Source organism: Euphorbia lathyris, chromosome 3, assembly GCF_963576675.1.
Source record: "Euphorbia lathyris chromosome 3, ddEupLath1.1, whole genome shotgun sequence".
NCBI classification, from domain to species: domain Eukaryota; kingdom Viridiplantae; phylum Streptophyta; class Magnoliopsida; order Malpighiales; family Euphorbiaceae; genus Euphorbia; species Euphorbia lathyris.
In genome coordinates, this window is record NC_088912.1 from 73786239 (window position 1) to 73858327 (window position 72089).

A 72089-nucleotide genomic window follows, 5' to 3' on the forward strand; every position below is an offset into this window, starting at 1 on the left:
CTGAGTTCGCCTACAATGGATCTGTACACTCGGGAACTGGGAAGTCACACTTTGAGGTGGTATACACTAAGACCCCGAATCACGTCCTTGATATAGCCCATCTTCCCAAAGGAAACGTGACTGCAAACCAGCTAGCCAAAGACTATGTCCAGATGCACCAAGAGGTGAAGGAGACTCTTGAGGAGAGAAACCAGAAGCTAAAGCTAAGGCGGATGAGCACCGCAGGGACCTACAGTTCGAAGTGGGAGATGAGGTTATGGTTCACTTGGGAAAAGAGAGACTCACCAACGCCACAAGCAGCAAGCTTCGACTGAGAAAGTACGGGCCATATAAGATCACCAAGAAGGTCAATGCCAATGCCTATCACATAGCTTTGCCAAATTGGCTTGGTAAAGTCTCACCGGCGTTCAATGTTCGTGGCCTTTGGAGAACAACACAGACCAGCCAGTGCCGAATTCTTTTAAAGAAGGAGAGAATGATGCGGACATCCTAACTGGGATCAATAATAACACGCTCCTTGGCGGATCTCCTCTCGGCGTTCCCACAGAGGTTGTATCTAAGAGGGCGGATCCCCTGGACACACGAGCGGGGCGGATCTAGGCGTACGCCATGAGGCATACCAACAATTACACTGGGCAGATCTCAAGTTTACTTCCTACCGAAGGAATTCACCAACAACCTCTGACGCTCCGTACCTGCACCTCTGTACCTGCTGTCTGGGCGCATTACCTGTCTTATCCTCTTGTTATTAACTGTATTGTAACCCTAGTAAGGGTAGTCTCTGTCCTTTGCTTATCTTTTAGAGGTTGTATTTAAACCCCCATTTTGTAAGGATATGGCAACTTTTAATGAATCAAATATCATTTCTCATTGAGATTAAGGTTTATACCTTGTTTATCGGGATTCACTCCTTCTAGTCTAGCTAGAGAAGAAGATCTTTGTTGGTTTACGATTAAAACCTCCATTTATCGCTTTCAATCTGTATCAGAGAAGAAGATCTTTGTTGGTTTACGATTAAAACCTCCATTTATCGCTTTCAATCTGTATCAGTCTTAGTGATCATTTATTAGACATACATATACGTATGTGGTGATTGTTTTTTTTCCTTACTACTTCCATGTTGTATTTGTAATTTTTTGATTTAATGAAATTAATATTTTCATAAAAAAAACAAAATCTTCTTTGTTGCACGTGTAACGACCAGGTCTAAAGTGGGTAGCATCGAGATAAAATTTCTAAGTAAGGAATAGCCATAAGGAATAACGATGGGGCTGTGATCTATGGTGTTGGATTTGGTGAAAACATGCCATATCTATATGGTATTGGACTATGTTGTACAATTGATGTGTCGTTTGGGGACAAACCACAAATAAATTGGTGGCCTTAACGACTCAGTCCAGAGTGGATGACATTGAGATAGAAGACCTAGGCAAAGAACAACTCCGAGGGACGGTGATGTAGACACGAAAACTAAATCCATATCGAAAATGGAAGAGAGCGACTGAAACTTATTAATAAAATAGATTTCGTATACATATACATACGCGTTTTAAAGCCGTACATAACAAAATATTAATTTTGAATTAAAACAAATAATATATTTACATGGATTAAACAAGGATATTATCATAGACATTAATAGGCTAAATCTTGACTCTGTTTGGTAAATAGTTTTTTATAGTAAAATTAGAGGTTTGAGTCACTTTAGAGGTTCTAATTAATCAGACCTTTAATTGTGGTGTTTGGTGAATAGTGGTTTGAAAGAGATTATTGGATCCAAAAAAATTAATTTTCAAAAAACTGGTTTAATCAGCTTTTTCAATTAGCTTATTGATCCATCTCTTTTGAATGACATTTTTACCCTAATTACTATGCTTTAACCCCAAATAAATGTTTTATCATGTCTTTATTTGTCATTTTTACACAAACAGTTATTAGTAATCAACTAAGTTTTACCAAACAAGTTTACATAGCTACTCAAATCAGCTAACCAAAAAGGTAACCAACTAACAGCCAATGTAACAGCTAACGACTATTTTTCAAACAGGGCCCTTATCTTATGTTGATTTACTTTCTCAATTGTATATTACAATTCATATAAAATCCAAACATATAATCCATCTGTTTCACAGTAGATGTCTTTCTAGAGAAATTCTTTTGTTCCATAATACATGACGTTTTGATTCAATCCATGTATATTAATTTTTCTTTTTAGCAAATATACCCTTATTTTTTATAGAAAATATACCTTAATTTAATTTGCCTTTTTATTTTGAGAAAATATAAAAATTTATTAGTTGATGTAATTAATAAAGAACAATAAAGTATTTTATTATTGTGCATTAACTTTAAAAAACATTTACTATTTAAAAATTTATTAGTAGTTAAACTGAAGAAAAGTAAACACTATATTTATTTTTATATACTTATAATAGTTTAATTTATCAACATGGAATTTGTCCCATTAATTAAAAAATATTTTCAAAACGAATTTGTTCCATTAATTAAAAAATATTTTCAAAAGTTTAAACATATATAATATAGGGAAAATTACAAAAATAATGTACGTGGTTTGTCCAATTTGAAAACAAGGGTATGTGGTTTAAAATTTACAAATAAAGATCTATGATATGATTTAATTTACAAAACAAGATATTTCAAATGACATTGTTAAGTTTTGATTACAACCAATGATATTTTTATCTTAAAAAAAATTATTCTTACATATCGACAAAACACTGTCCCTTTTCCAAAATGTAGCACCTAAATCGAAACCATAAACCATATGGTGAAAATTTTACGTTTTTTACTATAATTTCACAGTTTATGAACTAAATTGATATTTAAGATCTATATATCTCATTTGAATCTAGATTAGTTAGAACTGTCGGTTTAAGATATCAGATGTTTTAGATCAAAAGTATATACAAATATAGGAATGCCAATGAATATATATTATAAAAAAATTTATCAAGTAAATTTTGATTAAATATGAAAAGTAAAAAATAAATTTTTTTTTGTATAACTAAGGGTAATTGTGACTTTTTACTTACTCTTTAGTGGAAATAATATAAAAAGTAAAGGAAAAGATTAAAGAGTTGATGCTGAGAAAAAAAGATTAAAGAGTTGTTTATGGTGATCCTAGTATTGGGAAGACTATGGGTGTTAACAAAACTAGTATGAAAAAGTTAAAGGGGAAGCAAAAAAGTGTGCATAACACTATGGTTTTACCTGAAAAGAGAGGACCTGCGGGTACCTCGGCGAGGCTCTCAGGAGCCCCTAATAAATACTTGGCTTAGGTTGTGTGGGTGCGGTCAGTTGTCCTCCTTTCTATGGATTTGTTGCTTTGGAATGTTAGAGGTGCGGCTAGCAAGGCTACCCGTATGCATGTTAATGACTTAATTAAACAATTTAACCCTTCTTGTTTTGCTTTAATGGAAACTAAGATTAGTGGAGATAAAGCAGATGATGTGGTTAAAAAGTTTAGAAACTGGAATTGTGTTAGATCGGAGGCTACTGGCTGAGCTGGTGGGATTTGGCTTTTCTGGAAGCCAGATCGCGTTCCTTTCGATATAGTTAGTATGGATAAACAATTTATTCATAGTAAAGTGAGTGTTTCGGGTAATAACCCCTTTTTTATTACCCTGGTGTATGCTGATCCTGTCCTGGCCAATCGGAAACGGCTTTGGGAGGTTCTTTATTCTATGAGTGTTAACATATCTTAGCCTTGGTTTGTGGGGGGTGACTTTAATGATATTGGCCTTATGAGTGATCAGAAAGGGGGCTCGCATCACTACGTTAACCGCTGCCTGAATCATAAGAATAGTATGGATTTATGTGGGCTTTCTGATTTGCGCGCCTCTGGTCATAAGTTCACTTGGAAGTGCAATAGTACCTTCGTTCGGTTGGATAAAGTTTATGCTAATGTTTTAGCTCAAACTACTTTCCCTGAAGGTTCTGTGTTAAATCTCTCGTTCCGTCACTCGGATCACTGTCCTATTTTATTCAGGTTGTGTAGAGGTAATCGACCTAGGGGAGAGAGACCTTTCCGCTATCAGTTGGCTTAGGAGTCTCATCCTAAGTTTAAGGATTTCATTCATGATAATTGGAAGCCTCACTCGAATGTCCTTCAAGCTGCTGAAGTTTTCAGGAATAATGTGCTGGGGTGGAATAAAAATGTCTTTGGGCATATTATTAGGAGGAAGAATAAATTATTGAATAGAATTGAGGGCATTCAGCGTAGGTTGGAGGTTAGGTTTGATCACAGTTTGAATGGCTTTCTCAGAACCCTTCAGAAGGAGCTGGAAGCTATGCTTAGGCAGGAGGAGCTTCTTTGGTTTCAAAAGTCTAGGAAATCCTGGATTAGAGATGGGGATCGAAATACCAGGTATTTTCATCTCTCCACCATCATTAGAAGACAGAGGAATAGGATTGATGCTATTAAGAACTCTAATGGAGATTGGGTTTATAAGGACGAGGATATTCGGAGCTTGGCCCTGGAGTTCTATAAGGACCTTTTTAAAGAGGAGCCTGTTCATCTGGAGAAGGCTCATTCTGTTGCTACTTTTCCTATGGTTGGAGAGGATAGTTTTCTGGATGCCTTCCAACCTATTTCCCTGAAGGAAATTGACCAAGCCATTTTTAGTATTGGGGCTACTAAAGCTCCTGGGATTGATGGTCTGCCTGCTGGTTTCTACCATAAGCATTGGGAGGTTGTGAAGGAAGGTATTTATAACTTCATCATTGGTGCTTTTAATGGTTCTCAGGATGTCGGGATGGTGAATAGAACCCTTCTGGTTCTGATTCCTAAAATTGAGAAACCTTCTTCTTTTTTGCATATGAGGCCTATCAGTCTTTGTAATGTTCTCTATAAGACTATTACAAAGATTGTGGCAAATAGAATCCGTTGCATTCTTCTTGAGATCATTTGTCAGAATCAGGGAAGTTTTGTGCTTGGTAGACAAATGATGGATAATGTGGTGATTGCCCAAGAGATGGTTCATACTATGAAGATCAGGAAGGGGAAGAAAGGTATTGTGGCTCTTAAGTTGGATCTGGAGAGAAAGCCTATGATCGCATCAACTGGAGCTTCCTGATGGAGAGTCTAGAGAGAGCTAGGATCCCGGACAGTTGGAGAAGGTTAATTAAGGTTTGTATCTCTTCTCCTGTTTTTCAAGTTTTGATTAATGGGGATATGTCGGAGGAATTCTCTCCGGGCCGGGGTATCCGTTAAGGGGACCCAATGAGCCCATTCTTATTTGGCATTGCTATGGAGAGGTTGTCTCACCTGATCCTAGATGCTGTTGATAATGGGAAACTCCGCCCTGTGGTTATCAATAGCTTCTGTCCCCAGGTTACTCACCTGTTCTTTGCGGATGATGTTCTAATCTTTCTGGAAGGAAATGAGGAGCAGTTAAGTGTTATTATGGATATTCTTGATTGTTTCTGTGCGGCCTCTGGGCAGAAGCTTAATGTCCAAAAGTCGAGATTGATGTGCTCTAAAAATATGAACCAGAGAGTCTGTAAAAGGTTGAGTGATCTGTCGGGTATTCCTCTGACTTGCTCTCTCGGGAAGTACCTGGGTATCCCCCTCCATAGTGAGAGAGTGTCTAAAGTATCTTTTAAAGATACTTTGGATAAATCCAATATGAAGTGTGCCACGTGGAAAGCTAAGACTCTCTCTCTCGCTGGCCGTCTTACGTTAATTCAATCTGTCAATTGCGCGACTCCCAATCACATTATGCAAGCTTGTCATCTTCCTGAACCTGTGCTTAAAGATCTTGATAAAATTAACCGTAGGTTCCTGTGGGGGGAAGCTGAGGAGGGGAGAAAGATCCACCTTGTTCCTTGGGGTGAAGTTTGTCAGCCTAAAGATATGGGAGGTCTGGGTATTAGGAAAGCCAAAGATAATAATAAAGTCTTATTAATGAAGCTCTTGTGGCGTATGTGGCAGTTTCCTTCAGCTCTGTGGGTCCAGCTTCTTCGCGGTAAATATCGAAAGGATAAGGTGTTTGGGGGTCCTAAGGATAGAGTGGTTAATTGTTCCTTTCTTTGGAAAGGCATTAGTGCGGTTTTTGCTGAATTTTGTTCAGGGATTGGGTGGAATGTGGGTAATAGCAGGTCCATCAGATTCTGGAAAGATATTTGGATAGGTAAGAAGCCTTTATTGGAGGTTTGTACTTCTTTGCCCCCGTTGGACATTCAGGACTGGAGGATTGCTGATGTGGTGGATTCTGAGGGTGAGTGGATTTGGGATAAATTTGAGTCCTACCTCAGTCTGGAATCGCTCCTTACAATTAGAGGTGTTCATATTAGTAGTCAAATTGAAGATAAGGATAGTTACTGTTGGGCGCTGACAAACAATGGGGCCTATTCGTGTAAATCTGCTTTTCAAGCGTTCTATCAGGGTTTGGAGTCCTCTTCCCCAGGGGTGTGGAAGACGATTTGGGCCTTAAAAGTGCCGTACCGGATTAGGAGTTTCCTGTGGCTTGGGGCCAGGAATAGGTTGCTTACTAATTCGGATAGGAAAAGGAGGCATCTGGTGGATTCTGGAGCCTGTGGCAGATGCAGAGGGTATGAGGAGACTTTGTGCCATGCTCTCAGGGATTGTGAGAAAAGTAAAGAGGTTTGGAGGAGAATTCTCCCTAGGGATGTGCTTTCTTCCTTTTTAGCCCATTCAGAGAATGATTGGTTTGTAGATGAAATTAAAGGGATTCTTCTTCCTGATTGGAATCAGGGTGTTCTTTTTTTTGTGGTGGTTTGCCATCAGATTTGGAGATGGAGGAATGAAGAGATTTTTGGAGGACTGGTTTATCAGCCAAATGTCTTTGATTTCTTTTCTAAAAAGATTAGTACCTTGGTTGAGAGCTTTGTTGAAGATCCCTTGGCTAGGGCTGTTCAGAAGAAGGAGGTCCATCTTTTAGGCTGGTGTAGGCCGAGTGAAGGTGTGGTTAAGCTCAACACTGATGGTTCTTGCCTTAGAGACGGGAGAATCGCCGCAGGAGGGGTTCTTAGAGACGATGGTGGCAGGTGGGTTTCTGGCTTCTCTCAGAATTTGGGTATTGGTTCTTCCTTTTCTGCTAAGCTTTGGGGGATTTTCTCTGGCCTGAAGCTAGCTAAGAATCTAGGGGTGAAGAAGCTGCTTGTTGAGTCAGATAACCAAAAAGTGGTAAAAATGATCTCTGAGGGCAATGCTATTTGCCTGAATAGCCTTAACTTAATTAAAGGCATTAAAGGGATTGGTTCCCCCTTTGAGTCTATTAGATTTGCTCATATTTATAAGGAGCAGAATTGCGTAGCGGACCGTCTTGCGATGGAATGGCATTCTATAATGTTGGGTCTTTCTACTTTTTCTTCTCCTCCGGTCTTCATCTCTTTTTTGATTTTGGAGGATGTAGTGGGGGTCAGTTTTCCTAGGCTGATCCCGGGTTGAGCGGTTTTTTGTTTGTTTGTTTGTTTTTTTCTTTTCCTATCCTACAAAAAAAAAAAAATACACGGTTTATAAAAAATAAAAAAATGTATAGATGTTTAATTGGATATGAGTCAAAATTTGAGATTGTGTGGACTTGTATTTTTTCCTTTGTACATATTTATTTTAATGCCTTATGAGGCCACTAGCTAGCTAAATGTATTGACTTATTGATAATATTATTAAGGATGGCTTAGAAACAGAAATCCCATTTGAATATGCATTTCTCTTTTGAATATATAGCAATACATCACAACTTAGAACTATATCCCTAACAAATGTATTTAAATCTTAAATTAATCCTTTCTCAATATGCCATATATTGCACTAATCAAATTTGTGTTGGAAATAACGCGGAAAAATTATTCCGTAAAAATATTGACGAGCAAAATAATCAATAAAAATGACACCGATAATTTTAACAGACTATGTTCAGGAACAAGCTTGAGAGTAAATTCTTCCACTATAAAATAGTAGACATACAAAGAGGGTGTTCTCTAGAAACTTTCTAGAGTTACAATGAGATAAAACTAAAATAGTAGCATTCAGGTGTTTCCCGAAAAACCCCAAAATAATTATCTTACTATTTTGTCTTTCCCTCAAAATAATTAGACTACCCTCTCACCAATTACATAAACTCCCCGTAAATAATTCACTCTTAATTGCCTCACAATGCCTCACTCTCAAACTCCCTCAAAATCCTAATTCTAAGGGTCTCCTTGGCTTTTATAAGCCAAGAAGGGTTGAAGAGTAAGCAACAATTGTTGCTGACAATTAATGTGCCAGCAGCAATTGTTGCTATGGCAATTAATGTGCCATATTTTGACCATCAAATTTCGGTGGTCAATCTTCAACAATTGGACCACAAATTGGTCCAATTTTCATTAATTACATTTTTATTTTTTATTTTTTTTTTCTTTTTTTAAATATATACAAATTATATAAATCAGTCCTTAATTAATATAAATTATAAAAATAGCTCCTCATTAATCGGAACTTTACAACAATTCTCCCCCTTTCGATTATATGAGGGCTTTTGTTATCCCTGCAGCCATTCGATAGTATTCGAACTTCTCCCTTGGTAAGATTTTCGTTAACATGTCTGATCCATTTTCATCTGTATGGATCTTCTCAAGTTGTAATAACTTCATCTCTAGCACATTCCTGATCCAATGATATCTCACATCAATATGCTTTGATCTGGAATGGAAAGAGGAATTCTTTCCAAGGTGAATAGCACTCTGACTGTCACAAAATAACTGATATTTTTCCTGACGGAAGCCAAGTTCATTAAAGAACTTCTTCATCCATAATAGCTCTTTACACGCTTCCGTTGCTGCAATGAATTCTGCTTCAGTTGTGGAAAGTGCGACACACTTTTGTAATCTTGACTGCCATGACATAGCTCCCCCTGCAAATGTAATCAGGTACCCTGATGTAGACTTCCTTGTGTCAGTATCACCAGCCATATCCGCATCTATGTAGCCAACTAGCATTGGTTCGGTATCTCCAAAGCATAAACACATTTTTGAAGTACCACGAAGATACCTGAATATCCATTTAACAGCTTCCCAATGTTCCCTTCCTAAATTTGAAAGGAATCTACTCACGACACCAACTGCATGTGCAATATCCGGTCGTGTGCATACCATGGCGTACATTAGACTTCCGACTGCTGCTCATTTCTTCCTTCTCTTTCTCAGTAGAAGGGCTCTGCTTGGAACTGAGTTTAAAATGATTAGCAAGAGGACAACTAACCATTTTAGATTTATCCATCTTAAACCTTTGAAGTACTTTCTCAATGTAATTCTCCAGCGACAACCATATCTTCTTGGCGCTTCTGTCTTGAATAATTCTCATGCCAAGAATTTGTTTTGCTGGCCCCAAGTCTTTCATGGCAAAAGACTTGCTCAACTGTTTCTTCAGATTGTTAATTCTAGAGATGTTCCTGCCAACAATCAACATATCATCCACATAGAGCAATAAAATAATGAAATCATCATCAGAGAATTTTTGAACGAAGACGCAGTGATCTGAAGTAGTCTTCTTGTAGCCTTGCTCCCCCATAACTGACTCAAACTTCTTGTACCACTTCCTTGGTGCCTGCTTTAAGCCGTAGAGACTCTTCTTTAGCTTGCAAACATAATCCTCTTTTCCTTTCTTCTTAAAACCCTCTGGCTGCTCCATGTATATTTCTTCTTCCAAATCGCCATGTAGGAAGGCAGTCTTCACATCCATTTGCTCAACCTCTAGGTTCTGACTTGCTGCTAACTGATAGGGGCGTTCCGTCCCTCTCTTTTGGCGTGGTTTACGGTTTAATCTAGGACTAAATAAATAAGTTTAATTACAAAAATAAGGAGTTTTAATAAAATAACGAAATAAAAATAAATTCCGCACTTTCGGTTAATTGTCTTTATTTTTGATTAAATTCAAAAACTAAAACGTCAAGCTAACTCGGCTCTCGAGAATTGTATTTCAGGTACGAGTAAGGAGCAAAATCCCACCGACATACGCGGGGCGTATCAACCTCCACGCGGGGCGTGTGACATCTAGTCAGAATTGACTACTCAGTCCACAGGCACCACGTGGGACTTACCCACTGATACGCGAGGCGTATGAACCATCACGTGGGGCGTATATGAAATAATACACTCAATCATGAAGGTCAGACTACATGGTCTCCTAAGTCAACAGGCTCTACGCGGGGCGTCATACCTTACACGCGGGGCGTATATGGAAATTCTTCAATCTAAAACATCCAGAGACTCATATACGCGGGGCGTTCTCCAGGCTATGCGTGGTGCAAAAGACTTAATTCAAGCTACTAAATCTCAGGAGCTCAACCACGCGGGGCGTACCCTAGTCTACGCGAGGCGTGGTTGAGACAACAAGATCTGAATTTGGTCCACATGCATGAGATTATTGACGGAATGGGTCAATACGCGGGGCGTCCTCAACCCTACGCGGGGCGTGTCATGGGAAAACTGCAGAAATAATGTATCTCCATGCTTGTATCTTGTGAATTTATAATTTTACCCCTAGCTTGATGTGTATAAATAAGGGTGATTAGCACCCATTTAGATATTCAGATTTTACATAGCAAAACTCTATCACCTTGAGAGTTTGTCCGTGTATTTCGTTACTCCGTGAAAGACCCGTTCCATCCTCGTCCACCAAGCTCGAGAGTTCCACCTCCAAGACCTAAGAGACGGCCTTGAGTCCGGTTAGCTAGTTCCGAGGGCTGATTCTTCCCTTTTCACTTGCTAATTAGCTTGTACTCTTCCTATGTACTAGGCTTGGTTGTATTCCGTATTCACGTTTTCCATATTTATAATTTATGACTTACAATCTCTATTTCTCTATATGTGTTGATGCTTGCTACTTGTTTTGATATTCGTAATTGATTATTGTGTAGGGGAACGTGATTTCCGATGCCATTCAGGCTATCTTTAGGGATTCATATAGGTGTTGCCTTACCGGAAGTGACACACCGGAAACCGTAGGAATTGACAAGCCACGGAACTTACGGGCCCTAGTTTCTAATCCCCAGCTTTAGACACGCCTTGACTAGGAACCATGTAGTCTAAGTACTTCACGGGTCGGTTACACTACACATAGTCGTCATTGCAAGAGTAAATCATTAACCATGTATATTTGGAGTCATTGTTTATCATACTTATAACTTATCACCATCCATATCACTTCGTGGAGTTTTCATTATATAAATCTGTCTCACCCGTAGATAGGAGTAGTTTGTAGTTATTTCCCAAATCAACCCAAAGTATTCACCGCTTAGATAACATTTGAAACCGAGTCGTTTAATACTTGTGTTTATAAATCCCGTGGATTCGATACCCGGTCTTAACCGGATTATTACTTGATACGACGGGGTACACTTGCCCCTAAGTAGTAGTGTCTAGTAGAGATAAGAGCATTTAGAAAGATCACATCCATAGTCGTAACGTACTCATCATAATATATATTTAGAGCTCTACCGGACACACATCAGTAACCCCAACACAGTACGAATGGATGTCATCTTCACCACCGGTGAGAAAATCTCGTCAAAGTCGATGCCTTTTCTTTGACTGTATCCCTTCACAACCAGTCTGGCTTTGAATCTTGGTTGTGAGCTAGCTTCTTCGTTCTTGATTCTGAACACCCATCTGTTCTTCAAAGCCTTATTGCCTTCAGGTAACTTCACCAGCTCAAAAGTTTTATTCTCATGCAAGGATTTCATCTCATCTTGCATGGCCTCAATCCACTTTTGCTTGTGTTCATCATCCATGGCTTCTTCAACGCTTTTTGGTTCTCCCTCGTCAGTCACTAGGACATAATCATTCGGAGAATATCTTGTAGAACGTTGAATGGCTCTACCGGATCTTGTTCGAACTGGGGAACGTTCTGCAACTGGTGGTTGATGGTGAACTTCTTCATCAGCATCAACTGGTTCATTCTAAATGGGAGCGTCTTGAGCAACTATCTCTGGTTGATCAATTTGAATTTCTTCTTTAACCTGTCTTGGCACCATTGTTGGAGGCACTAACTGAAGGCTTGGTGAGCTAGTTTCAGGTCCGGAAGCATCTTTTCCAGACTTCTCAATGTCTTCAATTGTATGGTCTTCTATAAAGACCGCATCACGGTTTCTGATTAACTTCTTCTGGACTGGATCAAATAACTTATAGCTAAATTCATCTTGGCCATAACCAATAAATATGCACTCTTTGGTTTTGACATCAAGCTTGGATCTTTCATCCCTGGGAATGTGGGCAAAAACTTTACAACCGAACACTCGCAGATGTTTATAGGAACAGTCTTTTCCAGACCACACCTTTTCTGGAACATCGTAATCCAGCGGGACACATGGTGAAAGATTCAGAATATAAGCTGCTATGACTAGAGCTTCACCCCATAACTCCTTTGGAAACTTTGTGAAAGTAAGCATCCGACTCTCTCCATTAAAGTTCTGTTCATTCTTTCAGCCAACCCGTTCAACTACGGTGTTTTTGGAGGAGTTTGTTGATGTCGAATACCATGCTCCTTGCAGTACACATTAAATGGACCAGTGTACTCTCCACCATTGTCTGTCCGAATGCACTTCAGCTTCTTGCCAGTTTGTCTCTCAACCTGGGCTACAAAATGCTTGAAAACATATAAGACTTGATCTTTTGATTTTAGAATGTATACCCATGTTTTCTAGAGTGGTCATCTATGAAAGTCACAAAATAATGAGCACCACCAAGTGACTTTGGAAATGTACCACATAGATCTGAGTGTACCAGATCTAATATATTTTCCACTCTAGAAGGAGAGGAGCTCTTGAAAACAACTCTGTTTTGTTTTCCAGCCAGATAGTTAGCACATTTATTTAAATTAACATGATCCAATCCAGTCATAATATTTTTCTTGGCCAATTTTGTCATGCCTTTCTCGGGCATGTGTGCGAGGCATCTATGCCATAATTCAATTGCGTTTTCATTCTCCACTGCGTTGATCGCTTCTTCGGAGAGCTTTGTCTGTATAAGATACAACTTTGAATATTTTCTGCCTCTTGCAACCACCATCGAACCTTTGGTGAGCTTCCATTGGCCATTACGGAAGGTATTACAGAAGCCTTCTTCATCAAGCTTGTCTACGGAGATCAGATTCAGGCGCATATCTGGAACATGCCTGACATCTTTCAATACTAACTTCATGCCATTCTCAGCTTCTAGGTGAACGTCACCTTTTCCCACAACTTTGGAGAAGTTGTAATTTCCCATCCTTACAACACCAAAATCTCATTGTGTGTAAGATGAGAAAAATTCCCTTCGAGGCGTGGCATGAATAGTAGCACCACTATCAATCACCCAACTAGTCTCCTGGGTTACAAGATTGATAATATCAGCATCATAGATAATATTGAACTCGGCAGCAACATTTGTTCGCTTGTCGTCGGTACTGTCATCTCTCTTCTCTTCCTTGCCTTTGCTTTTCTCTTGCTTGAGCTTCCTGCAGAATCTTCTAATGTGGCCTTTTTTCTTGCAGTGATGGCATTCAACATTGGCATACTTGTTGGATTTTCCCCTGCTCTTGCCTCTGTCTTTGGATCCTCTAGCTTCGCTCATTCCTCTAGAATTTACAACCAGAACATCTGATTGTGATGTAGAGGCTCCTTGTATCCTGCGCCGCATCTCTTCATTTAAAATTCCACTTTTGACAAACTCCATGGAAATTTTGCCATCTGGTGTTGAATTTGAAAGTGAAATTCTTAGAGTCTCCCATGACTCCGGTAAGGAAGCCAGCGTAAGTAAAGTAGTGAGCTCATTCTCAATTTTAAGCCCCATACTAGAAAGTTTATCCACGATCCCTTGGAACTCGTTCAAGTGGTCTGCGAGAGAAGTACCGTCTCGATATTTCAGTTGAATCAATTTGGTCAAATAAAATAATTTGTAGTTGCCGGTTTTTGAGGCGTACAAATCTTCGAGCTTATTCCACAACGTTCGTGCATGAGTTTCGCCAGCAATGTGATTATACACATTATCATCAACAAACTGTCGGATAAATCCGCAGACTTGCTCATGCTCGAAACCCCAGTCTCCATCCGACTTGTCGTCGGGCTTGTCTGTCCCGAACACCGGAAGATGCATCTTCGTCACATATAGGAGATCCTTCATTTTGCTTCTCCATATGTGGTAGTTTGAGCCATTTAGACTGACCATTTTGCTTGTCAATTTTGCCTCCATGTTGACTAGGCTCTGATACCAGTTGTTGGGAATAACGCGAAAAAATTATTCCGTAAAAATATTGACGAGCAAAATAATCAATAAAAATGACACCGATAATTTTAATAGCCTACGTTCACGAACAAGCTTGAGAGTAAATTCTTCCACTATAAAATAGTAGGCGTACAAAGAGGGTGTTCTCTAGAAACTTTCTAGAGTTACAATGAGATAAAACTAAAATAGTAGCACTTAGATATTTCCCGAAAAACCCCAAAATAATTATCTTACTATTTTATCTTTCCCTCGAAATAATTAGACTACCCTCTCACCAATTACATAAACTCCTCGTAAATAATTCACTCTTAATTGCCTCACAATGCCTCACTCTCAAACTCCCTTAAAATCATAATTCTAAGGGTCTCCTTGGCTTTTATAAGCCAAGGAGAGTTGAAGAATCATCAACAATTGTTGCCGGCAATTAATGTGCCAGCAACAATTGTTGCTATGGCAATTAATGTGCCATATTTTGACCACCGAAATTTTGGTGGTCAATCTTCAACAATTGGACCACAAATTGGTCCAATTTTCATTAATTACATTTTTTTTAAATATATACAAATTATATAAATCAATCCCTAATTAATACAAATTATAAAAATAGCTTCTCATTAATCGGAACTTTACAACAATTTGAGGAGAGATTCAATATGGACTCTTTATTTTGTATTATCCGCTCATATTAATTCAAATTGGATAAATTGTGGGTAATTAGATAATTACATCCATATCCTAACCCTAATGAAGAAACTTAAAAATGAGAGCTTTGTAGTTTCTTTTTCTCTCCTTTACCATGCGTCTCCCTTTCTTCTCCTTTCAACTGTGCTCTTAGTTTATAGATCTATCGTGTCTTCTTCCAACTGACATTAGCGTAGTTGATTCATGACCGAATAATACAATTGGACAAGTTTAAAGGGTAAATTGTTATAATTGAAAGTTGGAGGGGACAGTTGCAACGTTTGGACAAATTGAGGGGGTTATTTGTGTATTAAGCCTTTTCGTTTTTAAGAAATGAGAAAATGTATTGATTTTTAACATACATACTAATTATTCAAAAATACTGACGAAATTCCGTAGAATTTATTGACGGAATATATTCCATCTGAAATCCTAAATCATTTACACAAAAATTGCTTATACAATTTCTGTCAGGAAAAAGTGTCATGAAAATTACCACTATAATTTTTCGACAGAATTTTCATTCCATCAAAACATTCCGCTCTCAAGTTAAAATTCCGTCAAAACATTCCGATCTGAAGATTTGTTGAGTTCTTTGCATTCTTAGGATAATTAAGTAACTATTGAAAATTATTTTCATTTGTCTTTAAGTTTTACCTTTTGCCTAGACTGCTTGTGTGTGGATTCTAGCAAAACTTATTTTATTCTATATTTTATTTTTTTGGTCATTTGCTTAAATAATATTTATATAAAGGATATTGAGAATCTTAGAAATATTTTATTATTTATTTTTGCAAGAACAAACTTGACCGCCATTAAAGACTTTCCCCATCTTTGAAACTTTCATTAATCCAAATAATTAATTAAGTTTATTGTTTTTTTAAGTTATAAATTTGGACTTTCAAGTGTTATATTTCCAGTCATCTGTGAAGATGTCATGAAGCAGATAGCTCTCTCATCTCATCAGATATTTTATATTTGTTTTATTTATATAATAATTCATGAAAGAATATATTGTCCATTTCTGTGTTGTATATTATCAGAAATAATAGTAACAATTATTCTTAAGCCTTTTAACTCCTCGATTAAACGTTTAATTCAATTGATTTTTATGACATGGTATCAGGATGTTATATAGAACAATCCCATTTATTAATTAAATTTCAACACATCATGTGAACTTATTAAAAGTTTCCATTTTACTACTTTAAATTGTTGCTCCCGTGAGAAATGGCTTTGAGATGAAGCCTATAGTGTGTGTATATGTAAAGTGGCTCTTTTTAAATGAACTTTTTTCTATCCCACATGAAAATTTACAAAAGTTTCAAAACGTTTATATTGGTTTGGACTTTATGAACCTTTAAATTGTATTTAGTGGGTTTTAACAAATATACAACACATGCTCGCTAGCGAACCGAATTCATATTACACCTTCATCTGTCGAAATCGTTTTCAAGACAGTGACTCTTGCCATGACACAGTTCAATTTCATGATAAGCCAAACATGATATTTATTTGCAGTTGTTCGTGTATCCACGAAAAATGGCATAGTACCACTACTATTTGCATATATATATATATATAGATGTTGAGAAATTGAAAGATTAAATCTAAAAGTAATCATTTAGTCAATACTCAATTAAGTTATGCTCACGCCTTGACTTGAACTGCGCATGTTTTGATATATACAGACGTTTTGATGGAGGATGAAAAGAAAATTGTTGCGTAGAATTTATATTTGATTATGTAATAAAATATTGCCGGTCAAATATTAGATGACATAATATTTTTTCTTTTTAATATAAAGGTAAGATACTTCAAAAAAAAAAAAATAAAGGTAAGAATTTTTTTTTAATATGTATACAAAAGTGGAAAACTAGCTATGAGTTGAATATGTAACAAGAAATAATTGAAGGGTAAAGTCTACAGAAACGCATGTGAATTTTTTTTTTGATGTAACATTAAATAATACTTTATTATTATTTTTTTTACTGTTTTTATATATAAATAAAGTTGGATTAAACCTCTGTTTGGAGTTCTTTCAAAAAAAAAAAACCTCTGTTTGGAATTAAATTTGAGAATAATTTCAAAGTTGGGTGGGGTTAGAAAATAATTCTTAGGGAGGGGCTGTTTTTCTGACCATAATTAGTTTAGGTTAGCTATTGCCCTAATAAATATTAAAAAATAAATATTATTTTATAAAAATAAATATAAAAAGAAATTAATTTATCATTTTATAAAAATAAAATTATTATTATAATAATGTTATTGAATTTGTATTTTATAAAATTTGATTAAAAATAAAATTTAATTTTGCTTGAAAATGTTATGATTAAATTTGCACAATTTCATACGTTAGAGCTAAATCTGTACTTCACTTAAAACGTTACGGTTAAATATTTAGTGTATTACTAACAAAAAAAAATATTTAGTATATTAATAATAGAGTAAAATATTTTAGACATTTTCAAAGAAATTGTGATTAATTTATACGTAACAGGTTTAGTTTTTTTAAACTGTCTAAAATATTTTACTATATTATTAATATAGTTATGAAAAAAATGTAACTGATTCAATTTATCGACAAACTGGTTTAGAAGGTCTGACGTGGCTAAATAACAATCAAACAAATTTTTTTTCAAATTTTCGGTAGCGTATGGTTAAAATTGATCTTCCTTGGAAACGTTAGTGCTAAATTTGCATAATTTCATACATTAGGGCTAAATCTGTACTTCGCTTGAAACGTTACGGTTAAATATTTAGTGCATTACTAACAAAAAAAATATTTAGTATATTAATAACACAGTAAAATATTTTCGACAATTTTAAAAAAATTATGATTAATTTATATATAGCAGGTTTATTTTTTTGAAACTGTCTATAATATTTTACTGTGTTATTAATACAGTTACAAAAAATGTATAAAAATGTTTCAGTTTATCGACAAAGTGGTTTAGAAGGTTCGATGTAGCTAAATAACAATTAAACAAGTCTTTTTAAATTTTCGATAGTGTACGGCCAAATTTGATCTTGCTTGAAAATTATACAAATTTAATAACATCAGTATAATTTATATATAATTCTATTTTTATTTTTATAAATTAATAAATTAATTCTTTTTATAAATTTTATTTTTATTTTTATAAAAAATATAATTTTTATTTTTATATTTGTTTGGGACACTGGCGTACAGCCACTGTCCCACTAGTAGGCAGGAATCCCAGGGATTCCTGTCCACTAGCCATTACGGCGCGTATGGCGCCGTAATGGGACCATTCTACCAAAAAGTAACCATTACGGTTAAAAGTACACCGTAATGGTATCTAAACTAACCATGATTAAAAAAAACAGGCCCTTTCTAAGAATTAATTTCTAACCCTATCCAACTTTAAAATTATTTTCAAATTTAACCCCAAACAGAGGTTTAATCCAATAAAGTTACGATATATTTTATTATATAATATTATTATTTGAATGGAATCTTGTGTTTGGAGAGAGAAAAATGAGAAAATAGGTTGGAGTAAAAATATTATAACATCATCAAAATAGAGAAAGAAACTAAAGAAAATATGTTTGATATAGCAAAAATGATAAAATGGGTTGTAGATGGTCTTAGCATAATTAATAATACAATGAGCAACTCTATTACATCGAAACTGAAACGAAAGAGTTACAATATCAATATTCTGAAAGGGTTGAAAGAGGGAAATAATCACTAGTGGAAAAATGGTCATTTGCATCGGCCATCGACCGATGCAAAAGCTCTCGACGGAAATGTATTTGCATCGGCCGTTGGCCGATACAATTGGTTGAAGCATTTGCGTTGGCCCTTTCAAAGAGCCGATGCAAATACCGTCTCATTTGCGTCGGCCCTTTTAAGAGCCGATACAAATAATGTAGCATTTGCATCACACTTTTTAAAAGACCGATGCAAATGACGTTTTTCTGACAGAATTTGTGATGGGTTTTTGTAAATAGTAACATATTTAAAAAAATTTGGATTGAATGGAGCTCCATACAAACAGTAATCAACAACTTACATAATTTTACTAAAGATCTTATGAAAATAATAAAAGATTAAAAAAAAATAAAAAGTTCAAGAATCAAAGTTTAATACTACATTTCTTAACACCTCAACTACCAAAGTAGTTCCACGTTATTCATCTTTGCATTAAAAAGTTTAGTTGCTGCATATATTGCCCTTGTTGGATATGCCCTTGATGTTATACATGTTCTTCCTCCAAAACTCTCTATTATTGAATGATCTACCTGCAATGGAAATTCACTTCCTTAATTAATCATTCACTTCATCTAATTACCATATTCATTAATCAAAATTAATTAGCCAAACCTTACCAGTATAAAAAAAAGGGCGGCCCGGTCGCACTACGCGTCCCCGCTGAGCGAGGGCAAACCTTACCAGTATCCTTAATGAAAATTTTTCCCCTTCTAGCACTAGAACGTAGCTTCCATATATTTGTTTGTTGACATCATTTGCTACTGAAGATCTGTTTTGGTATGTACAGAAGAATGTTTTGAGATTGCTGTTTCTTCCATTGGCAATTTAGAAGTAGACAGGAGTTTGCTCGACGGGGCTTTCATCAGCAAGAACTAGAAGATCAAATGGTCCTAATGCGCCACTACAAGAAAATTGTGATTTCCCTACGGAATTTACCTGCGGAAATATTTCCGCTGCAAATTACCAGCGGAATAGCAGCGGATTGGTTTCAGCTGCAAATTACCAGCGGAACAGCAGCGGAAATTAATTTCCGCAGGTGAATTCCAATTTCAGCGCTGTTAAAAAAATTCGCCCATAAATTACCAGCGGTTAGTTTATAACACCGGTGGAATTCCCTTGGTATAGTAAAAAGAAAAAATTAATAAAAGCGTGAAATGAAAATTTTGGCTTCCCCCTCTTTTTTCAATTTTGTATTTTCTTTCCCCCCTCAACCTCAAATTGGTACTCCGCTTCTCAACAAAATTCAGTACATCGCCTCTTTCCCCCTCCTCCCTGAAACCAAATTCTCCACCCCTCTCTCCTCTTTTCCTCTCCTCCACCAAGACCATCGACCGGTCAGTACTACGGGATAAGCTTCAGACTATGTGGCATGCGAGGAACATACCCATAATAGTCCGATGCTCTCAAACGGATTTCTCCACCCCTATCCCCTTTCCCTCTCTTCTTTTTTATCGGAAACCTCAAACCAATTTCTCTGTAATCGCCGCCTCACCCCTCAGAAACGCATTGCTCAATTGCATGTAACCAGCAGCTGCATTCAGAACTCCCTCTTCCATCAAGCGGCCAGATTTCGCAAATTTTACTTGATTTTAGGTGAGATAACTGGTTTAATTTGAATGGGTTTGCTTTAATTGTGAAATTCCATAACTTTTGCTTGTGGGTTCAACTTATTTTGGTTGGTTCAGTTTTATGCTTGACTAATAACACGAATTATGTTGAGGAATTTTGTTTAGTTGGTTAAATTTTATGCTTGATCATTCTAATAATGTTGATTTACTGCAGAGAAAATAGTTGCAGCATTGCGTGATGATAAAAGAAATTGTTCTTTCCATCTCAAATCCTCCTTGTAAGGAAAAAAATTACTTGAGGTATCTACTGAATCCTTTAAAATTGGAGAATGAAATTTAATGTTGTGAGTTGGTTCTTACGTTTTTTTAAATATCTAATGTTCATTTATTTTACTGATATAATTTTATGGGCTAATTACAAATCTAGCCCAATTAAAAGGGTCCATTTACATATCTAACCCATTTTGCTTCAATATCACCAAATTAGACACTTTCATCCACTTTGGACAAGAATACCCATATTTCTATTCGATCCATTCTTCTTCTTCGATCGATTCTTCTTCTTTCTTCTTCGATCGAATCTTCTTCTTCGTTCGATTCTTCTTCTTCTTTCTTCTTCGATTGGTTCTTCTTATTCTTCTTCTTCAGTTCATCTTCTTCAATTTCTGATACCAATCGTTAGTGATTATTGAAGTATTATGTTCAATTTCCCGTAGAAATGGTATGTTTTTAGCTTATATACATGTTTTTCTTGCTAGTCTTGCCTCTTTCTTCATCTGTAATGGTATTGTTTCAATTTCCTCTATTTTCCACCATTTTTTGTCAATTTCCTCCATTGTTGTCGCATTTATGACGAATTTGTCGCATTACGTCACAAATGCGACACCACTTCACAAATGCAACAATCGCTGTTGCATTTTGTCGCAAATTGTTGTCGCATTTCGTCGCAAATGCGACAACTTGCTGTCGCATTTCGTCACAAATGCGACAACCGTTGTCGCAGATGCGACAAATCTTGTCGTATTTGCGACGAATTCGTCACAAATGCGACATCACAGCAGTTCAATTGTTAGATTTTTTTTTCTTTCTTATTTTTTAAGATTTCCTTCCTAATCCTCTTCCGCAGACACTAGTTCTTCAAAGGTTGAACGAAACAAAATCTCTTCTCTCTATAAACCACCGTCTTTTCGCCCGTTTGGGATGACGAGAAAGACGTTTAAATAACGAATCAACATCGTTGCAAATGGGCCATTATGCAGTTATGTATTGATGTTTAAATTATGTTTGTGATTATAGGTACAAGCTTTATGTTTAGGGGCTAAACTCTTTTTCGCCCATTTGCAACGATGTTGATTCGTTACGTTTGGCACCAAAAATTGTTGCATTGGGGCCAAAAATGGCCAAAGGCAACGATTTTGGTCAATTTATTTTCGTTGGTTAATTCACGGTTGCCTTTTCTCTTAAAGGCAATGAAAACATTCACAAATGCAACAATGAAGATATCATTGCTTTTGTTTTGAGCATGAGCAACGGTCAAAGGATACGACTAAAAGGCAACGAAACATGAACCATAATGCAACGATTTTACAATTACTAATCGTTGCGTTAAATAAGTCATGGCAACACTATTTTAAACTAAAGGCAACGTTTTTATCCCAAGGCAACAATTATTTTTCTAATTCAACGGTTTTTGGCTAGTAAAAGCCACACAATTTTATAGCAAAGGCAACGAATTTAATTTATAACAACGATGTTTCTCTTACAAATGCAACATTTTGTAACATTAAAGGCAACGATGTTTAGAACTAAGGGCAACGATGTTTTGTTTAGAAAGGTAACGATGTTTAGAGTAGAAGGCAACAATGTTGTAACATAAAATCAACGATGATATTTATAATCCAAAAGGCAACGCCTGTTTAAATAAGCATCCACAAACAACAAAATCCAAAAGTACCTAAATAATAAAATCCCAAATCCTAAAGTATCACAAGCATAAATAAATCAGTAATCGTGTTCATTTGAACAAGAAATTCAAGATGAGCTGATAGTTCATTCTTCACTCTCTAATCTCATTCTTCACTTCATCTATGACGTCCTCTCTAATTTCCATTTTGAATTGTTCTTTTGCATCTTCAGACATGAGGTCCTTACTTGTAGTAGTTGAAGATTCGGCACTCCTATAACCTTTTGTTTTCTTTATGGTGCCTATTCAGCCAACTAGATATTCACGACCATACGATGATGAGCATCCAAGTATTTCATCAATCTGCGTAATGTTTTGCCTAGCAGATGACAACTCTTTAATCCTTGACTGTAAAATAAAAACATGAAAACAAACAGAAGAATATGATTTAAAAAGTGCAGACACTTAAACCAGAAAAAATCTGATTTAAATAAAGTGCAAAAAGTTAGAGAAGCATCTGAGTTCTTATAACAAAGTAAAATCCAATAACCAATTAAAATCGAAGACATACCTATTCTTGTGACTAGCACGATTCTCTAACCAATATTCACCTCACTGGCATATAAACAGAAAACCTTACTTGAAATGGGAAGTCCAAGATACATCTAATCTGCCCAACAAAAAGTACAAATTATCATTGTATGTTCGCACAAACAAGATTATATATTCAATAAAAATAACCCTATCGATCTAGGGTAACTTTAAAATTATGGATGTGTTACCAGCCCTTGATTTGGATCTAGTTGTAGGACCCTGCATCTTCAAATCAGTTTGTGACCCAAACTTGGGCATTTTTCTTTCTTGTGGAATAGAAATTTAGTGCTCAATTTTAAATAACCCTACAGTCTCAAGAATAAGTTCGATTAGAAATGTCACCCTCTCTTTGTTGCACCATCTGCTCCGTAAAAAGGAAGTACAAGCCAAGATATGACTACTTACAAAATTTCTAGCTAGTAGAGTATGCGAGCTCTAACTAATAGGAAATGTAAAAATAAAGATCTAATTAAGATACAAATATGCAGCTAATAGGAGAGATAAACCTTAGCAAGTTGAAGAAATTTTGGCCTAGATAAGGATACATGGAACAATTTTTGGTTCAGTTGGCCTAGATAAAATTCACAGATTCTACAGAGTTTAGAATGCAATAAAATTACCTCCGAAGGAAAATCAAAAGCAGAAATGAGAAAATTGAAGAGAAAGTGGGTTTTTGTACCCACAGAGTCTAGGAGAAAGAGGTTGAAGAAATGACTGAAACAACAAATTGGGGCAAAAGTCCCACTTCACTAGACTGAGTCTTTCAAAATAGGGTCTGCTCTGCAATGTTTATAATATTGGTGTGTGATCATCAAAATCTCAAATTACAGTCCTAAAAATGTTTTTTTTATTCTTTTAAATATAATATGCATATATTGAAAAGAATAAATGCCTATAACTATGCCTCATAGGCCCAATAAACAACTTGAGCTTAGATGAATAATCATAGAAAAAAGGGTAAATTCAAAAAAAAACCTATGTGGTTTCATGTTCTTCCAAAAAAACCCTTGTGGTTTGTTTTTACAAAAAAAAACCCATGTGGTTTATGCTGTTACCCAAAAAACGGAAAATAACTTAACACCGTTAAAAAGCTGACGTGACACAGGGGTAAAATTGGAAAATCGATTTTTTTCCCTCTCTCTCCTCCTTCCTTCTTCCTCCTCCTCCTCTTCTTCTTCTTCTTCTTCTTCTTCTCCCCTCCTTCTTCTTCTTCTCCCCTCCTCCATTCTTCTTCTTCTTCTTCTTCCTCTTCCTCCTCCTTCTTCCTTGTTTTTTTTTTCTTTTTTTTTTAAGTTTCGGAAATTTCCAGATTTCTGGAAATTTCCAGATTTTCGAAGAAATCTGGAATTTTCCAGATTTCCGACGGAAATCTGGAAATTCCAGAATTCCATCGAAAATCTGGAAAATTTCCAGATTTCCATGAATTTAAGTAGTGTTTGGTCACCGTCGCCGTCGTTTTCTCCTTCTGCTCATTGCTCCTTCAATGGAGTCACTTGCGATACGGATTTTAGAGTTGTTTGACAAGTCCAGATTCAGCAATGAGCTCATTTTCCCAATAGATTCAGGAATTTCACCATTGAGATTAGCGAAAGTAAGAAACAGATTCTCCAGTTTTGTTAAATTGCCTATTTCTTTAGGCAGAGGGCTTGATTTGAATGGATTATAAGACATCTCTAATCGAATCAGATTGCTCAGATTGCCTAAAAACCCAGGTATTGGACCAGTAAACAAGTTGTGCATCAGATTAAGAACTTCCAGGGATGGAAAACTGCCAAAACTAACCGGTATATCACCGGTAAAATTGTTACTCGAGAGATCAAGCACCCTCAAATTACGAAACACCGGCGAGAAATCAGGCAACTGACCAACGAATAAATTACTATACAGGTTCAAGACATGAATACGTGAACATGGAGATAGAGCAAAAGAAGACAGAGAACCATTGAAAAAATTATCACCTAGTGAAAGGTTCTGAAGAGTCCGAATTCGACAGAATCCAGAAGGAAAAGCACCAGCAATTCCGAATCCAAATAAATCAATTGAAATTACAGTTTGATTCTGATGATCACAAGTAATGCCAGTCCAGTTACAGGGGCTATAATCAGTACCTGAAACCCAGTCGTCGAGCTTCCCATTAGGGTCATGGAGTTGCCCATTCTTGACTCTAATTAGAATTTGAGTATCGGCAGTGAGAGAAAGAAGAAGAAGAAGAAGAAGGAAAAAAATAAAAAAATAAAAAAAATTCGATTTTCCAATTTTACCCCTGTGCTACGTCAGCTTTTTAACGGTTAAGCCATTTTCTGTTTTTCGGGGTAACGGCGTAAATCACAGGGGTTTTTTTTGTAAAAACAAACCACAAGGGTTTTTTTGGAAGAACATGAAACCACAGAGGTTTTTTTTGGAATTTACCCTAGAAAAAAATAATAATAATATGAGAACTAGTCCTCTTGAAGTATACCAAAAGGTGTTTAAACAAATTAAAAGGTATTTGCCTATGTTGTACCAAAAAAAATGTTTGTCCTACATTAAAGGGGCATTTGAAGAACTGGACATCACAATCGGGGAAAAATTCAGCATAATGATGCAATTTAAAGATAAATTAACTAGTCTTTCTTATAATAGTCTTGAGCTACATATGGATAGGCTACTAAATTGAATGGAACCTATGGCCAAAATTCAGCTCTCTTCCCTGTGCTCTTCACTTTTTTAGTACCTTGTTTGGCTCTATATACCCACTCACTATTGCTTTGCTTTGCTTTCTGTTCACATCCACTATCATTAAGAAAAAAATTCATGAACCATGTGCAATTAGTTCCTTAATGTACCAATTCAACTAATATAATTAAGTAGCTATTAACATTTAATAGAGGTAACTAGATTAGCCAATTGGCTCATTCACAATCTTTAGTTAGAGGTTGTGTTTGGTTTGGTGCATTTATGGTTACAAATTGATGGATATTCTTAACAAGTAGGATAAACTAGATGTCTTTTTTACTATTCTCAATAACTAGATTATATATCAGTTTCTGTTGAAATAAAACTATAGCAAGTCATTAAGTTGATAGCAGCTTAATATATGTCAAATTCATTGTTCATAGAGTTGTGTTTCCATGAAAAATTGTGACAATATAAATAGAAACTGAATAGAAATGGCGTTAATCCCATTAAGATTAACACATTAAATAGCATATTTACTTTCCTTCAAACCTTTAATTATCACAAATCTGAAAAATCAAGCCCAGATGCGTCAAAATTTTAGAAACCCAAATTTCATAAAAATTGCAAATGGATAGGAGAGGTTGAATCCAAAAAAGAAAAACACTAACCACGAGATAAAAAAATGAGCTGCAATAATCGAAAACAGAACCAAGGCAATAGGTGTTACCTCTTTTCGGGAGAATCCAACTGAGAAAGAACCAACCCAAACATCATTATTCGAAATACAAGTTTCAAATAGAACTCAGAAAAATACAAACAACAACCAGAAACAAGGGACCAAATGAATTTTAACTCACCATCTTTGAAGCGAAGAGAAGGAATGAGAGGCGACACTGAGTTTTAGGGCTTTTTGAAATACGAAGCCTGATGATGGAATCAGACTTTGAATCCATGCGCTTGCAAGTTGAATAACATCCTAGCAAGTGCAGCAAAAGTATTTCCTAACCAATTTAGATTCAGTGATACTGAGTTAGCTACTAAACCCATGCTTGTTCGATTTCAGCATTAACAGCTAAAAACAGACCTGATATAGTATACTACTACACTCTGTAGGACCTTAGTTGCATATATATAGAAGGGACAAAATTGGTTTCAACTCTATAATCTCTATTATATATTTTCTATAGAAGAGGCAGAATTGGTTTCAAATATTCTATTACAAAATTTGGTTAGAGGTTATTACGAGAGAGCTTTATATTCTCTTAGTTAATTGGTTTCAACTCGTAATAATTATATTAATGGTCTTCCCTATATACAGAAGAGACAGAATTACAAGTCTAGCAAGAGTGCTTATTAAGACAAGTCCACAACAAGCTCAATAGGAATAGAAAACAACTAAGCAATAAAAATAACTTAAGTAGAAGAACAATCTCAATAGAAAGAGCTGCTTGTTAATAGCAAGGAACGTGGAAGCTGGTAAAATGATAAAAAGGAACAACTTAAAAGTCATATTGTCTCCTGATATAATGTGTAACGCATTCCTGTACACACAAATATTGTTTAGGCTTAAGGTGTATATAGGCAGAGATAAAGGCCCAACTGTCGGAATCACCCCTATCAGGGTGGTTTCGTACCCCTGTCACTGGAAGATTGAGGTTGGGGGTGAAAACCTCCAAAATATCAGTTTAGTATTCGTCACTATATGATTTGTTGTTGTATGTGAAAATAAAGAATTGAATGTAGAAAAGAAAATAGGTACCAGAATTCCATTAGTGAAACGAAGGAAGACAGTCTGTTGAATAGCATAAGCAGCAAGAGATAATTCCCCAAGATGACCTACAAATAACTGAGTAATTACTATAAAACCAAATCCTGAAACTCTAGCCACCATTCCTGGAAATGCAACCCTCCTCTGTCCACGCCCTGCTTTTCAAGCTCTCACTATTTCCCACTTCTTCTGATACCAGAAGCCTCTCTTCCACTGCTTTCACCGTATTTCTTTCTTCTCTACAATAAAAAAGAATCCAAAAGTGACATCAATTACTCGGTTCGAAACAGAACAAAACGAAATGAAAAAGAAGGAAGAAGATATACCTTAACCAATTTTGATGGTGTGGCTGTAGAGTTGTATTTATTTATTCAGTTCATAGAAAGAGAGAGAGAGAGGAAATAAGGTTTTGAAGAAATATTAGTGAGCTGCTTGTTAATAGCAAGGAACATGGAAGCTGGTAAAATGATAAAAAGGAACAAGAAGAACAAAAGAGGTTCGAAAAAGTTGGACATTCATTTTGTTAATAATATGTAATTTACACTTTTGCAGCACAAAACAAACAATTAGGAAATCTAAATGAAATCCTAAGAGCTAAATTCTACAATTAAATGTAATTTACACTTCTAGTTCTTCAATCATATTTGTAATTCTAGCATGCAAATGCAGTGTTGCATTATACTAGTGTTCTCATTAGGAGAGAATGTAAAGTAATTATCTCAGCGTCAGGTGAACACCTTGTAAATACTCAGAAACTCCTTATCAAGAGGTACAAATCCCTCTAGATTGGGTTGAAGCCCTTTTGAGGTCCCTAAATTTTATTGTTTTCCCACATTTGAGATTATAATTTTTTATTTTTACACACTAAGACCCTTAATATTCATCAACCTACATATCAAATCCTTGCAAAGCCTAAACGGAGCTCTGATCAGAATGTAAATGTGTAGTTTTATAAATGATCAAGGCTCAAAATGATCAAGTATTAATCACTACATTAAATTGAAAAGTTCAGCTATAGGCTTACTCTTGATCATACATATTTTCCGCTATCTGTAGAAAGTCCTGGTTTGTTGAAACAAGAGGAATCCAGCCAGCCTGCAAATTTGGCTCTCTGAACATAACGTGTGTTGTTTCATTGTCAGGGACATCCAGAGCCAAGTCATTAAGAGATTCTACTACCCTTCCAAAACCTTTTGTCATCTAGTACGAGGTTATGAGCCCTGAATGGAAACTCAGGGTTAAGCAATCCCCATAATCTATCATTCCTCTTCTCAATAATTGCTACCAATGCTTTTTTGACAACTTCATGGTGAAAAAATGGCATTTCTAATTCCTTAATGCACTGGCGAGCTTTCCTAATTTTTACACACTAATCAATGTCAATCAAAGAATATATTTTCAGGAACTTTTGAAATTGAACAAAACAAGCTTCATTGTTAATAAAACAGGATTACTGGCAACTTTTGTTTTTCCCAAATACCAACCATGCAATCACTTATCTAAAAGAGGCCCTAATTGGCCAATCTACCATAGTAAAAAAGCCATGAATTGTTCCACAACCATTAGATACATCACAAAGAAATTCCTTATTAATCAACATATCTGATATCATTGCTTAATAAGTTTTTTCACCATTATTAACTTCTAATCTCTATGATTAAGTCTCAACCAAATGCCAACAAATTGTTAATACTAAAGCTTAAGCATATACTCTAACATGCAGTTTGAACAAACACCCAAATATAGCAAAAAGAAATGGTTCCAGCACATCATGTGCATAAAACTAAGCTGAAACAAATTAAGAAAGCGATCTAAAAAGTAAAGAGAAAGGAGGAGACAATGTACTAGTTACCTAGCACTGGAAACTGGCCAAGGGATATCCACTGGGCAGTGGTAAATGGAATCAGTGAGAGCAGCGAAGACCGGTGGAGGCTGCTATTCGTGCCTTGTGCTATTCGTGCATTGTCTCCATAGCATCTGATTCCAAATTGGAAATTTCTCAAATAGGGAAATCGTGCATTGGTGAGGATGGAGTAGGGTTGCCGGTTATCAAAGGGATCGACCGTGAAGATGGAGGAGGGTTCGAGAATTGCCTTGGTCGCGTCGGATTGCAAATTGGAAATTTCTCAAATAGGGAATTGTACGTTGTTGAAGATGGATTAGGGTTTGCCGGTTATCAAAGGGATGGACCGTGAAAATGGGGAAGGGTTTGCAAAGGCAAATCCTTTCGGAAGATGAAAAGGGATCGACCAACTGTGAAGATGAAGGAGGGTCAACGAAGGGAAAACCTTTCGTGAATGCCGAGGATTTGGAAAGGAAAAAGGAGAAAACAGAGAACTGAAAAGGGCATGAGAAATAGAAAGGATTTGTTGTATTCTTTTGGGAATGAAAAGAGAATAGAGGTGGAATAATTACATTAGGAGGGAGATGAAATTTTAGGGATTAGGAGGGAGATGAAATTTTAGGGATTAATTTAAGAGCCATTTACATTGGCAGACCAAAATATTTTGGAGGGAATAGTTTTTAACTAAATTTTTAGTGAATAATTTTTAACTAAATCTTTTCTTATACCTTTTCTATTAGTTTTTAATTTATAATTTATTTTATTTCTTTTAAAAGGATAATTGAATCACAACTATATTTTTATTAATAAATAATTAATTTTCACAATAATAATTCTTTTTTTAAATAGTAATATTTTTTTCCATTTTTCACTTTGAAGCATTTTCTTCATTATTAATTGGGTTAAGGTGCAAAAATACCCCTAACGTTTTGGGCCAGGAGCAATTTTACCCATAACTTCTAAAATGGTGCAATTTTACCCCTAACGTTGGAAGCCAAGAGCAATTTTACCCCTAATGTTAATAAATTGGGTCAATTTGAGAAATAATTCATCAAACTGTCTTCTCGGTCATGAATCTTGTTATCTACACTTCATATGCGTGTCATTTTATTAGTAACAAATCACAAACATTCATTGGGATGTGAAAAAAAATAAAAAATAAAAAATATACTGTCTTTTTGTACGGATTCGACAAAAAAAATAAAAAAATCCACCGAATTTATAAATATTAATCTCAAATTTTATTATTAAATTATAAAAAACATGAAATCTTTTTTTAGAACGAATTATTATGTAATTGGTACAGAATAATCAACAAAAATATATGTGTTTTATAATAGTGTCTGAAATTGATCCAATTTATTAACGTTAGGCGTAAAATTGCTCTTGGCTTCCAACGTTAGGGGTAAAATTGCACCATTTTAGACGTTAAGGGTAAAATTACTCCTGATCCAAAACGTTAGGGGTATTTTTGCACCTTAACCCTTATTAATTTTTGGAAGAAATTTTTTATTGTTTATTACTTTTAATATTTTTTATTAACCTATAATTTTGTCAAATTCAATTAGTATAGTTTTTCTTAGAGGTGGCAAAATGACACACGACCCGATTACACGACACGGATTTTTAGTGTTAGTGTTGAGCTAAATAGGTAATAGGTCATTTTTGGGTTGACACGAAACTGACACGCTAATTTTTGGGTTGGGTTAGTGTTGATAAGTGAACCCGAAAACGACACGAAATGACACGGATATTAAAAATTATTGTTATATTCTCTAGTGTTTTTTTTATGTCACTTTATTAATAAAGATAATAAAATTATAATTATTAATTGCAAATATTGATTTGAATTTCCTAAATTGTTATAAACACATTACATGACCCTCTAACATGATATTATCGAACTTTTCAATAATTATTGTTAACATACTAATCTAAAAATGATATAAAATGTTTAAAAACAGTACCATATCTTCTTATATTTTTAAGAGTTATTATTAATATATATGCATAACAAAATTACATGTAACCCGAAAACACGACACGAAATCGACACTAACCCGAACAGGTTAACACGACTTTGCCACGAAAGTTTTTGGGTTGGGTTTGGGTTTACTCTTTTTGACACGAACCCGAAATGACACGATACGAACACGACTCGAACACGATAATTGCCAGGTCTAGTTTTTCTATTTTTTTAGTAAATAAATGCAATTATTTACAAATTATATATAGAATCTTTGATTAAAAAGTGTTGAAATTAAATTTATAAAATTAAATAGGTATAATGATTGTATTTTTATTAAATGCAACGTTGAAATAATATATTTACATGTACACCGTTGCTTTATCTAATTATCAAGTTAAATAGGCAACGACATGTCACAAATACCATATTATTGTTGCCTTAGTTCAAATTGAACAATTAAAAATAAATCAAAGGCAACAGTTGATACATAATCGTTGCTTTACACTTATATAGACATGAGCAATTAAAAAAATTAGATAATGCAACGATTTATGGCAACGATTTTTTAAAATTGGTTGCTATAGGCAATCTATAGTGTAGTGTCAGTGCCTCTGCTTCTACTGCAACTGAACTCTTTATTGGATTCACCTGTTCTCTCAAGGACCTTCCTTTCTATCTCAAACCCAGCTTCAGAATCTAGCTGCAAACCAATTACTATTTAATCTAACATTTATTCATTCAAAGGAAAGGATTACATTGAAATTGGTGGTTCTGAAGATAAAATGACACTCCTAAAAGGGGTATGAATCATGTTTTATCCCTTTCATCTGATTGAATTAAATACCTATTAGACAAAATTGCACATGTTTGAGAATAAAATGCTAACTGCAGAGCCTTTATTCTCAAATTCAAATTTACTCGTGACAACAGAGGGAAAGGACATATGTGAGAAATGCTTCAATTATGAGAGAGGGATGACATCTAATTGAAATGTTCTTGTTCTGACAAACTTGGCTAGCAATGGTAATTACTGATATAAGGTTGGGGACCTAATTCATAATTTTTAAAAGCATGGGGGCCTAATTGATTTCAATATAAGTTAGTGGCTAATTTGAGCTATAAGCCATTGTAACTCCACAAGCACAGTTAACATGAAATATAGCTTAAATTTGCTAATATGATAGACTTTTGTTGGATTGTGAATCCCTTCCTTTTCTATTAATCATGAAAGGGGTATTTATACAATAGTATGATTCCTATAATTATGCTAGAGGTAATTATAATAGGAAATACAATAAAATTATGGTATAATTCCTATAATTATGCTAGAGGTAATTATAATAGGAAATACAATAAAGAGAGAATATTAACATATATAACAATATCTAACACACCCCCATAGTCGAAACGGGAGGAGGACGCACGTTGAGACTAGCCCGAAAATCATCAAACAATACATAAGAAAGGCCTTTGGTGAAGATGTCTGCAAGTTGATGTCGAGAAGGAATATGAAGAACTCGAACCTCGCCTTTGGCGACTTTTTCCCGTACAAAATGTATATCCATCTCGACATGTTTGGTCCGCTGGTGCTGAACAGGATTCTCGGACAAATAAACGGCACTAACATTATCACAATAAACCAAAGTGGACTTCCGAATGGGACAGTGAAGTTCGAGTAGGAGATTTCGAATCCAACAAGTTTCGGAGACAACATTTGCGACGCCCCTATACTCGGCTTCGGCACTCGAGCGAGAGAGGGTTGGTTGCCTCTTGGCGGACCAGGAGATGAGATTGTCCCCAAGAAAAACACAATAACTAGAGGTGGAACGTCGGGTATCCGGACAACCTCCCCAATCGGCGTCAGTGTAAGAGACCAATGAACCAAGAGATGATGGAGTGAGAGTAAGACCGAGATCCAATGTAACTTTGATATACCGAAGAATGCGCTTTATGGCTACCATATGTTGTGTTTTTGGATCATGCATAAATAAACACACTTGCTGAACCGCATAGGATATATCGGGACGAGTAAGAGTCAAGTACTGTAAGGCGCCTGCTAGGCTTTGGTATTCCGAAGGGTCATGGTATGAGGATCTGGAGGAGATGCTAAGCTTCTGTTTGGTGTCAACCGGAGTGGCACAAGGATTCGAAGAGCTGAGACCAGCTTTCTCTATAATTTCTGAAGCATATTTCTTTTGAGAAAGGAAGAGAGAGCCAGGTGAGCGAGTGACAGAGATCCCTAGGAAGTAGTTCAACGGCCCTAAATCTTTCATGGCAAATTCATTACTCAATTTAGTGATGATGGAGGAACGCAATTTATCAGATGAGGCTGTTAGAACAATATCATCAACATAAAAAAGCAAATAAGCAATCTCCATTAGAACAATATCATTCACCAGAACCACTGTTTAAAACCCATTCCAAATCCCTAATTCCAGCATTGAGCTCATCTCAAAGCCAAACGCATATAAATAGAAAGGAGAAAGCAAGGATCAGAGAAAATTACCTTTCCTTCAGAGGAAGAAAAATCAATAGTGGAAGGACAAGGAAGGAGTCGACAGTACAACCCAGCCTATCCAAATTGCATTACTTGGCTTAAATTAATGAAGCAACTAGCTTACCGAACCCGAACTCAATTAAAGAAGAATACTTCAATATATATACATGTTCAAGTTCTAACCAAAAAGTTAAATGATTTTGCCAAGACTTGACAGGACAAAGTTCCTAAATTATGCTCTGTTAAGTTTCCAAATCTGGTAGTGCATCTAGTTTTGAAAATGAAAGTTTACTCACTAGAACTGAAATGGCCCAAGAATTTCAATCTATGGCCCAAGACATTGCAAATCCCTAAGGGACCTGCAATATAAAAAAGATTAAGATACAAGTTATGCCTCAACTACCAAATGAAATTCGCAATTTGAAGCAGGACAAACTATGGTCATGTCTATATTTATTCCACCATCATCTATGTCAAACTCAAAAAAACAGAACCTTTTCACAATGAACTATTTATGCAAGCTCTCTTTCGGTATTGAACCTCACAACTGTAAGAGGTTTTGAGCATTCAAAAGCATAGACGAAATCGAACCCGAAATGTTATTATTACTCAACTAAAGCTCTTCAAGATTTGTTTTATATCTAAATATTCCCAATGCTCTTCAAGATTTGTTTTATATCTAAATATTCCCAATGCACAGGTTCTAACCTGACCTTGGTAGTCTTGAACTTGGAAATGCAGGATCAACCCAAAAAACACCTGCACCAACAATATAAATCAACAAAGGTCACAAACTCTATCTTTTATATCAACTTCCAAATGGCAAAATTGCAAATTAACACTCGTAGACATGTATGCATATATACATTAATTTTTATGAATATGATCTCCAAGAATGTACCAGCAAATAATACAGCATTGGCAAATAGTATAGTAGATTACCGCAGATTTTAAAGTATATATGTGAATGGATTAGTATAACAAAAAAAAAGAATTACTACTTGATTAGAGAATATAAATTTAAGGAAGTTTCTTATTAATGATATTTTCCTGAAATTTAGAGGCCACAACAACAAGTCATGGTAATTATTCTTGTTTAAGATTTAAATTCCAAATGCTGTAATTCTCAAACATATGAAAGCAAAGCAGTTACAGTTTCTGTTTAGCATAGTAGCTAGCCAAATTCAACAAATAACAACCAATCATATACTCAAACAAAGAGTAAATTAACTTGAGAAGAGTAGAAGTTTGACAGCAAGTATAATCTATGAGGAAATAACAAACCATTAAAGAACCAAACCTCCTTGAAAATCCAGTCCTTCTAGAAATAGACAACTTAAGAGCCATTTATATATTAAGCTATAAATTCAGCAAGGAGACATATAGAATTCCCCCCAAAAAAATGACCAGCTACAAATTAAGCATGTTGATAGCGCGAAGTCTAGCGTAGTAAATATGAAATGTATGTTACGATGAGTGCGTTATGACTATGGATGTGATCTTTCTAAATGCTCTATCTTTACTAGACGTCACTACTTAGGGGCAAGTGTACCCCGTCGTATCAAGTAATAATCCGGTTAAGACCGGGTATCGAATCCACGGGATTTATAATTGCAAGTATTAAACGACTCGATTTTATACGTTATTTAAACGGTGAATACTTTGAGTTGGTGTGAGACACAACTACAAACTACTCCTAACCTATTGGTGAGACAGATTTATCTAACGGAAAACTCCAAGGAATGATATGGGTGACGATAAGTTATAAATATAATATGCAATAACTCTGAATATATTCGGTTGACAATTTACTCTTGCAAAGACGACTACGTGTAGTTCGACCGACCCGTGAAGTACTTAGACTACGTGGTTCCTAGTCAAGGCGTGTCTAATGCTGGGGACTAGAAACTAGGGCCCGTAAGTTCCGTGGCTTGTCAATTCCTACGGTTTCCGGTTTGTCACTTCCGGTAAGGCAACACCTATATGAGTCCCTAAAGATAGCCCGAATGGCGTCGGAAATCGCGTTCCCCTACACAATAGTCAATTATGAGTATCAAAACAAGCAATAAACACCAACACATATATAGAAACGGAAATTGCAAATCATATATTATAAATATGGAAAGCGTAAATGCGGAGTACAACCAAGCCTAGTACATAGGAAGAGTGCAAGCTAGTTAGCAAGTGAAGAGGGAAGAATCTGCCCTCAGAACTAGCTAACCGGACTCAAGGCCATCTCTTAGGTCTTGGAGGTGGAACTCTCGAGCTTGGTGGACGAGGATGGAATGGAAGTTTGACGAATGACGGATCAAATGAACAAGCTCTCAAGGTGGTGGGGTTTTATTACATAAAAACTGAATCTAAAACTAAAACAACAAGAATTCTATCAAAAGAAGTAAAATGTAGCTATGGACAAGGTATATCTAAATGAGTGCTAGTCACTCTTATTTATACATCAAGCTAGGGGCAAAATTGTAAGTTCATAAGGTATAAGTATGGAGCAACATTAATTTCTGCAGAAATCCCATAATACGCCTCGCGTATGGTGGTGTACGCCCTGCGTGTATGCCCATTCCGTCAGAAATCTCCTGCATGTGGACCTAAATCGGATCTTGCTGTCCCAAGTACGCCCTGTGTACTTTAACATACGACGCGCGTGTTTGAGCTCCTGGCTAAAAAGAGCTTGAATTACACCAACTACGCCCTGCATATCCTGAAACACGCCCTGCGTATGATAGTTGACTTAGGAGACAATGCAGTCTGACATTTATGATTGGGCCAATTATTGCTTTTTACGCCCTGCGTAAGTTGGGTACGCCTTGCGTATTATGCGTTGGATCCACGTGGTGTCTGCGAATAAGGCAATTACTTATGACTCAATGTTTCACGCCCTGCGCACGGAGTGATACGCCCCGTGTACTGGCATGAATTTTGCTCCTTGCTCGTACCTGAAATACAATTCTCGAGAGCCGAGTTAGCTTGACGTTTTATTTCATAAATTCAACCAAAAACAAAGATAATTAACTAACACTACGAATTTTATTCTTACTACGTTATTTTATTAAAACACTCTATTTTTGTAATTAAACTTATTTATTTAGTCTCAAATTAAACCGTAAACCACGCTAAAAGATAGGGATAAAATACCCCTATCAAACCTCCTCGGACTTTAAAGTTTTACTTGTCCTCAAGTAAAAAAAATCGAAAGACAAGGGATTGAGATTATTAAGAAACAAACCGACGGTTGGTTTTACCAAGTGCGTGATTTCAAAGTTAAAGTTTTATGCAAAGTTTTCGGTAAGTACCTACGCAAACAATCGAGTGACCAAAACTTGTTTGAAACCTCCATAATCAAAATTAATAGGCAATATTAACGGGGGTCGATTATCTTTTGAGAACCCGATAGTACCTCACCAATGGATTTCACTCTTACGCTCAAACTTTGGTGGGTTGGTGTTTTAGCACTCTTCTTTGCACTTACCCGAGATCACTTTGAGTTTGCATTTTCATCCGGGTTTTTCCTCCTATGTTATGGCTTAGGCAATATTAAAAATGAACCCGGAGGGGGGTTGTAATGTGGGTGGCTTTTTTAGTGGTTAATTTTTTTGGAAACTCGAGTTTAAATACCATTTTGGCGATCGCACCGTATTTTTATTTTGGCCTTGGCGAGTTCGTGAAACATGACTCGAAATTGCTCGGGTGGAGCTTGAAAATGCCTTTTGCTCTTTATTGTATTTTTTTATTTTTCGTTTGAGAGTGGCACAAAAACGATTTCGAAAGCTTTTGGTGCTTACTTGTCAAGGCCTTTGGCTTATTTCGGATAATTTTGGTGCGATTTGATCTTGTTGGTATTTAAACAAGAGGAAAAAGGGTTAAATGTTAAAAAAGGTATTAACAACAAAAAAATCGGTTAATAGGCTCGAGGGGGTTTCCTAGAGGTTAATGAAAGCGAGAAAAATAATTTAAGAAAAGAATTAGCCTAAGTGGGTTCGTTTTATCATCTGTTGCTATTTATACCAAAATAAGTGTACTAAACCCGGTATTAGGTTCAAACTCTATGAGTCGAGTGAAGTCAAAGCTCTCGCAAATTGTGAAAGAAATAGAGTTCTCGTACGAACTCTTTTAGGCTAAAAAATATCTCACAAAAGATTCAGGTTATATTGTGTGCTATCGAGTCTTCGCTAAATTTTCAAACATCCCGTTTTTATTGCCTTTTTAAATTTCATTATGGAGATAACATTTGGGTTAGGACTCAATGCTTTCGTTTAGTACGAACCTAGGCTTTGCATAAACTCCCTAACTTCAAAACCAAGACTAAAATTTCTCAATTGAACCATTTCTTTGTGTTCCGACACTTTTAGATTTAACGACAAATAACGGAACTTTAATTAATTTCGGAGGGGAGTAGTGTGTCGGGATAGATTTAAGAATCAATAAATTAGTTTAATTATTTTGTTGTTTATTTAATTTTTATTTTTGTTTTTGTTAGTGCAAACCAAACTAAGAGTGCGGGGTTGCACGGCCCTCCGCGTTATTAAAATGACGCCTATTCCAAGGGCATCGCAAAAGAAAACAAAAACAAAAATAAAGATGGAAAAAAAATAGACCCTTGAAGGTCAGGTCCTACGCGAGGCGTGTCCAGGGGGTGCCCCGCGTAGGAGGGGCAGTTTAATCCATTTTTGGCCAGAGACTCAAATACGCGGGGCGCACGTAGAGGGACGCCCCGCGTGTTCCGAGCTCTGGGCCTTTTGATCTGGGACAAGGTGGGGGGCACGTGGGGTGTAAAAGGGATACGCCCCACGTGAACGTTATTAACTCATGCAAAAACAGAAATAACGAGCATGGAAATGGAAAAGAAACGCAGCTACGCGGGGCGTACTGGTGTGTACGCTCCGCGTGGCTCTTTTTTTTTGTTTTTTTTTGGATTAAAATGGGATTTGTTTTTCCGGTGATTTTTATTTAAAAGAAACGAAATTGGAAAAGAAAATGCAGGAAATAAAAATTGGGGAAGAAAACTCCCTTATTCGAGCTTGGGTTGCCTCCCAAGAAGCGCTACGTTATAGTCGGTGAGCTCGACTTAGCATTTCCTCCTAGGTGTATGCTTCCATTCGCGTTAGAAATGCAAATTCTTGAATAAACAATCCGTACCTACAAAACGGATTGTTAGCTTCAAAAAAATTTAACAAAAACCAAAAACTATATTTATAGAAATTATTGAAGAGTTTAGTTTGCTCCCTCTTTGACTCCTTGGGTAGCTCAAAAAGAGTGAAATAACCCGAGGTAGAAGGAACCTCAAACTCTTCTAGCTTTGGATTTATTTCCATAGGCCCGCACACAACCAACTCATCGATTAGGATTTCCGGTTCCTCGCAGTTGAGACAACCTACACAAGTTGGGGACTCCTCTTGAGAGAGCTCAATTAACTCGAGCTCTCCATTTTGATCACCCAGATTGCCGCCTCTAATTGATTCGTCCACGGTTGAATCGATACGAGACGTCAATCTAGCGATTTGATTTTCCAAATCCCTGCAATATGCCTCATTGTTAGATAATCTCACTTGAATATCTTTAAGCATAGAGATTACCGCATCGAATTGCGAGGTTGAATATTGGTACGAGCATCCGTCATCCTTGTGGTTGTCACACAGATGACGAGTATATGGCATCATATCATGGAAAAAATCATTAGTAACGATGAAATAAGTTATTCACAAAAATAGAAAATAATATTTACAAATGCTTAAACTAACAATAAAACGTTTTTGTCTAATATTGCAAGAAATTATAAATCCCCAGCAACGGCGCCAAAAACTTGATAGCGCGAAGTCTAGCGTAGTAAATATGAAATGTATGTTACGATGAGTGCGTTACGACTATGGATGTGATCTTTCTAAATGCTCTATCTTTACTAGACGTCACTACTTAGGGGCAAGTGTACCCCGTCGTATCAAGTAATAATCTGGTTAAGACCGAGTATCGAATCCACGGGATTTATAATTGCAAGTATTAAACGACTCGGTTTTATACGTTATTTAAGCGGTGAATACTTTGAGTTGGTGTGAGACACAACTACAAACTACTCCTAACCTATTGGTGAGACAGATTTATGTAACGGAAAACTCCAAGGAATGATATGGGTGACGATAAGTTATAAATATAATATGCAATAACTCCGAATATATTCGGTTGACAATTTACTCTTGCAAAGACGATTACGTGTAGTTCGACCGACCCGTGAAGTACTTAGACTACGTGGTTCCTAGTCAAGGCGTGTCTAATGCTGGGGACCAGAAACTAGGGCCCGTAAGTTCGGTGGCTTGTCAATTCCTACGGTTTCCGGTTTGTCACTTCCGGTAAAGCAACACCTATATGAGTCCCTAAAGATAGCCCGAATGGCGTCGGAAATCACGTTCCCCTACACAATAGTCAATTATGAGTATCAAAACAAGCAATAAACATCAACACGTATATAGAAACAGAAATTGCAAATCATATATTATAAATATGGAAAGCGTAAATGTGGAGTACAACCAAGCCTAGTACATAGGAAGAGTGCAAGCTAGTTAGCAAGTGAAGAGGGAAGAATCGGCCCTTAGAACTAGCTAACCGGACTCAAGGCCGTCTCTTAGGTCTTAGAGGTGGAACTCTCGAGCTTGGTGGACGAGGATGGAATGGAACTTTGACGAATGACGGATCAAATGAACAAGCTCTCAAGGTGGTAGGGTTTTATTACATAAAAACTAAATCTAAAACTAAAACAACAAGAATTCTATCAAAAGAAGTAAAATGTAGCTATGTACAAGGTATATCTAAATGAGTGCTAGTCACCCTTATTTATATATCAAGCTAGGGGCAAAATTGTAAGTTCACAAGGTATAAGTATGGAGCAACATTAATTTCTGCAGAAATCCCATAATACGCCTCGCGTATGGTGGTGTACGCCCTGCATGTATGCCCATTCTGTCAGAAATCTCCTGCATGTGGACCTAAATCGGATCTTGTTGTCCCAAGTACGCCCTGCGTACTTTGACATACGCCGCGCGTGTTTGAGCTCCTGGCTAAAAAGAGCTTGAATTACACCAACTACGCCCTGCGTATCCTGAACACGCCCTGCGTATCCTGAACACGCCCTGCGTATGATAGTTGACTTAGGAGACAATGCAGTCTGACATTTATGATTGGGCCAATTATTGCTTTCTACGCCCTACGTAAGTTGGGTACGCCTTGCGTATTATGCGTTGGATCCACGTGGTGTCTACGAATAAGGCAATTATTTCTGACTCAATGTTTCACACCCTGCGCACAGAGTGATACGCCCCGCGTACTGGCATGAATTTTGCTCCTTGCTCGTACCTGAAATTCAATTCTCGAGAGCCGAGTTAGCTTGACGTTTTATTTCATAAATTCAACTGTTAGACAAGGTGCCGAACGGCCTCGCCCGGGCGGACCGGGGGGTGGACACCTCATGGCGATGTAAGCGGTGATTGGCGCCGAAAGCAACCAATCGTGGAATCAAGCTGCTCGGTAGGATCGGAGCTCGGAGTATGGAAGAGTCGCCACCCACGAATGGGAAAATGAACACCGATCCCTTGCGGGAGACCGGTGAGGGTTCGAAAAACTTAGGTACGAGCCGAGAAGGCTAGCTCCTTTCCGGAGAAAGGCTACTAGGCACCCCGACATCGCCCGGTTATGAACCACCGGCCTCCTACTCAGCGTGTTAGGCGATAACGAACTAATCGCATATTTCTTTAAGTTTAAAATTCATTTGAAACCTTTTCTTTCTCGCTTTGAAAACCGTTTTGAGCATGTTATTCGAAAGCCATTTTAGTATAGAATCACCCATTTTGCATAAATTTAAAGTATATAGGAGAGAGAGGGCGAGAAGAAAGAATTGATTTATTCAGAGTTCGATTTTATGCTTCAAACTATACACTAACTCTAAGCTAATCTCATTCCCCAAAAACGAGTTTATTTACATGGTTCGTACCTTAATCGCCGTTGGAACGATTTAGGCACGTTTCAAAACCCCGTTAGTGACGTTCACTCGAATCGCCGTTGGAACGGCTCGAGCGTTTGAAAACGTTGAGCAAACATTTTTAATCTAAAAGCGTGATTAAGCATACAAGTCAATTTATTTTGTACAAAAACCATTTAATTAGGAAAACAATTCAAAACTTCATTATTCACAAAAGCAATTTTAATTACAAGGTTCGCTTAATCCGTCGTTGGAACGAATTAAGGTTTTAACACGTAATGCTTTAGGAACGGTTTAAAGTGATAAGAAAGCCTTTTATTTACCTTAGGAACTTCTTAACAAATTAAGTTTAAATAAGCAAATTAAACTCTCTTTTTTATGATTTATTTCCCCTTTCCACTCAATTGAACCTTACTTGAATATATGTACAACAATGGACCATTTAAATCCCCCAAAATTCACCAAGTAAAACAAACTTGAAATATGTATATTAAAGTCCAAAAAAATGAAGTGAATATACATATATACATATATACATTTTTATCTAAAAATAAGGATATGGTTTAAAAGATAAGTAAAAGATACTAAATATATGCATAATAATGATAATACAAAATACTAAGTATAATACATTTTTATCCTACAAAAAAACATATGAAAATAATGGGCAAAATCCATAAATAGAAAATAACATTTATCTCAAAATAGTTTTACATAATAAATATATAAAGAACAACTTCCACTCTAAATAATAGCTAATATAGCTTAAATGAGCCAAAAACTATATATATATATATATACAAATATAATGCTTTACAAAACCAAATCAAAACGGATTAAATTCCAAATGTGAAATATAAGCTATATAATACGTATTTAATAGTTAGAGGACTCAAAAATAATTTTTATAATTATGTTACATAATTAAATATATATATATATATATACAAGCACAAATATCAAAAAGTTGAGAAAAGAGGGTTCAAAGGGTAATTTTCGGATTCCAGCAGATTACCGACAGAAAATCTGTCGCTAATCTGCTGTTAGTGACAAAAAAGGCAGAATATCAACAGCAGTCCCTATACTTTCCAGATTTGTTCAAACACCTTAGATTAGATCTATTCTATCGTTTTGGACCTCTGAACTACCCAAATTGGATCATAGTCTATAACGGAGACTCCTAAAACGATGTTTTCTTTTTAAAACGTTATTTAGAAATATTTTCCAAAACTTATAATTACAACGTTTTTTAATCCCGAACTACCTTTAAATCGGATCACGGTTCGTATTGGGATGTTAAAACGAGGTTTTTTATTTCAAAACAAAACCAAAGGTTTATTTAATACGAGACAAAAATTAAATAAATACGGAAGATTTAAATAAAATGTGATAAATAAATAATTAACTAAATAAATAAAATTATAACATAAAAATAAATAAATAAAGAAAATAAATAAAATAAAATAAAACGAGTCTAGTCCTCGGATAATACCTTAAGATCGGTATTGACAGCTGAAGTCGGTTGATTCCACGAATCGTGATTTTCCGGTGTTTTTTGTGTTTTCGGTAAAATATTTAACTTTGGAAAATTTGGATTTTTTAGGAAAAAAATATTTTTCCCCAAAAAAATCACTTTCTCTCTCTAAAAATTTCCTTAGAGTGAGAAAGCTCTCCCAAAATCCTCCTCCTTTTTGCATGGGGATCCGTTCCTTTTATAGGCACGGATCCTAAAAAATTTTGGGCGTAGCCCGACGGGCGTCGGGCTACGCCCAACTTCTGTTGGGTGCGCGCCCAACAGATGTTGGGCGTCCGCCCAACGGACGTTGGGTGCTCGCCCCACCTACGTTGGGCGCTCGCCCCACATCGTTGGGCGCTCGCCCCACATCGTTGGGCGCTCGCCCAATGGCTGTCGGGCGCGCGCGCCCAGCGGCCATCGGGCATGCGCCTCGCGCTGTCGGGCGCGCGTCCAACTGTCGTCGGGTGCGCGCCGATTGCCGCTAGGCGCTCGCACCACGTCGCTGAGCACTCGCGAGCCGTCCACTCGACGACCGCAACTCCTACTGACCTCTCGTTTTTTTATTATATTTTTTTTTTTGCTTTAAAACTCCCGGAACCAACCGCTTCAACCGTCTTGTTACAGGTTTTCATCACAGGTCCTCCGACTCGGTGTCTACAGTTGCCCCTACTTTCCTATTTTGACAGTGATGTGTGTGTTTTGAAAACGTTTTTTGCTAACGCAACACATGCAATGTAAATATATTAAAGTAAAAGACACGTATAGAGTAGGAGGAAGAATACCTGATCTTTGCGCTGTGCGCTCCAGCTTCGTCTTCGATCCTCTCCGTCCTTGCCTTTGAATCGGCTGTCGACGGACGTTCTTCTTAAGGATCCTAGTCTAAATCGACCGCGGGTAAACAGCTCTTTCTAGCGACCCTAGTCTCTAAATCGATCGCGGGTAAAAATGGCTCAAAAGCAACCTCGGTCGTGGACCAAAGGTAAGAAGGCTCAAAAGCAACCTCGGTCGTGGACCGTAGGTAGGATGGCTCAAAAACAACCTCGGTCGTGGACCGAAGGTAAGATGGCTCAAAAGCTACCTCGGTCGTGGACCATAGGTAAGATGGCTCAAAAGCAACCTTGATCGTGGATCGAAGGTAAGATGGCTCAAAAGCAACCTCAGTCGTGGACCGTAGGTAAGATGGCTCAAAAGCAACCTCGGTCGTGGACCGTAGGTAAGATGGCTCAAAAGCAACCTCGGTCGTGGACCGTAGGTAAGATGGCTCAAAAGCAACCTCGTTCGTAGACCGTAGGTAAGATGGCTCAAAAGCAACCTCGGTCGTGGACCGTAGGTAAGATGGCTCAAAAGCAACCCCGGTCGTGGACCGTAGGTAAGACGGCTCAAAAGCAACCCCGGTCGTGGACCGTAGGTAAGATGGCTCAAAAGCAAAAAGGTTCTTTCTAGCAATTCTGAATTCTAAAACACTGTCGTCTGTATTTTCACTGGAGCTATTGTCTCGGGTATTTGAGTTGTTTGATAGGAACATCCTTATCTTTTCGTTTGGAACACTTCAGACTAAGAATTATTTTTCTGTTGATTGTCGTCTGTATTTTGACTGGCGCCACTGTTCTGTAAAATTTCGACTGTCGTCTGGAGTCATATCCTTGGGGTATTAGTCACCTCCTGGCAGAAACGCAGGCTGAAACGGACTGCAAATCGGAGGTCTGTGCACCTGGTAATTAATTATTTACTTTTTACCTTTATGTCACGTCGTACCTTTTTCGCTATTTATGGGAATGTCATTCCCTTCTTCTATATAAGGTGGTGGGGTTTCATTTCAACCCCACACCTTCTCTCTCTTCTCTCTCTCTCTAGCTTCTAACTTTGAGCATTCTTATGATGGGTTCGGATAAATACGATGGCACGAAGGGTATGGATGCGGGTTTCGAGAACCTGGATATAGTGGCTCCTTTTCAGCATCCTGCTTTTCATCTGAGCTGGACCAACATCAATCCGGTAAGTACCCCCTTAATCTTTATCCTTTGACAAGACTTCTAGGCCTTAGCAGCCCCATTTTGAACGTCATTTGCATGTTAACCTTTAAGCTGTTTAGAAGACTTTTAGTTAGAAAACGCAAATTTTTATGCACGTGAGCAATGCTTTATGCTTTTTGTTTGTTGAAAGAATATAAACTATATACATGTGAATAGTAAGAATATGAACAATGCATGCCCACAGTAAAAACGTGAATAGTAAAAACATGAATAGTGTACGTGAATAGTAAAAACGTGAATAGTAAAAACATGAATAATGCATGCAAAAAACGTGAATAATGCATGTGAATAGTAAAACGTGAATAGTGCACGTGAATAGTAAAAACGTGAATAGTGCACGTGAATAGTAAAAACGTGAATAATGCACATGAATAGTAAAAAACGTGAATAATGCACGTGAATAGTAGAAACGTGAATAGTGGAAAAAGGTAAAACAACTAAAGTAAACGCTTTTAACCCAAGTTAGAATTAGATTAAGCTCCTCGCAAACACGCGAGAGAGTGGAACACCAAAGAATAAAGAATTAACCAAATCCTATACAAATGATCTTATGAACGAAATCTCACAGAGTAACGATCCTAACTGACGGGAACTTCTAGGTTAGATTTACACATAACCGAAAGAATAATTAGATTAACCAACTTTTATTAGACGTATGCATAGAAGCGAGGTTCTCGAGGAGTAATAACTTTAGTTTGGCCCTTTGCCTTACCCATTCCGTTCCTCCCAGGTCATTGGTATTTCAGGGATCACCGAGGGCATTCACATCTGACATGCCATGCTTAGCCCCGCGGCTAAAGCCCAGGTGCGAGAGTTGGGCTTCGAGCCTTTCATCCTGGCGCTGCCTCGCGCCAACGGGGTGTGCGACCGGTTCGGTCTGCGCGCCTTATGCGAGAGATGGGTAGACTCGACCCACACCTTTCACTTTTCTTTTGGGGAGATGACGATCTCACCCCGCGACTTCTCCTTGCTGACCGGATTGCGGGGTAGCGGTATCCCAGTTCCCCTCTTCTTTGACATGGTGCATCCCCGGGTTGACCGTGCCGAGTTAGGTGCTCTGATTGGACCAGGAGTCTATACAGGTGTCAAGTCCACCCCGGTGAAGTTTATTACTACCTCTGGACTATTGAGTCGCAGGGACTTCTGTGACCGAGATGACACAGATCTGGCCACTCGCAGCTTCCTTTTGTATGTGTTAGGTGAGACGATTTTCCGCACTAAGAGCGGGACCATACATGCGGGTCTCATCCAGACTTTTCGTGATTTGGACGCAGTGTCTTCCTATGATTGGGCAGGAGCCGGTTTGGCTTTTCTATACAAGTTCCTGGACTTGACTTGCCGGAAGCACAAGGATTTCGGCGGTTACACCTTTGCCCTCCTGGTACACCCTCTATCATTGGCTCGTCTCTTTATTCTTTCCGCGATTTCTGTTTCTGACATCCATTTCTACGAGTAGGTTTGGGCCTATGAGAGGCGGATTCTTTCGTGCACCCGCAGGAGTAGGCCACGCACGGTCAGGCTTCCACTTATGGCGAGGTGGAGCGACTTTGATTCGCGTACTGAGAGGAGGCGGACGGTAGCCCGACTCCTATCATGGATCGACACGCGGAGCTTGGCACAGGTGAACATCTCCTAACTATGATGGATTTTTGTTTGATTTCGTCTGACTTTTCTTTTGCTTTTCAAATTTCATTCCGATGGGATGACCTCGACTTTGGTCCTGATTATGCTTACGTCACCCGCATCTAGGGGCAGCAGTGCTTGCTTACTGGCCCGTGCGTGCGAGCGTGGTATTTGGGCGATCGGGGCTTTACCGGGGTTAACCCCAGACATTGGACGCCAGGTGAGATTCCCGTGTCCATGTTTGCGGTGAGGATCATGTCCTTGTCAGACATCCGTCGTGATTTGACCCGCCAGTTTGCCCCTCGAGATGTGTGGGACCACACAGGGGGTCGCGCCCGCTATTTATCGACTCTGTTGACCCCGTTGGATCCTCCCGAGGTCGCGATGGATGTGGACCCTGCAGATGACGTATTTTCGGCGGAGGCTGTTGCCGCGGTCTTTGGTCAGGAGGAGATTCCAGTGAGTTCTTTGACCTATTTATTCTTTATTTACGAGGTGGTTATGGGTATTTATTGTGTCTTTACGTGCAGGAGGGTTCCTTGAGGAGCGCTCGGATGTCTGACTTTTTCGATGCTGCTCAGGCCCGGACCTCTATGAGCGAGCCTTCCTATTATGCAGGCGAGTCCTCCGGCGTTGCTCAACCCGAGCGGCTTCGCCTCGGCACACCCTTCCCGATCCCAGGGAGAGATTTTCCAGTGATTCATTACGGCGAGACGGGTGTGGCCTACTCCGGCATCGAGACAGCCCCTTCGGTTTTTACCTCGAGGATGCCGTTCGATCCCCCTGATGCTCTCCATACTTCGAGGGAGACATGTACTGATTATATGGGATTGTCCGGTTATTTCAGAGAGCAGCTCACTCTACGCTGCGCCGGCCACCTGGTGAGTATTCTTATTCTGTAATAGTGTAGTGAAATGTATGCGTGTGATGCACATATGTATGTATGATATATATATATATATATATATATATATATATATATATATATATATATATATTTTTTATTTTATTTGCAGAGCGATCTTCATGCAAATGAGCAGCGGTTCAGTGAGGTGCAACGGGATGCCGATGCTAGAGTCGGTCATGTCTATCGCGAGAGAGATGCTCATTGGTCGGAGAGGGTGCGAGTTGAGACCGAGGGGCGTCTTGCTGCAGAGGAGAGGATGCGAGTGGAGAACGTGGGGCGCCTTGCCGCCGAGGAGGGTCGTCGGGTTGCCGAGGAGGCCTTATCTGCGGAGCGGGCTTCTTATTTGAGGGACTTTGAGGACTTCTGGGATTTTCCTCCTCATTAGGCTCATTATTTGTAGTTTCTTCATTAGTATTACCCCGATGTATAGCTTGTATATAGGGAGAGGGGTGGATAGGACGTAGGCTTTTTATGTGAAAGAGGTAGGAAATGTATAACTCATGATTTATAATACAATGCATTCAGTAGATTGTAATGATTCCAATCATCCTCTTCGAATATATTCATGCCTTTATTTATTTACAAACAATAGAAATACTTAGCCGCTTATACATTATTTTCATAATTGCTTAAGATATAACTACTGTTACCAGGACCCGCCTTTTTTCGGTTTTCAGATCCCAGCGATTTTTCATCTCTCCTTTTATTATCCCGGAATTTTCAAATGAGTGCCCTTTCGGGTTTTCACCCATTAGGATGTCCCTTATTATTGCATAGGTCGCCCTTTGCGGGTTTTCAACCTATCGGGAATTTTCATTTCTTTCTCTTTTTTTTTTACGAAAAGTATTTCTTAAGCCTATCCAGATTGGTAGGTTCGGAGAACTCCATGCCGTCCGTAGTAGTTAGCTTCACCACCCCTTTGCTTAGGATTTTCTTCACGAGGAATGGTCCTTCCCAGTTTGGCCTGAACTTGCCCCTAGGGTCGGTGTGCGTCATTCGGATCTGTTTCAGCACCAGGTCCCCTTCTTTGATAGGGCTGGCCTTGACCTTTTTGTTGAAGGCTCGGGCCATCCTTCTCTGATATAACTGCACATGGTAAATGGCCTCCATCTTTTTCTCGTCGACCAATGCTAACTGCTCATATCGCTTCTTCATCCATTCCGTCTCGGGAATCTCTGCTTCTACTGGATTCTTAACGATCGCTTTTCAATCTCAATTGGGAGGACGGCTTCGGCCCCATATACCAAGGAGAACGGCGTTGCCCCAGTTGACGTTCTAACCGTCGTCCGATAAGCCCATAAAGCGAGTGGAAGCTGCTCGTGCCAATTCCGGTGCGATTCTACTGTCTTTACGAGAATCCTTTTAAGGTTCTTATTAGCCGCCTCTACTACGCCATTAGCTTGTGGACGATACGGAGAAGACCTATGATGCTCAATACCGTACTCTTGGAAGAGACTTCTCACCTCTCCCTGAAACTGGACCCCATTATCCGTGATCATGTGATGAGGCACTCCGAACCTGGTGATCAAGTGCTTTTCAATGAACTTCCTCATCTGCTTAGACCCCAACTTGCTAAATGATTCTGCCTCTACCCACTTGGTGAAGTAATCAATGGCGACCGTAATGAATTTATGTCCGTTCGATGCATTAGGCCTCACCTCCCCGATGATATCAATGCCCCAAGCCGCAAACGGCCAAATGGGTGCTAACACGTGCAGTTCCATAGCTGGTAAGTGATTATAATCTCCGTGGATTTGACAATCATGGCATTTCTTCGCATATTCGTTACAATCTCTTTCCATGGTGAGCCAATAGAAGCCTTGCCTCACGATTTTCTTTGCCAATACTGCTCCTCTCATATGGGCTCCACAAATTCCCGAGTGTACTGACTCCATTGCCTCACGGGCTTCTCCCTCATCCAAGCACCTCAGTTGTAATCCATCGGCATGTCTTTTGTAAAGAAAGTCATTGTGGATGACGAACTGCTGAGCTAACCTTCTAATCACAGCCTGATCCCTAAGTTCTGATTCTGCCGGGTACGCCCCACTTTTCATGAAGTTTACGATATCGAAATACCAAGGCTTTTCATCCACTCCCAATAGCATTACGTCTTCATAGCACAATTTGTGGGACCTCCTCAATAACAAAGGCTTTGAAGCAAGGTTCCGAGGATTATCCCATACCGACACCAAAGTGGCCAAAGCATCTGCTGCCTGATTCTGTGCTCGAGGAATGTGATAAAAACGACACTCGCTGAATCTCTGCGCCAGTCCCTCCAATTGGTCTAGGTATGGGCGCAACCTTTCTTCCCTTACTTCCCAGTTTCCCTGTGCTTGTTCGATAATCAGTTTTGAGTCGCCCCAGATTTCAACATATGATGCTCCCAGTGCTGCTAACGACTCTAACCCGTAGATGCACGCTTCATACTCGGCCATATTATTGGTTAGAGGGAAGGATAACTTCTTTGCCATTGGGATCCTTTCTCCTTCTGGTGAGATAAGTAGCACTCCTATTCCGGCTCCATTTGAGTTAACCGCTCCATCGAAGAACATTTTCCACGGTATAACTTCTATTGCGTTCAAGTGCTCATCGGGGAAATCATAATTCATCTCCTCCTCTTTTGCGTTCAAAGGCTGATTGGCCAAAAATTCTGCTATGGCTCTCCCCTTAATAACCTTCTTTGTTACATATTCGATGTCAAATTCGGACAAGAGCAACAACCATCGGGCTAGCTTCCCTGTTAGAGATGGAGTTCGGTACAGATACTTCACGGGATCCATCCAGAAAATAATGATCACCTTGTAGGATTGAAAATAGTGCCGTAGTTTCTTTGTTAGCCATACTACTACCACGCACGTCTTTTCGATCATGTTATACTTAAGCTCGTATTCCATGAACTTCTTACTCAGATAATACACCGCGTGCTCCACAACGGTGTCCCCTTCCTGGGCCAGCATTGCCCCAATAGATCGCTACATAGAGGAGAAGCGGTTTTCCTAGTTTAGGCGGTCTCAAAACCGGTGGATTAGACAAATAGTTTCGGACAGTCTCCAATGCTTGCTGGAACTTATCATTCCAAACCGTGGGTTGATCTTTCCGTAGCAGCTTAAAGATCGGCTCGCAGATTGCAGTGAGTCGTGCTATGAACCGACTGATATACTGAACCTGTCCCAGGAATCCTCTCACTTCTTTCTCATTCTTTGGCACCGACATTTCCTGTATGGCCTTTACCTTATCGGGATCCACCTCAATCCCCTTGTTACTGATCACATAACCTAAGATCTTCCCCGATGAAACGCCAAAGAAGCACTTCTTCGGGTTCAACCTTAGCTTGAATTCTGCAATTCGGGCCAAAAACTTCTCAAGTGCAGCGAAATGCCCCTCTCTCGTCTCTAACTTGACCATCATGTCGTCCACATAGACTTCCACCTCTTTGTGTATCATATCATGGAACAGTGTCGTAGCCATTCGTTGATAAGTTGCCCTGGCATTTTTCAAACCAAACGACATTACCCTATAGCAGTACGTTCCCCACTCAGTTGTGAACGAGGTCTTTGCCTTGTGCTTTTCTGCCATCTGAACTTGCATATAGCCCATGAAGCCGTCAACATTCGTGTGCAAGACGCTCGATGCTGCACTGTCGATTAATACGTCGATGTGAGGCAATGCGAATTCGTCTTTGGGGCAAGCCTTGTTGAGATCTCTATAATCGACGCACATTCTCACTTTACCTGTTGGGGTTTTGTGTCCTATAGTCAATTGTTGCAGGATACAAACTTATTGTAAATGAATTGTTCTTTATATCATTTGTTTTAATGAGATATATGTTTTATAACTATATAAAGGCAATCCCTTTTAAGCACTAAATAAAGTCTAATAAAAGGAAATCCGTAAGTTTGTTTAAAGTGATTATAAAGTGTTCATACAAGCATGAAGTGAGACAAAACTTTATAATAAACTAATAAACTTAAAACCACCCCAAGTCAAGTGATATGTTTAGGATTGATATATCACTGTTGAGACTTGTATGTAACAATGTCTTCTGTCCGACAAAAAGCTGATCTCACAAGCTTCATATATACAGATATCTGGACAGTTACATAGATCCGATGAAACGTTGTTCATTAGGATTGGGGATCCGATTTGAGATAACAGGATGGGTAGATTCATCCTTGTCAACTGTTCATCTCATTGGTATTAATAGGTATAACTAATCCTCAGACTCAAAGGAATGTTAATTGGTCATCCTGAATTACTGAATGTGAGACTTTGATCCTGTGGTCCCACGATCCTTAACAGAGATGACTCTGGGGTGTGAACTGCAAAGGTTGGGTGTCACAGGAAGTAATTTCAGGGTAGTTATACATTGGATTGAGCATTTATCACTCCCGATTAATGGGAGATACATCCAAGGATCGCTTGTGGAAGACTTGACTCTAAACCCTTGCAAGGTGATAGCTTAAGAGTAGAAATACAGATTTCACTTAACCTATCTTTTTGAGTTGACTCGGCCAATAACAAGTAAAACGAACGTCTCGCTATATGTGACTTGACATTACCCATAGTCATAAGATTCAGTTCAAGGATGTAGTTGATAAAGGATCGTATTATACCGTAACTAATACGGAAGGGTTAACGACATAATCAACCTGTCTTCTTAACGGACTCTGGGGGAATGATTACAGACTTGCCAATAACATACTCTGTACATCATTCCGTTATGCAAGGGATTAAATATAATTCTTGAAGAAATTAATTTAATAGGTTGCATACGGCCAGAAGTAGTAAGGACCTAATGGATCACAAATAAGACTTGGAACCAAAAGAGAGATGGATGTGATTAATAGATGGAAGCCCAATTGAGCCCAGTAAGGCCCAAATACAAGGAGGGGGCCGAAATTTGTATGTATTAGTAAGGGATTGATTTTATTCCATTAATCCTAATTTGATTAGGATTATGAATTAAATTAATTAAGAGATAATTTAATTAGGAGTTTTAATTAGATTAATATTCTCCTATTATTATCTAATTAGGTTATTTATTATTATCCTAAATATATTAGATATATAGTGAGATAATAATTAAGAATCCTTTTTCGAATTGGATTCCTATTAAGTAACCTATTCCTATCTAACTAGGGTTTAGATACAAGCTAATATATATACCCCTCCATATAGTGAATTTCGACTAAGCCCTAAGCCTCCCCACTTGTGATTTTTCGAAATTGCTTAGAGAGAGAGAAAAGAATTCTATTCCCCAAGTTCGTGGACAAGAATTCATACGACATTCCATCGATTGATTAATCTTATTCTTCCCTCTTTCTCCTTGATCTTGTGTTGGTTAATTAGAGGCAATCTATTTTGGTTGCATCTCATAAGGGTTGATTTCATCTTAGCCTCACCGTATTAAACTTTGTGGTTGGAACCTCGGAGAAGAATTGTGGGCGCTTCTTTAACAATGGTAAATTGTTCATTGAAAGGTATTCCTTTTTATCCCTCTTTATATGAAACAACGATTAACGGATCCTATGGTTAAAAGGAAATAGGCTAAAATTTTTATATTTCCGCTGCTATACCTTAGCCCTAATTTCCTTCAGTGGTATCAGAGCCATCGTTAAATCCGTTATTTCATATATGAAAATATAGAAGTTTTCACTAGGATTGAATAAATATTTATGGTTAGGATTAATTGACAAATAGTATTGATTAATTAATTCTAAAGATAAATAAAGTTTTGATTAATTGTTAATTAAAACTGATTATGCTTATGTTCCTAATTATTTCGGTTGATAATCATTATAACAAAATCTATTAGTTTTATAGTTAGGTTGATAAAATTAGTTTTATTAATTCTAAATGATAAAACGGAAATCTATTGTAGATTATCCTATTTCTGAAAACCGTTTTAAAATTGTTTTAGAACTGATATATATATATATATATATATATATATATATATATATATATATATATTTAATATAAAAAAAATATGACAGCAGCCCGAGTCGCACCTCACGGCGCGACTAGCCGCTGTCACGCGGCTGCTGCCTCGCGGCAGCAGCCGCGTGCGGCGCAGGGGCGCCGCTGCCGTAAGGCGGTAGCGCCCCGCGTGCCCTAAGGGCTGCTGCCAATCGGCAGCAGCCCGCCCTCGGGCCCGGCCCAATACCCACTTGATTTTAAAATAGGTTTAAAATCGTTTTATGTTAAATGTATATATATGTTTCAGAAATTAATAGTTTTCTGTTTTGATTATCGAATGAATAATTCGTTTAAATGTTTGTTTTTACCAATATGTAAATCAACGTGTTAAATGAATTAAAATCAAAATAAATGGGACGAGCATAATCAACGTTTTATATGGTTATATTAATCTAAGGATTAATATAAAGATACAAAACGATTAGAAGTAAAATTGGATGAAAGTTAATTTGACGAGTTAATGTGATTAACCTAAATATTACATAAGCCGGTTATGTAATCAACCAATTAAATTTATTTAATTGAGTCTATGCATGTTTGGAGTTATGGACATATTTGTACCCTCTTTTAGTCTTTTGGTATTTTTGAAATAGGGCCTGCGTATCCTGCCTTTCTACTATCTATTGTAATTTCTCCTCTCATCTGATTCCCTTCAATTCAATTGAAGTTTTCTTATAGTAGTATAGAAATTAAAATGTAATTTCAAGGCGCCAATGAGAAGATGGAGGACCTAAAGAGAAATATATAATAGTTAGTATTTCCTTAGGTTTGGCCTTTTATTCCGTCTCTGGCTCGACGGAATAATTTAGATGATGTGTCCATAACGCCAATGTATGTGAATGTATGTATGTCTGATGTATGCTAAAGCAAATCAAGACTAAGTTAGATTATGAGACTTAAATAAAATCCCTCATTAAAAAGTTAAGTAAATAAGTAAGTTATTAAAATCGGTTGCCCCTCCCTAATATTATAATTCAGCCGGCAGTACTGGGGGCCTTTGGGTTGTTGAGTAAACTCAAGCTCGGGGTCTTATGGTAACACCTGAATTATCGAAAATCATTTTTCATGAATATGGGGTAATACTTAAATTAGATTATGATAATTGGATGAGTAAACTCATGTTGTCATAAACTAATGGGCAAAACGGTTGGGATTAATATGAGTAGCATATTAGTTACTAATGTGGTTAGTAACCCAATAACCTAGGAATCACATTAGAGATGTGATTGATTATATGAATCTACCTAATGAATGAGACTAGCTTGTTGAGTAAACTCAAGGCGAAATCTCAGGAGTTAGGATCCTAGCTCACTAAAGGATTTGTGAAATTCTTCGAATTAATATGGAAGGTTATTAATTTGGCAAAATAGTGGGAGCAATCTGAAATAAATTAAAAGGCCTATAATTTTAGATTGTTAAACTTTAAAGCAAATGAATGACATACGTTTACTCTTTCTCACTCTCAGGTTTTGTTTAAATACACACTCTTAAAATCATGACTAAAACCAATCTGCAAAACATCCTTACCGATAACAAATTGAATGGTTCAAACTTCACCGACTGGTTTCGTAACCTCAAAATTGTTTTGAAGTTCGAGAAAATTGGGTATGTACTTGATACATCGATACCCCCTATCCCTGAAGATGATGCTCCCATCGAGGAAATTGATGCTTATCAAAAGCACAAGGCTGATGATGATCATGCCACTTGCATCATACTTGCATCGATGATGTCGGAATTACAAAGGCAACATGAGGAGATGAATGCCTATTCCATCATCATGCACCTAAAGGAATTGTTTGGGAAATAAACCAGGTGCGAACGCTACGAGATATCAAAATTGTTATATCGTTGCAGGATGCAAGAGGGCACATCTGTCATGACACATTGTGTCAAGATGATAGGCTATATTACCAAACTTTCTAGTATTGGATTTGTGATGGACAACGAATTAAGTACCGACTTGGTTCTTCAGTCCCTCCCAAAGAGTTATTCACAGTTCATCATGAACTACCAAATGAATGACTTGCAAACCTCTCTTGAAGAGCTTGCAAACATGCTCAAATCAGTTGAGCCCAATATGAAGAAAGACAAGGCCATACCGGCTCTTGTAATCGAGGGATTGAAGAAAAGAAAAGGGAACTTTCCCAATTCTAAACATCCCAAGAAAGGTAAGAAAGATGTGTCCAAGGGAAAGGAAGTGAAGAAGCCCAAAAGAACGTGCCACTATTGTGGTGACGTGGGGCATTGGAAGAGAAATTGTTCTTTGTACCGAGCTACCCTCCAGAAGGGAAAAGACGGTACTCCAACATATGGTATGTTTTATAAAGAACAAACATTGCAATTTTTTATAGAGATTCGATTTTCTATTTCTCAGGAATATCACAAAATGAGATTTATGTGTTGATTTCTGTTTTTCGCAATTGATACCAAAAGACATAAGCTAGATAATTCAACTTACTTGTGGCATTGTCATATAAACAAGAGACGCATGCTAAAGCTACATTCAGATGGGCTTATAGATCCAATTGATCCTGAATCATTGGAAACATGCGAATCATGTTTAAAAGGTAAAATGACAAAGACACCCTTTAGCAATAAAGGTGAGCGTGTATCAGACACTCTAGGACTCATTCATTCAGATGTATGCGGTCCTATGTCGGTCTAAGCAAGAGGAGGATTCAGATACTTCATTAGCTTCATAGATGACCATACTCGATATGGTTACATCTACTTGATGAGGCACAAATCAGAAGCTTTTGACAAGTTCAAATGCTTCAAGAATGAAGTAGAAAATCAATTAGGAAAGAAAATAAAAACACTTCGATCTGATCGAGGTGGCGAATATCTTTCTGATGATTTTCTGAATTATCTAACTGAATGTGGGATATGCTCACAATGGACACCTCCCTATACGCCACAGCACAATGGTGTATCCGAGAGGAGAAACCGTACCCTATTAGATATGGTACGATCCATGATGAGCATGGCCTTACTTCCAAAGACGTTCTGGGGCTATGCCTTAGAAACTGCCCTCTTCACCCTAAATCGAGTACCGACTAAATCCGCTAGTTCCACGCCATATGAATTGTTCGTTGGTAGGAAACCCGTGTTCTCTTTCATGAGAGTATGGGGTTGTTCAGCATATGTCAAACGCGTTGCGTCCGACAAATTAGATTCTAAATCTGATAAATGTTTCGTCATTGGATACCCTAAGGAAACTATGGGATATTACTTCTATCATCCAGATGATCAGAAAGTGATCGTATCCAAACACGCAACCTTCTTAGAGAAAGAGTTTCTCGAAGAAACACAAAAGGGACGCGTGATTGAACTCGATGAAGTTCAAGAGGAAGAAACACCGACTGAAACAACGGAGGCGGTCGAGGTACCCGAAGAAGTCCCATTAGATGAGACTCCAGTGGCACCTATTCGTAGATCACGAAGAGTTCGTGAACTCCCAGTTAGATATGGTTTTCTAGTGGGAGATGATGACGAGGTTCCCGTATTAGACGATGAACCCGAAAACTACGAAGAGGCTCTTACTAGTCCAGATTCTAAAGCATGGCTTGAGGCCATGGATTCTGAAATGGATTCCATGTATACTAACCAAGTTTGGACTTTGGTTGATCCACCCGAAGGGATAAAACCCATTGGGTGCAGATGGATCTTCAAAAGGAAGACTGACATGGATGGAAAGGTTAGCACCTACAAGGCTAGGTTGGTAGCGAAAGGATATCGTCAAAAACAAGGTGTTGATTATGACGAAACCTTCTCTCCCGTTGCTATGTCCAAATCAATCAGAATCATGCTTGCAATTGCCGCTCATTTTGATTATGAGATTTGGCAAATGGATGTGAAAACAGCTTTCCTAAATGGAAACCTGCTTGAGGATGTATACATGATGCAACCTGAAGGTTTCATATCAAAGGATGCAAATAAAGTTTGCAAACTTCAGAGATCCATTTATGGACTCAAGCAAACATCTAGAAGCTGGAACAAGCGTTTTGACGAAACCATAAAACAATTTGGTTTCGAACAAAACTGCGAAGAAGCTTGCATTTACAAGAAAGCAAGTGGGAGCTCTATAGCATTTCTCATACTATATGTGGACGATATACTGTTAATGGGAAATGACATTGCTCTATTACAGTCAGTGAAAATATGGTTATCCGGTAACTTCTCAATGAAAGACCTCGGTGAAGCAGCCTATATACTTGGTATAAAGATCTACAGGGATAGATCACGTAGAATGCTTGGTCTTTCACAGGCTACATACATTGAAAATGTGCTAAATCGGTTTAGCATGCTTGAATCGAAACGAGGTAACTTACCCATGGTACATGGAGTAAAGTTAAACAATCATCAATGTCCTAAAAATGATGATGACAAATGACGCATGGCTGCAGTCCCGTACGCCAGCGCAATCGGTTCGATTATGTATGCTATGCTATGCACTAGACCCGACGTAGCGTTCGCGTTATTTGTAACGAGTCGTTACCAAGGGAATCCGGGAGACGAGCATTGGATTGCCGTCAAGAACGTTCTTAAGTACTTGAGAAGAACTAAAGATATGTTTCTAGTGTACGGAGAAGGAGATCTGAAAATACAAGGATTTTCAGACGCTAGTCATCTCACAGATGAGAATGATTTTAAATCCCAATCAGGATACCTGTTTATCCTAAATGGGGGCGCGGTCAGTTGGAAAAGTTCCAAGCAGGGAAGCGTAGCTTTCTCTACGACCGAGTTAGAGTACATCGCTGCTGCGGAAGCAGCAAAGGAAGCAGTTTGGATTAGAAAGTTCATTACAGAACTAGGTGTGGTGCCTGACATTGTCAATCCCATTACTCTGTACTGTGATAACAATGGAGCCATTGCGCAAGCAAAGGAACCACGGTCTCATAATGCATCCAAGCACTACCTAAAGCGATACCACATCATAAGAGAGATTGTGGCTAGAGGAGATGTGAGAATAGAAAGAGTACCTACAGAGGACAACGTTGCAGATCCGTTGACAAAGCCTTTAACCGAGAAAGTACATGATCGTCATTTAACTTCTACTGGGATAAGTTTTAGAAACAATTGGCTTTAGTCCAAGTGGGAGTATGTTGGGGTTTTGTGTCCTATAGTCAATTGTTGCAGGATACAAACTTATTGTAAATGAATTGTTCTTTATATCATTTGTTTTAATGAGATATATGTTTTATAACTATATAAAGGCAATCCCTTTTAAGCACTAAATAAAGTCTAATAAAAGGAAATCCGTAAGTTTGTTTAAAGTGATTATAAAGTGTTCATACAAGCATGAAGTGAGACAAAACTTTATAATAAACTAATAAACTTAAAACCACCCCAAGTCAAGTGATATGTTTAGGATTGATATATCACTGTTGAGACTTGTATGTAACAATGTCTTCTGTCCGACAAAAAGCTGATCTCACAAGCTTCATATATACAGATATCTGGACAGTTACATAGATCCGATGAAACGTTGTTCATTAGGATTGGGGATCCGATTTGAGATAACAGGATGGGTAGATTCATCCTTGTCAACTGTTCATCTCATTGGTATTAATAGGTATAACTAATCCTCAGACTCAAAGGAATGTTAATTGGTCATCCTGAATTACTGAATGTGAGACTTTGATCCTGTGGTCCCATGATCCTTAACAGAGATGACTCTGGGGTGTGAACTGCAAAGGTTGGGTGTCACAGGAAGTAATTTCAGGGTAGTTATACATTGGATTGAGCATTTATCACTCCCGATTAATGGGAGATACATCCAAGGATCGCTTGTGGAAGACTTGACTCTAAACCCTTCCAAGGTGATAGCTTAAGAGTAGAAATACAGATTTCACTTAACCTATCTTTTTGAGTTGACTCGGCCAATAACAAGTAAAACGAACGTCTCGCTATATGTGACTTGACATTACCCATAGTCATAAGATTCAGTTCAAGGATGTAGTTGATAAAGGATCGTATTATACCGTAACTAATACGGAAGGGTTAACGACATAATCAACCTGTCTTCTTAACGGACTCTGGGGGAATGATTACAGACTTGCCAATAACATACTCTGTACATCATTCCGTTGTGCAAGGGATTAAATATAATTCTTGAAGAAATTAATTTAATAAGTTGAATACGGCCAGAAGTAGTAAGGACCTAATGGATCACACATAAGACTTGGAACCAAAAGAGAGATGGATATGATTGATAGATGGAAGCCCAATTGAGCCCAGTAAGGCCCAAATACAAGGAGGGGGCCGAAATTTGTATGTATTAGTAAGGGATTGATTTTATTCCATTAATCCTAATTTGATTAGGATTATGAATTAAATTAATTAAGAGATAATTTAATTAGGAGTTTTAATTAGATTAATATTCTCCTATTATTATCTAATTAGGTTATTTATTATTATCCTAAATATATTAGATATATAGTGAGATAATAATTAGGAATCCTTTTTCGAATTGGATTCCTATTAAGTAACCTATTCCTATCTAACCAGGGTTTAGATACAAGCTAATATATATACCCCTCCATATAGTGAATTTCGACTAAGCCCTAAGCCTCCCCACTTGTGATTTTTCGAAATTGCTTAGAGAGAGAGAGAAAAGAATTCTATTCCCCAAGTTCGTGGACAAGAATTCATACGGCATTCCATCGATTGATTAATCTTATTCATCCCTCTTTCTCCTTGATCTTGTGTTGGTTAATTAGAGGCAATCTATTTTGGTTGCATCTCATAAGGGTTGATTTCATCTTAGCCTCACCGTATTAAACTTTGTGGTTGGAACCTCGGAGAAGAATTGTGGGCGCTTCTTTAACAACGGTAAATTGTTCATCGAAAGGTATTCCTTCTTATCCCACTTTATATGAAATAACGATTAACGGATCCTATGGTTAAAAGGAAATAGGCTAAAATTTTTATATTTCCGCTGCTATACCTTAGCCCTAATTTCCTTCATTACCGTCCTTCTTCGCGATTGGCACTACATTTGCGACCCAAGGGGGATAGTCAATTACTTCGATGAACCCTGCTTCTAACTGTTTCTTCACTTCCTCTCTGATCTTATCCGCCCATTCCGGCCTCATGCGTCGGAGTTTCTGTTTCACGGGCTTAGCATCGGGGTATGTTGGAATACGGTGAGTTACGATTGATTGATCGATTCCTGGCATGTCTTCATATGTCCAAGCAAACACTATTTCGTATTTTTTAATTATTCTCTCAAATTCTTTCCTCTCTTCAATAGTTAATTCTTGAGCAATTTGTATAAGTTTAGGATTTTCATCCGTGCCAAGATTGAAAGTTGACATTTCTATTGTATTGATTTCAAATGTAGGCATGTTATATGAATGAGAATGCATGGAATGATCAGAATCAACATCAAGCAAGTAAGCAAAATCAGAATTCATTTCATTGATAGTGTTGGCGAGTACATCATCGGATTCAAATAAAGAAGTAATACAATTGTCATCAACAGGATTCTCGGGTTTCTCATAAGCTTTGGAGGTGTTGGGCTCGTCCACCGCTCCCACAGTTGCTTCCATTGTGATCACCTGCTCCTCGGCTTTTAGATCTAACATCATGATCTCCTCGACGAAACAGCTTGCCTTTCCTTTGCCCCATTCGGTAACATCATTGAAGATCTCGAAGCCCGGCAGAATCTTTCCTTCGGTGCTAGTCCATGGCTCGGGAGTCCCAGAATAAACCTGCCCGTGTCCCTCATTCACAAAATATTTCTTTAGGCCCACCTTTCCTTCACCACCTGTGTTGGACGGACCTGCCAGCTCATATCCCAAACCCCTCCGGGTTTTCTGACTCTTGAAGTCCGAAGATTCTGGCAACCCTTGATGGTGCGCTCCCAAGCCCATACCGGGGATGAAACCCCCTTTCATCATCTTCACCACATCGGCGGTCATGCTAGACTCGTATATCCCTGAAACTTGGAATCCGGAGAAAAGCTGAGGCTCAATTCCCAATGCCGCCACTGAACTCAATTTCTCAGCTCTGATCGTCACTATCTCCTCCCCGAAGGGAAATTTGATCATTTGGTGGAGCATGGAGGGCACACCTCCTAGCTTATGGAACCATGGACTTCCCAACAACATAGCAAAGGTCACTGGTATATCCAGCACAGTGAACTCAGTTTCTTCCTCATGCGGCCCTACCTTCAGCTTGGCCTTAAAAACTCCTTCGATGTGCCTACGGCTATCATCATAAGCCCTGATCACGGTTTCCGAGGCCGTCAGATCTCCTCTTTCTACTCCCAATTTGGACAAGAGTTTCAGCGGGCAAACATTAATGGCCGATCCATCATCAACCATTACACAACTGGTTTTCTTCCCATTAATTTCAGCTCGGATGTATAAAGGCTTGTTGTGCGCCTTCCCTTCTTCTGTGAGATCCTCATTGGTGAAGGTGATTTTAGTTCTCTTTTGGGCCATGATTGCCCCTACTAGTGCCGCCGGCTCAGTATCGGTAGAGATGACCAAATTCTGCAACTCTTTTATCAAATTCTCGCGGTGGTACTTAGAATGGCACAAGACCTCCCACACAGTAGACTTAGCTTGTGTTTTCTTCAACTGCTCGAGGACTTGATCATCGGGCTTGGGAGCCGATCCTTCTCCTGCCTCAGTTTCCACCATTGGTGCCTTCCCCTTGGCCACTCGACCTGATCTTGTCATAACGACAATCTCCGGCTTGTCATCAGATTCATCCCAGATATTGATAGGAATTCTCCGATCGGCATCCTCCTCCTCCGAGGAACTCTCCCAAATGTCCACCACCATCAGATCCATTACATGAGGGACGTTTGAGTTCAAATAAAAGGGATCCCCCGATCCATACATGGCCCAGCCTATCAACTCCTCATAATCCCTGAGGGACACTCTGCTCATCCTTCTTGCCGCCATCGGAATAGCGCCTTTCTGTATGCATATGAGCTGCACCTTATCACTCATCATTTCATGACACTGCTCGTAGCGATACCTCCACCTCCTAGCGTAATCCACAAACGGTTCCTCTGGGAATTGCCTGATCCTATCCAGATCTTCCAGGGATCCCGTCCATGGAACATACATCTCATACCTCGACACAAATGCATCCCTAAGAGGTATCCAATGACCCATTTCCTCCTCTGATAGGCCTTGGTGCCACAACAAGGCTTCTCACATGAGAGTTTTCGGGAAATGTTCATGTAATTCACATTGAGTGAACCCAGCGTCATACATATGGTTGCGGAACAACCTTGCATGCTCAATGGGATCCCGATATCCGCCATACTTGGGCATTGCTAACACCGCTTCAGGTGTTTCATAAGAGAGTGAGTCCGGGGTTTGCTCCGCAAGCATCCATACTGTATATTCCTTAATGAACCTCTTGGTCATCGCGGCCCAATCGCACTTGATATGCATCGGGAGAGACATATACCACCTCAGCGGCCCCCCCATCAGTGAATTGCAAAACAGACTGGTGATCTCTTCTTCTTTAAAACCCAACGGCCCCATGGCTGACAAGTAGAAGTGAAGGTGCTCCATTGGATCTTTGTTGCCGTTGTATTTACTGACAGCTGGCAACGGACGCTTAATAGGCCCAATTTGGAGCGCAAAACACTCCGCAGTCTTATCTTTAGCTTTCTTGTACTTCTCTAGGAATAAATCGGACAACTGTTCCCAATCATGCTTGCAGGAGTCAGGCAACGAGTGGAACCATCCCAAAGGCTCGCCAATTAACGAATGGTGGAACCACTGAGCGATCTCGTCCACCCTAAAGGATTCAACAAACATATCATGCATATACTCACGTAAGTGCACATCGGGATTCTCTCCTCCACTGAATAGACTCAATTCTGGCACAATAGTTCGAGACGACCCTTCCCCGGTCTCTTCAACACTATCTTCATCATACGGTGCTCCACCGTCTAACCCTTCATCCATCGGTTCACCCTCTTGCTCCTTGCCAAGGAAGGACACATATAAACCATTTCCAACATTACTCTTCTCATAGGAGTCCAACAACTCCTCTTCATTTTCCTCGAAGGATTCCATGACTAAACTTGCTCTGAGCCCAGACCCGATCATGCTCACCCTATGGTTAGGCAATGGATTACGCCTAGTGGAAGGGTTCGCTGATGAAGGATCATCTATCTTCTTCTCCTCAATCAAATCTTGGATCTCATGCTTCAACCTCTCACAGTTCTCAATATTGTGCCATAATTACTGTGGAACTCGCAGTACCCCCTAGCTTGTATCTGCGGAGTGGGCGGTGCTTTGTTATAAGGAGTGAGGGCTTTCAAAAATCCCTTCTTCTGCAACCGTTTGAAAACTTTTGCGTAGGTTTGATCAAATTTGGCGAACTGCCTCTTCTCGATAGCATTCAGTTCGAGCACTTTCACCGCAGCGGATTCTGTACTCGTGCTTGGCCCTCCGGCACTATATCCCGATTTCGTCCACTTGGTATAAGCTTTCTTCGGCTCTCCGTCCCCCTTGACTGTCAAGGCGCAGCTATACATCTGATTGAAATCGGTAAAAGGCATATACCGCAGCTCATTCTTAATATACGGCAACGTGTTGCCAATTACCATTCGGATCTGATCCTGCTCAAGCGGCTTTTGCTTCATAACCGCCGCCTTGGCTCTCCACCTCCTCACAAAATCGGAGAAAGACTCACCAGTTTGTTGCTTAGTGCTTTCCAGCTCCTTTAGAGTAACCTCAAGCATAGTGTTGAAGCTATACTGAGCGATAAATGATTTCGCCAACTCTTTCCAATCTCTCTTCGTCACCAACGGCAACGCATGAAACCATACGAGGGCAGCCCCCTCCAGGTAAGTATTAAACAGTCCCAGGACTTGATCCTCAGTCAGGATCGTGTGCTTCATTACTGCAACATACTTATTCATGTGGGCAGTAGGATCCCCAGTTCCATCGAACTTCTTCATGTCGGGGAGCTGGAATTTCAAAGGCAAAGCCGTTGCCGACAATCAGTTCTTCAAATTATAAAAGTCCTGACTTCCGGAGCTTCCTCCACGCAGATCCTGCACCTCCTGAGTAATGTGCTGTTTCCATTCCTCTTCCTTAGCTTTATCCTTCTCAAGCTATTTCTGGATGTAATCCTGATAGTCATCCTCGTTCCCGAAGCGGGGACCCGTGTTCACCTCATTCTCAGCGCGCTTACTACCACTCTTGTTATCCTTCAATGCCAGCTCAGTGAGCTGGGCCAAAATTGCGGCTAACTGATCATTAATGTTGTTCACAGAGTTTTCCAATTCGGCCACCTTTTCGTCGGTCGCGGACATACTGGCAGAAGACTGAGTATACTCGGACGAAGATGATTCAGAAGCCACAACTGCCGATTCGGAACTGTCAATCTGTAGCTGATCAAACTGCCTGACTAGCCGATTACTCTCGCGAAACCATAACCGCTTAATGATGAAGTCTGCGCGAACGTCATCCATTAGTATGTATGCATGATTTTATATGCATGATTCGTGGTGTGTGCGTTTATTTATTTACGGATATATAAGATAAGAAGAACAAACGTCAGTCTAATTACACGTATCACAACATCTCTCTTCCACCCTTATTCCTCCACCCACTCGACGGTCCAAGTCTCTTTCCTAGGATTTTGGTTTGGGGCTCACATTGCGGTCCAGGGGACGCGTGATGCCGACGATTATTGCGGAAAAAGTAAATCATCCATCAGACAATACAGTTCGTTTTGACGTATCAACATCCAGTGACTAAAATATCGACCAAATGGATTGTCCTTTCGAATAACTCGTCTTTCGTTATTTCGCGAGATGCATTAGTTCGGGTTTTGATTCCCTTTTGATCGTATCTCGGATTTAGACGCGGTACAAGTTATTCTTCTGGTTCAATCGTTCGTTATTGGCAATGACTCTTTCCCTTTTATTCGCGTGGGTTCGTGTCTCGATTTTTGGATTACGACGGGATCTTTTGGATCTATCGAGAGACGTAACCACATGTTTATTTAGTGATGAAATCACTTTTTGGATTTTATTTTAGGGAACGGACTCATCGTGTAACGTGTTTGTTTTTAGCGTCAAGAATCTGCTTGCTCGTTTTAGCTACGTGAAAAGACGGCGAGTCTTATTTGAGCGCACGATAATCTTTTCGCTAGCAACAAATTTTTATTTCTTCCAATTTACGGGATATACCATCCTAGCGTGGTTATAGAAAATCAACGTTTCGTTTAATCGCATGCTTATTCGAAGCAGGGATATTACCGTTCTCTTTCATTTAGGCACGAGTCAAGCAAACACGCAGATCGGGCCATATTTCTTGTAGTTTTGGGTAACGGTCGAAATGATCGAGCCATTAGTCAAAGCCACAGTTTCGTCCATATGGTGCGATTACGCGGTTTAGCTTAATTCGGCTTCGTGATTTTAAGCGGTGTATATACCCGTTCAAGGCACGTATTCAACGGCATTGGTTCATTTTCTTTAACTATTCTCGGGATGGATATATATCGTAGATACAGAAAGATTTTGGTCGTTTCATTTTCTTTTATTTCCTTTAGTCACTTTTGCGGATATATCCATTTCTCTTAAGAACAACACAAGGCGTAACGTAAGAGCTCGTTTTTCATTTGGAAGGGATAGGCCACGTTTATGAATCTCTTTACGTTACAACGGGGTCGTTCGAAACAGAAATGTTCTTTGTTTTCGTTTTGTCATGATTTCGGTTTATCCCAACGTATTTAAAGAATGTGAATAACGGTTATCGTTAATATAATCTTTTGAATCGAGATATAACTATCCTTAATATCAAAACGATTTGTACTAATACGTGCTTACGTCATAACGTATTTCCTGAACATGTACCTTCTTTGGGACACGGAAAGGGACCAGACGGGTCGCACAAGTTCATTAATACGAGATAACTAAGTCGTCTTTAGTTCGAAACGTTTCGATGTTTTGGGGTAGTTTGTATATCGGTTTAAGAGTATATATTAACGTATCGTTTCATTTTCTTTACACATTTTAGGATTAGACACGTATCATGGCAATTTGAAAACACGAACTGATTCATTTATTACATCAAAAATAGTAACGGGTAATCCTATGGCAACTTCTAAGGCTACTATATGCTGACAAGGCTGATCGCGGGACCTCACAGGACCGCACAAATTCGCCCCTAACGAATGGATGGGGACCCTTTGGCGCCTTACTGTAAGGGGGAACTTAAACTAGCCTCTTTCGAGCGACGAATGGACTCTCGCTAGAGGTTTCATGGAAATTACCCAAAAGGTTTGCAATAATGCTTATGAATGCATACGAAAAGAAATAATACGATCCGTCCCCGTTAAGGGCTTAATACACGCCTTCCGGAATCAAATTTCTCGCTTCCCCAACAGAGTCGCCACTTGTTAGACAAGGTGCCAAACGGCCTCGCCCGGGCGGACCGGGGGGTGGACACCTCATGGCGACGTAAGCGGTGATTGGCGCCGAAAGCAACCAATCGTGGAATTAAGCTGCTCGGCAGGACCGAAGCTCGGAGTATGGAAGAGTCGCCACCCACGAATGGGAAAATGAACACGGATCCCTTGCGGGAGACCGGTGAGGGTTCGGGAAACTTAGGTACGAGCCGAGAAGGCTAGCTCCTTTCCGGAGAAAGGCTACTAGGCACCCCGACATCACCCGGTTATGAACCACCGGCCTCCTACTCAGCGTGTTAGGCGATAACGGACTAATCGCATATTTCTTTAAGTTTAAAATTCATTTGAAACCTTTTCTTTCTCGCTTTGAAAACCGTTTTGAGCATGTTATTCGAAAGCCATTTTAGTAAAGAATCACCCATTTTGCATAAATTTAAAGTATATAGGAGAGAGAGGGGGAGAAGAAAGAATTGATTTATTCACAGTGTGATTTTATGCTTCAGACTATACACTAACTCTAAGCTAATCTCATTCCCCAAAAGCGAGTTTATTTACATGGTTCGTACCTTAATCGCCGTTGGAACGATTTAGGCACGTTTCAAAACCCCGTTAATGACGTTCACTCGAATCGCCGTTGGAACGACTCGAGCGTTTGAAAACGTTGAGCAAATATTTTTTTTCTAAAAGCGTGATTAAGCATACAAGTCAATTTATTTTGTACAAAAACCATTTAATTAGGAAAATAATTCAAAACTTCATTATTCACAAAAGCAATTTTAATTACAAGGTTCGCTTAATCCGTCGTTGGAACGAATTAAGGTTTTAACACATGATGCTTTAGGAAACGGTTTAAAGTGATAAGAAAGCCTTTTATTTACCTTAGGAACTTCTTAACAAATTAAGTTTAAATAAGCAAATTAAACTCTATTTTTTATGATTTATTTCCCCTTTCCACTCAATTGAACCTTACTTGAATATATGTACAAGAATGAACCATTTAAATCCCCCAAAATTCACCAAGTAAAACAAACTTGAAATATGTACATTAAAGTCGAAAAAATTTAAGGAAGTTTCTTATTAATGATATTTTCCTGAAATTTAGAGGCCACAACAACAAGTCATGGTAATTATTCTTGTTTAAGATTTAAATTCCAAATGCTGTAATTCTCAAACATATGAAAGCAAATCAGTTACAGTTTCTGTTTAGCATAGTAGCTAGCCAAATTCAACAAATAACAACCAATCATATACTCAAACAAAGAGTAAATTAACTTGAGAACAGTAGAAGTTTGACAGCAAGTATAATCTATGAGGAAATAACAAACCATTAAAGAACCTTACCTCCTTGAAAATCCAGTCCTTCTAGAAATAGCCAACTTAAGAGCCATTTATATATTAAGCTACAAATTCAGCAAGGAGACATATAGAATTCCCCCCAAAAAAATGACCAGCTACAAATTAAGCATGTTGATAGCGCGAAGTCTAGCATAGTAAATATGAAATGTATGTTACGATGAGTGCGTTACAACTATGAATGTGATCTTTCTAAATGCTCTATCTTTACTAGACGTCACTACTTAGGGGCAAGTGTACCCCGTCGTATCAAGTAATAATCCGGTTAAGACCGGGTATCGAATCCATGGGATTTATAATTGCAAGTATTAAACGACTCGGTTTTATACGTTATTTAAGCGGTGAATACTTTGAGTTGGTGTGAGACACAACTACAAACTACTCCTAACCTATTGGTGAGACAGATTTATGTAACGGAAAACTCCAAGGAATGATATGGGTGACGATAAGTTATAAATATAATATGCAATAACTCCGAATATATTCGGTTGACAATTTACTCTTGCAAAGACGACTACGTGTAGTTCGACCGACCCGTGAAGTACTTAGACTACGTGGTTCCTAGTCAAGGCGTGTCTAATACTGGGGACCAAAAACTAGGGCCCGTAAGTTCCGTGGCTTGTCAATTCCTACGGTTTCCGGTTTGTCACTTCCGGTAAGGCAACACCTATATGAGTCCCTAAAGATAGCCCGAATGGCGTCAAAAATCGCGTTCCCCTACACAATAGTCAATTATGAGTATCAAAACAAGCAATAAACATCAACACGTATATAGAAACGGAAATTGCAAATCATATATTATAAATATGGAAAGCGTAAATACGGAGTACAACCAAGCCTAATACATAGGAAGAGTGCAAGCTAGTTAGCAAGTGAAGAGGGTAGAATCGGCCCTCAGAACTAGCTAACCGGACTCAAGGCTGTCTCTTAGGTCTTGGAGGTGGAACTCTCGAGCTTGGTGGATGAGGATGGAATGGAACTTTGACGAATGACGGATCAAATGAACAAGCTCTCAAGGTGGTAGGGTTTTATTACATAAAAACTGAATCTAAAACTAAAACAACAAGAATTCTATCAAAAGAAGTAAAATGTAGCTATGTACAAGGTATATCTAAATGAGTGTTAGTCACTCTTATTTATACATCAAGCTAGGGGCAAAATTGTAAGTTCACAAGGTATAAGTATGGAGCAACATTAATTTCTGCAGAAATTCCATAATACGCCTCGCGTATGGTGGTGTACGCCCTGCGTGTATGCCCATTCCGTCAGAAATCTCCTGCATGTGGACCTAAATCGGATCTTGCTGTCCCAAGTACGCCCTGCGTACTTTGACATACGCCGCGCGTGTTTGAGCTCCTGGCTAAAAAGAGCTTGAATTACACCAACTACGCCCTGCGTATCCTGAAACACGCCATGCGTATGATAGTTGACTTAGGAGACAATGCAGTCTGACATTTATGATTGGGCCAATTATTGCTTTCTACACCCTGCGTAGGTTGGGTACGCCTTGCGTATTATGCGTTGGATCCACGTGGTGTCTGCGAATAAGGCAATTATTTCTGACTCAATGTTTCACGCCCTGCGCACGGAGTGATACGCCCCGCGTACTGGCATGAATTTTGCTCCTTGCTCGTACCTGAAATACAATTCTCGAGAGCCGAGTTAGCTTGACGTTTTATTTCATAAATTCAACCAAAAACAAAGATAATTAACTAACACTACGAATTTTATTCTTACTACGTTATTTTATTAAAACACTCTATTTTTGTAATTAAACTTATTTATTTAGTCTCAAATTAAACCGTAAACCACGCTAAAAGATAGGGGTAAAATACCCCTATCAAACCTCCTCGGACTTTAAAGTTTTACTTGTCCTCAAGTAAAAGAAATCGAAAGACAAGGGATTGAGATTATTAAGAAACAAACCGACGGTTGGTTTTACCAAGTGCGTGATTTCAAAGTTAAAGTTTTATGCAAAGTTTTCGGTAAGTACCTACGCAAACAATCGAGTGACCAAAACTTGTTTGAAACCTCCATAATCAAAATTAATAGGCAATATTAACGGGGGTCGATTATCTTTTGAGAACCCGATAGTACCTCACCAATGGATTTCACTCTTACGCTCAAACTTTGGTGGGTCGGTGTTTTAGCACTCTTCTTTGCACTTACCCGAGATCACTTTGAGTTTGCATTTTCATCCGGGTTTTTCCTCCTATGTTATGGCTTAGGCAATATTAAAAATGAACCCGGAGGGGGGTTGTAATGTGGGTGACTTTTTTAGTGGTTAATTTTTTTGGAAACTCGAGTTTAAATACCATTTTGGCGATCACACCGTATTTTTATTTTGGCCTTGGCGAGTTCGTGAAACATGACTCGAAATTGCTCGGGTGGAGCTTGATAATGCCTTTTGCTCTTTATTGTATTTTTTAATTTTTCGTTTGAGAGCGGCACAAAAACGATTTCGAAAGCTTTTGGTGCTTACTTGTCAAGGCCTTTGGCTTATTTCGGATAATTTTGGTGCGATTTGATCTTGTTGGTATTTAAACAAGAGGAAAAAGGGTTAAATGTTAAAAAGGGTATTAACAACAAAAAATCGGTTAATAGGCTCGAGGGGGTTTCCTAGAGGTTAATGAAAGCGAGAAAAATAATTTAAGAAAAGAATTAGCCTAAATGGGTTCGTTTTATCATCTGTTGCCATTTATACCAAAATAAGTGTACTAAACCCGATATTAGGTGCAAACTCTATGAGTGGAGTGAAGTCAAAGCTCTCGCAAATTGTGAAAGAAATAGAGTTCTCGTACGAACTCTTTTAGGCTCAAAAATATCTCACAAAAGATTCGGGTTATATTGTGTGCTATCGAGTCTTCGCTAAATTTTCAAACATCCCGTTTTTATTGCCTTTTTAAATTTCATTATGGAGATAACCTTTGGGTTAGGACTCAATGCTTTCGTTTAGTACGAACCTAGGCTTTGCATAAACTCCCTAACTTCAAAACCAAGACTAAAATTTCTCAATTGAACCATTCCTTTGTGTTCCGACGCTTTTAGATTTAACGACAAATAACGGAACTTTAATTAATTTCGGAGGGGAGTAGTGTGTCGGGATAGATTTAAGAATCAATAAATTAGTTTAATTATTTTGTTGTTTATTTAATTTTTATTTTTGTTTTTGTTAGTGCAAACCAAACTAAGAGTGCGGGGTTGCACGACCCTCCGCGTTATTAAAATGACGCCTATTCCAAGGGCGTCGCAAAAGAAAACAAAAACAAAAATAAAGATGGAAAAAAATAGACCCTTGAAAGGCAGGTCCTACGCGAGGCGTGTCCAGGGGGCGCCCCACGTAGTAGGGGCAGTTTAATCCATTTTTGGCCAGAGACTCAAATACGCGGGGCGCACGTAGAGGGACGCCCCGCGTGTTCCGAGCTCTGGGCCTTTTGATCTGGGACAAGGTGGGGGGCACGTGGGGCGTAAAAGGGATACGCCCCGCGTGAACGTTATTAACTTACGCAAAAATAGAAATAACGAGCATGGAAATGGAAAAGAAACGCAGCTACGCGGGGCGTACTGGTGTGTACTCTCCGCGTGGCTCTTTTTTTTGTTTTTTTTGGATTAAAATGGGAATTGTTTTTCCGGTGATTTTTATTTAAAAGAAATGAAATTGGAAAAGAAAATGCAGGAAATAAAAATTGGGGAAGAAAACTCCCTTATTCGAGCTTGGATTGCCTCCCAAGAAGCGCTACGTTATAGTTAGTGAGCTCGACTTAGCATTCCTCCTAGGTGTATGCTTCCATTCGCGTTAGAAATGCAAATTCTTGAATAAACAATCCGTACCTACAAAACGGATTGTTAGCTT

At 38.4% G+C, this 72089-nt stretch overlaps 1 protein-coding gene across 24 annotated transcripts; it reads right to left on the reverse strand.

The window, feature by feature from the left end:
- Positions 1-22079: 22079 nt before the first annotated feature.
- Positions 22080-29635, reverse strand: LOC136222304 (protein DETOXIFICATION 21-like). Of its 24 annotated transcripts, none has more exons than XM_066009927.1 (9): positions 28990-29634; positions 28162-28357; positions 27464-27486; positions 27129-27376; positions 26227-26345; positions 26097-26116; positions 22904-23016; positions 22689-22787; positions 22080-22525 (listed from the first exon to the last, which is right to left on the reverse strand). In XM_066009927.1, the coding sequence occupies exons 4-7, from the start codon at positions 27258-27260 to the stop codon at positions 22994-22996; spliced, it is 294 nt and encodes a 97-aa protein (XP_065865999.1). In that variant the 5' UTR covers positions 27261-27376; positions 27464-27486; positions 28162-28357; positions 28990-29634; the 3' UTR covers positions 22080-22525; positions 22689-22787; positions 22904-22993. The 24 variants fall into 24 exon arrangements, 23 of the variants coding, with proteins under 23 accessions (XP_065865999.1, XP_065865998.1, XP_065865985.1 ...); XM_066009926.1 differs by having other exon boundaries at positions 22900-23016; XM_066009913.1 differs by having other exon boundaries at positions 22904-25483; positions 26227-26370; positions 28990-29628.
- Positions 29636-72089: the final 42454 nt, after the last annotated feature.

What these genes read in the sequence shown, in the direction of transcription:
- LOC136222304 (XM_066009912.1), bottom strand. Translation starts at nt 27,260, where the DNA reads ATGGTGGCTAGAGTTTCAGGATTTGGTTTTATAGTAATTACTCAGTTA. An exon ending in GTTTCACTAATGGAATTCTG is followed by an intron (nt 26,371 to 27,128) that starts GTACCTATTTTC and finishes TAAATTGGTTAG; the next exon opens with GAAATACTTTTGCTGCACTT. An exon ending in TTGGATTCTCCCGAAAAGAG is followed by an intron (nt 25,484 to 26,096) that starts GTAACACCTATT and finishes TCTTAATGATAG; the next exon opens with TGGATGTGAACAGAAAGCAA.